The sequence below is a fragment of the Coenobita brevimanus genome, chromosome 30, assembly GCF_032717465.1.
Source record: "Coenobita brevimanus isolate Jiangsu-jjx chromosome 30, ASM3271746v2, whole genome shotgun sequence".
NCBI lineage: Eukaryota > Metazoa > Arthropoda > Malacostraca > Decapoda > Coenobitidae > Coenobita > Coenobita brevimanus.
In genome coordinates, this window is record NC_136983.1 from 31,527,312 (window position 1) to 31,599,400 (window position 72,089).

Here is a 72,089-nt window from a genome sequence, read left to right on the forward strand (position 1 = left end):
CCTTAGATTCCCCAGAGGTAGCCACTGCAACACAGCAGTTAAGTATTTTAGGAGAAGAAAAATGCTGCGCTCCTACTGAAGTGCTTCATCAGTACTGAAAAATAAATGTTTTAGACCATACTGTTTTCCTTCTTTAGTGGATAGTTTGTGTTGTAATAAAGGAAATAGCGTTAATTCGCCTCTGCCAGGGAATGTATGTGTGCGTTTCTGGCTTTTTCCACCACAGTTTCAGTTTTTGCAGGAAAGGTTGCCTTACTCTCCTTCCTAAGTTTCCACATCTTGTCACCCCCGTCAGTCTCCTTCAAGCATTCAGAGAGGAAACATGTCTGTGTGTACTAACTGCGTTGATATACTAACAGTATTAGCAGTATCAAAGGAACTGTGAATTAAGAAATATATGAGGAATGGATGACGCAAAAATATGTATAGAACTTTGTAATAAACTTACTTATGAGAGTTAATCTCTGACGTCCAACTTATGCTTTTAACATTGATACAAAATAAGTATTACATTGAGTGCAGCCATGATGAAATACTTTCATAGTACTTTGCTGTATATTTATAGGGTTCATGTAAACTGGAACTGCTTGAAACTATTCGGCGAAGTTATCTGTGACATTCAGATGATTGTTGCACGATTGTTATGCACACAGTGGATGTGTAACAAAATTAGTCAGTCGTGCTTGCAGCAAGTTCAACCAACAGCGGGAAAGTCAAATGTTCCGAAAACGCCTGTATATGGGAAGTTAGTGCATTTTGTTCTTATTCATTGTGATACATTATACCGTTTTACAAAGCTGAATGTAGTTTTTCAGACTTGAGAAATCCCCAAATGGAACATAATTACCTGACTCACACTTCCTGTTGTTTATGGGCTAACTCAGTGGAGAAGTTGCTAGTAGTCTTACATAGGAGTGTGTCCGCAAGGGTGCCTTGGTTGAAATTTATTTATTTCTTTTTTTCCACGGGCATTGGGTGACCTTCTGTGGCCTAAATGATGAAAATAAGAGTAGCCTAGCCTTGGGACCTCCTGTGCCCCGGGTCTTCAATGGCATCATTGTGGAGTGCTAATAGGCTGTTTCCCTATATTTAATGCTTCCAGAATCAGGTCTTTATTTACTTTGTATCTTTACTGTATTTTTATTTATAGTTTTGTAATTGTGGCTCAAAGTTTATTATAGTTATCAGGGCAATGGAGTTAAATTCTTTTTGTTTTATCTCTTCTTATAACAATTTCTCTCTCCTCTCTTAACCCCTTAATCTGAGAAGTAGTAGAACTAGAGTCTGTTTTCATCTGACGGAACTGGGCCAGTCCCACAACTTAGATTCTTGGACCGTAGTTATAATGTGAGAATGAGTCTCCATGGTTACTAGTTATATTTATCCCCCATTCTGACTACACTTGGCCTTCAGTTGAGCTGTAAGGAATTAGGAATCATCGTCAGGTTAGAACAAACGCTCTAGTCACTCCTTCCTGGGTCAGAAAAAGGTACCGTATCAGAGGCGTTTTTATTTATTTATTTTTTTTAAGAACTTTGCCAGCCTTAGCCCCATCACTTCGGTGACGTGTATTGTCACTTTTTTCTTGCTACTTAAATACGATTTAATTCAACTTGAGTTTTTTTTTGAACTGGAGGAGTTGGGTATATATAGCATACATTTTCCTTTTTACAACAGAGTCGCTATCGCAGACCGACTCTGGGCAAAGGCTTCAGGGCCTGTTTCTCGGGGGGCAGTGACCTATGGCAAGGCCCAGTAATCCTCCTACACCTCCACATGTCACCATTTCGGCGCTAACACCCACCATCCATATTGAATACATGGTAGGGTTGTCTCATACAGGACTGGTGTACTGGTATTAGCGGGGGTATTTTTACGACATGTCGGCGGGTCATCTGATAGATCAGGAAAGTCTGCTTTTAGTTAATTCAAATCCTTAAACTGTTCCCTGCCCCAGTCGGGATTCGATCCTGTGTCCTTTAGGATTACAGGCCCCCTCTCTACCGATTCAGCCACCGCCTCGCTCCTGGTAATATGTCCATCTCTTAATATTCCTTCTATACATCACACTCAGATGCAAGCTGGGTCATACTGAGGCGTCCCCAGAATGAAGTATTTAACCACCTTTACTCTTACGCCGGTGCTGGAAAGGGACGCCTTCACGTGATGGCCCTGCTGTAACACCGGGTGGTTCCACTGTCCGATTATGCAAACATCCCTTACTTTCCTCCCTATCCCGTGGAAAAAAAAAATGAAGGGGAGGGGGACTGTGGGCAAAAGAAGAACACCTTTAGCCTGCAGCCCACTGAGTCCTAATTCAAACGAGTAGGCGTTGCAACTTTGCCTCATTCACATTAATCTGGACTACATATTTTTCTCCTGCAGCTTATTTAACGTAGCTAGAAAGACTGCGCAGCGGTTCTCCATCCTTTTCATTGCACTTCTTCATGACTAGCTTCTTATTCCAGTGTTAACCTGTTGTTCCAACTGTCTAATCGAGGTACAGAGAGGTCGGTTATAGGCCAGGTTTGTGCCAAATGAGTGTACTACCACAACTGGATGTGGTGTATAGAATTAATATTGAGATTAAAGTGAAAATCATAAGTGTTTTTCCTCGTATGGCACCTAACCCACTGTCACCCTTATTCTCTGTCGCATTATATTCTCTAACCTTTCTTCAGCAACGTCCTCTCCTGCGGAAAGCCTCAGTATGACCCAGCTTGTATCTGAGTGTGATGTATAGAAGGAATATTAAGAGATAGACATATTACCAGGGGTGTTTATCCCTCGCACGGGACCTAACTCACTGTCACTTTTAATCCCTGTCACTTCATATTCTCTGACTTTTCCACAGCGACCTCTTCCTACTGAAAGCGTCAATATGACATGTATCCGAATGCAATGTATAGAAGGTATGGAAGAGCTGGAGATAATAATAGAGGTGATTTTTCCTCTTACGGCAATTAATTCACTGTTGCCCTCAAGCTCATTCACTCTGTATTCTCTAACCTTTACCAGCGTCCTCCTAGTACTGAGAGTGTTAATGTTACTTATTTTACTGCAGGTAATGTATGGAAGGAATATTAGAGCTGGAGATATTAACAGAGGTGACTTTCCCTCTACGACACCTAACTCACTGCCACCAACACTCTTCAGTCTCCATGATGTAAACATATCAGCACCGACATCCTCTTATCGCTACAGTCGTTGTGTTATCGTAAAGCATAACCGCAAATACACAGCCAGACATGATCATGGGAAGGTTACCTTTTATGAACCCATCGAAGCCGGATGACGCCTCTCTCTCTCTCTCTCTCTCTCTCTCTCTCTATCACCAGATGATTTTATCCTTAGAAAATGCGTCTCGAGTTGAAGGGGTTTGCTAAGGCTGTAGATAACCCTTTCAGATCGAGAAATCCATCCCTAGCTGAATAAAATAGTAAGTCGATAGCAAGGATAAAATAAAAAAGACACCCATGGATTCACTGAGTTAAAATCTGCAGTAGGATAACTGCATTTTGTATATCTATTTGTTTGTTTGTTTATTTTTTGTCATTTTATGTTATGAGAGAGAGAGAGAGAGAGAGAGAGAGAGAGAGAGAGAGAGAGAGATTGGCGTCAGTTATGTATTAGAGTGTGGTCAGTATATTAAGCATGCTAATTCTTGTGTGTTGAGGGTTCAATCACCGTTACAGTGTCTTCCGTACATCATATTCCCCTTCCCAAAATCCTTATTATGCTTCATATTGTCGGTCTTTATACGCCCGCTGATTGCATAATTGATTAGAAATTTCACGAAGCAGCCAAAATATCAGCGCTCCTCACACCAGCAGACTGAACCGTCCCATAACACGCTAGAACTGAGATGCCTGTATTTGTGCTGCCACCAAACGACTTTACTGAAGCATTAGGATGTCCCCGCCATTCAGTGGGTCAAGGGAAATATAAACGTATGAGTAAAATCCACAAATATATATATATATATATATATATATATATATATATATATATATATATATATATATATATATATATATATATATATATATATATATATATATATATGTGTGTGTGTGTGTGTGTGTGTGTGTGTGTGTGTGTGTGTGTGTGTTTTACTAACACAGTCCGATGACGTGTTTTTCTTTAAATTCTTGCTATCTCCAGACGAGGTTATTTAACTGACGGAGGTGCCAAGGTATAAATGAAGGCTGTACCTGACCCCTCAACTTCGGAAAATCGCTAAACCGAATAAAAGCGTCTGAAACGAGGAAGAATGAAATGAATAGTACGTTTTCGTTTCGTTTTCGTTTTTAAAGGCTCCAACATGCTTGCATGTGTCGGCCTTGGTCACCTACTGGCGGCTTTCCACGCTGCACGATCCATTGCAGCCTCCCTGTTCAGTCCCTTAACCCTGAGGTCACACTTAATGACCTCGTTCCATGTCTTTCTCGGTCTACCCCTCATAATCCCACCCCCAATATTAACACTTCTCACCTTCCTCACCCAATTATCATCCCCCATCCTCTCCACATGTCCAAACCATCTCAATCTACCTCTTCTCATCACAACACCAATACACTCCAGTCCCATCCTACCTCTCAACTCTTCCATCGTAAACCTAGCCCACCCGGACCTTTGCACACAGGGACGCACTGCACATCCACCTAATCATTGTCATTTCTGTACGTCATCAAATTGAAGTTTATGACGAAAGGTCTGAACACTCCTAAAGAAAATTCTCTAACGGTATCAAGAGTTTAACAAATGTATAAATAAAGAATAGATAAAGAAACAGAACACAATAATGGCGTCATTCTTCATATTCGCTTAGTCTTTCGTTTTGTCGCTTCAGCCGCTTCAGCCCAGTAGAGGATTTTTCGTTTTTTTTTTTTTCCGGTTTGGGAAAGTCCTCTCGCTCTGAAGGGTAAGTTAAGCTACAACAAACCCCTCTAATACGACGAGTCCTAAACAACTGTAAGATCGCCTGTTGATACCATGAAGATAAGAAAAAAGCCATCGACTCAAGGGGTCATCATCACGTTTTCCCTGACCTTCTGCGTCCCTCCCGCCTCACACACACACACACACACACACACACACACACACACACACACACACACACACACACACACACACACACACACACACACACACACACACACACACACACACACACACACACACACACACACACACACACACACAGCCATATTGTATCTATTCCGTATAAAAAAAAAATTCTATTCTATGTCCCTGGCTCAGAGTTTGTTTTTGTGTAAGTGATTTGAGGTTGTGGGTTTTGTGTTAGTAAAGTTATTGTTTAATTACGTCTGTCTTACGGCCTTGAATGGGAGTTGGATTAAGAGAAAAAGAGAGTCACATATAGACACACACAGATGCAAAGAGACGGACAGACGCAGACAGACAGACACAAAGAGACGGACAGACGCAGACAGATAGACAGACTGGCACAGACACAAACGCAGATAGACAGACACAGGCAACGACGCACATAATCAGTCAGCCATTGTCATCCATGTCACGTGATAAAAGAGAATCAGGTACATCTGGAAATCTGCAGGTCATCATGATTTCACTCTTCAGCATGGCGCGGCTTTATTACACAGACTTCAGCATGACGCGATCTAATTATACAGCGCAGTCCGTATACAGGACCTCTCATTAAAGTTGCCTGGCGGTGACTTGTGGGGACAGCCCGATCCGCAGGTGTTAGGAACGCTGACAGTTTGACTCATTCATGACATTACTAATCAGCCATGCAATAAAGGAACGTAAAATGTTGACGTTATAAACCTTGAAAATGATGCAGGGTACAAACTATGCTGACAGAGCCATGCATAATATATGGACCATCCTGTAGATACACTCCTTACTGGCCGACGGTTTTATTCAGTCTTAACCTCATGAATCCGGATGACTTTATTTACCAGACGATTTTACTCAGGAAAGACCTTGTAATGAAGGGCTTTATTTATGCCGTATCTAACGCCTGCAGTTCTAAAGTCTGTCTTAGGCTGACTTAAATCGTCAGGAGATGGCAAGAATGAAACGAAAAAGACATCATTGAACATCACTGAACTCATTGGGTTAAGAAATTCCTGGGAGTGATGTAATATGAAATAAAACTGGTGTGTGTGTGTGTGTGTGTGTGTGTGTGTGTGTGTGTGTGTGTGTGTGTGTGTGTGTGACTATGATAACAGCAGTATCTTATCAGTCTTTTTCATGATGACAAGTAAACTTTCTCCCAAAGTAGTGATTAATGATAATGATAGCAGCACAGGTAAGCTGGCCTCTCGTTTGCGCGTATTTAGTCAACGGTCGTGGTGACATGGATTGGAGCCCCTTCACTACGCGAGGTACAGTCAAATGCAAAAGTCTGCTCCCCTTTCCTGCATGTCTTTAATTTCTGGATATTCAGGGGCTTTACTCTGACGTAGCGGCCTAGAGAGCATACCTTCATCCTTCTTTGAGTGATGATATTGATAATATGTACTTTTTGTCCACTACGTCTCATTCAGGCATTGATGCATCTAGTTATAAGACTGGCAGGAGAGACGAACGAACTTTTGTAATTGACTGTACTTGCTAAGATTAATAAAACGTCTGGTAATAGGAAGATTAATATTTTGACTATTTTTAAAAGTATCTCAAACATTGTAGAGCAGTGCTGATATTAAGCAAGATTTTTATTTTGGTTATGGAAAAAAAAGATAGCCATAGCTAACACTGTATAGCCTAGGCAGAACCGAATTTTAACGCGTCTTCATAACTACAGTATAACGCGAATCGATCAGTAAATAAATGAATGCTTGAAGGATCGGTGATTTGAGTGCAGTTTATTTTAAGGTTTCCTACAGGAAGAAGAAGAAGAAAGACAAGCTCAAGTTCTTCTCATTTACTCAGTGTCTCAGGAGGGGGTTAGCCTCTTCAATCCGATCTCTCTCACTCTCTCTCTCTCTCTCTCTCTCTCTCTCTCTCTCTCTTTCTTCCGATTCTTGCTACCTCAAGACACTTTTAATACCTTTCGAGAATCTTGTAGCGGCGGGTTTAGAAACAGTCTCTCCTTAGCAGTCATATTCTTCTTCCACGGGTAAAAAAAAAAAAAAAAATCTGGCTTCAGGGACAAGGGACTGAGTAGGGAGGCTGCCAGAGATCGAGCAGCATGGAGAAACGCCATTAGGTGAACAAGGCCGACGCATTCAAGCATGTTGGAGCATTTATAAACAGAAAAAAACGAAAATAGCAAAAATAAAATGGAATCATGAGACTGAGAGGGTTAAAGAGGTATGGAGTGAGAGGATGTGCTTGGCCCTGAGAGTGAGAGGCACTTATATTAGATATTCCTTATCTTATGACAGTAATTCCTTATCTTATCCGTAGTTATGATTACCAGGTGTAATATTACCGAGGCCACTCAGGGACTCAGGGAAGAGCGACTGGTCCTCCTTGCCGTGGGCACTTACACTCCTTATGATTATGATGATGATGATGATAGCGATGATGATAATAATGACGATGATAATGGTGATGATGATAGTGATGATGATGGTGATAGTGATGATGATGATGAGGGTAGTGATAATGATGGTGATGACGTTAATGGTGGTGATAATTATGATGAGATGACAATGATGATGTTGATGATTGTAAGTTTCTAGGCATCAGGACCCTGGTTTTAACACTGTCTGGCTTCTCTTCTCACACACAGCTGAGGAAATCGCCCGGTTTTAGTAAGATAAGAATATTAATCTGACATGAACGGAAACCAGACCGCCCAGCTCCGTTTGTGTGAAGCTGCAGAATGTGGTGAATGTTTTTGGCGTATCTGGTAGAGCCAGGATTCCGGGGGCTTGAATGATGAGTGAATGGAAGCGTGGCCCATTTGGATTGGGCAAGTTTGTGCTGTTTAAACACTGCTACTTCTCACCCTGCCCTTGTGTGGGAAAGGAGGTCCGGATGATGATGATGATGATGATGATGAAGAATATTAATGTTGCTTCACGTTAACTTGGCCAGATTTTCGTCCTTTTGCAGTTTATTTCACGTACCTGTCTATCAGAACATGACAATGCTACGGTTCTGCATTCTTTTAACAGCACTTTTTCGTGACTAGCATCCTATCCCAGTGTTAATCCACCGGTACAACTCAGCACTGGAGATGGAGAGGTGGTAATTGAATGGAGAGGTGGTAATTGAATGGAGAGGTGGTAATTGAATGGAGAGGTGGTAATTGAATGGAGAGGTGGTAATTGAATGGAGAGGTTGTAATTGAATGGAGAGATGGTAATTGAATGGAGAGGTGGTAATTGAATGGAGAGGTTGTAATTGAATGGAGAGGTTGTAATTGAATGGAGAGGTGGTAATTGAATGGAGAGGTTGTAATTGAATGGAGAGATGGTAATTGAATGGAGAGGTGGTAATTGAATGGAGAGGTGGTAATTGAATGGAGAGGTTGTAATTGAATGGAGAGGTGGTAATTGAATGGAGAGGTGGTAATTGAATGGAGAGGTGGTAATTGAATGGAGAGGTGGTAATTGAATGGAGAGATGGTAATTGAATGGAGAGGTGGTAATTGAATGGAGAGGTGGTAATTGAATGGAGAGGTGGTAATTGAATGGAGAGGTGGTAATTGAATGGAGAGGTGGTAATTGAATGGAGAGGTGGTAATTGAATGGAGAGGTGGTAATTGAATGGAGAGGTGGTAATTGAATGGAGAGGTGGTAATTGAATGGAGAGGTGGTAATTGAATGGAGAGGTGGTAATTGAATGGAGAGGTGGTAATTGAATGGAGAGGTGGTAATTGAATGGAGAGGTGGTAATTGAATGGAGAGGTGGTAATTGAATGGAGAGGTGGTAACTGAATGGAGAGGTGGTAATTGAATGGAGAGGTGGTAATTTTTTTTTTTACGTGTCCGACTCAGGGCAAAGGCTTCAGGGCCAATTTCTCGGGGATAGTGACCTGTGCCAAGGCCTAGTAGTCCTCCTACACCTCCACATGTCACCACTTCGGCGCTAACACCCAACATCCATATTGAATACGTGCTAGGGCTGTCTCATACAGGATTGGTGTATTGGTATTAGCGGGGGTATTTTTACGACATGTCGGCGGGTCATCTGGTAGATCAGGAAAATCTGCATTTTAGAAATTCAAATCCTTAAACTGTTCCTTGCCCCAGCCGGAATTCGATTCTGGGTCCATTAGGACTCCAGACCGCCTCTAATTGACTGGGGAGGTGTTAATTGACTGGGGAGGTGGTGATTTGCTGGAGTGGTGGTAATTGGCTGGAGAGGTGGTGATTGACTGGAGAAGTGGTAATTGATTGGAGATGTGGTGATTGACTGGGGAGGTGGTAATTGAAAGTCCCATTAGCTTATCAAACACATGGGACCAGAGAGAGAGGGAGGAGAGGACGCTAATCAGCTAATCCTTGCATCACTGACCTGTGTTGCATAGGTTATTTATCCGGTATCATCGTCGCCATCAGCATATCCTGAGAGAGAGAGAGAGAGAGAGAGAGAGAGAGAGAGAGAGAGAGAGACAGACAGACAGACAGACAGACAGATAGACCTTCCATCAATAGTGTTTTCATTTAGTAACTCGATGGCTGTTTTTACTTCTTTCTCAGGTCTTGGAATGACGCGTACCTTTTAACTGATGCCTCCTTCAGACGATTTTATTTCCCTCATTGCCAACCTAAGGCTATTTTATTTTTCTCCTTTTGCTACCCTCAGACGACTTTATTTTCCTCTTGCTACCCTCAGACGATTTATTTCCCCTCTTGCTACCCTCAGACGATTTTATTTCCCGTCTTGCTACCCTCAGACGACGTATCTCCTTCTTGCTACTCTCAGACGATTTTATTTCCATCTTACGTCTCTTTTCAGATCACGGAATAACGCGTTCTCAGACGATTTCTCCCTTGCTGTCTCAAGGCGATTTTATTTCCTCGCATTCACACATCTCTTGCCCTTCATTTGGTTATTTTTTTTATACCGTACTTATTACTCAAGCCTTCCTCAGACGGCTTTATTTCCCTCACAGATCCTTTTATTCGTTAGTTCATGTCACTCTGACGATTTTTTCCCTCTGAGGTCCTGTGATGACGTATACCTCTTATTCCTTTGGTCCTCAGACGATTTTCCCCCTTAAGTTGTGGGGTGACATGTACCTCATTCCTTTGATCTTGCCACCCTCAAACGACTGTTCTCCCCTATCAGGTTGTTTGTTCATGTCACCTCCAGACCATTTTTTCACCCTCTCAAGTTGTAGTGTCCTGCCACCTTCAGACGATTTTTCTCTCCTCTGAGGCTATATGTTTGTGTCACCTGCAGACAATTTTCTCAGGTATATTCTCGCCACCTTCAGACGGCTTTCCTCCCGTCTCAGTTGAGATGGTATTTTCTCCCTGTACCTGCCCTCCGTCGACCCCAACGTGACGAAGAGCGAGGAGTGCAGCGCCGCCGTGGAGAAAATACGGAGAGTGTTTGAAGAGTTTGGCGTCTTAGCTAACGTGCTCGCGAAAGAGCATCTATGGCCTCTGTTAATTCCTGCATGGTCTTGGAAGGGTGACAGAAACGTGAACAGCAATTTTCCTCCGTTTATTGGCAGTAAAATTCTGTGCCGACCTTTCTCTACGTCCAGCCGATGGCGCTCCCCTCAAAAACAAAAACATTGGTAAAACAAAAGGGCAGCGTGATGCGCTGCCCAACTCTTTGACAAACTTAACACGTTCCCCTTTCTTTCTATCTTTAAACAAAATATAATCTTTTAATTCTAAAAATGATAACACAAGTACTAAAGAAATGTGATACATTATTGCTATGATACACCTATATATACATATCTAATACTAATCTATAACACAGCACGGTACACCATTCCTAACACTCAAGTAATCCTCTCTCAAAAACTTGCAACAGTTTGAATGTGTTCTCTCCCCTCTTTGTTAGAACATCTGCTAACTGGCATTTAGACTCAGTCTAATAAACCTTTAATTCTCCTTCATGAATCATTTGCTTCAAAATGGCTATATCCACTCTCAACCTCTTTTCTGACACATTTTTTGTACAATAAACATTGTCACCGAGTGAGTGGTTGTCTACAAATAATTCAACAGATTACATTTCTCTCACTATTATAAAGAATTTGTGACAAAATACATCCCAAATATAATGCAGCATCCACTGCCTCAGTAGCCGCCAGGGTTTCAGCGGCCAAAGTACTTTTTACAACTCTTCTGATTTTCTTAGATTCCCAAAACAATGGACAGCATTTATTATTTTCTCCCACAATGAATACCACAAACCCTCCTGCACTACCCATGCCATCTGAGAGGTTTGTATGAGAGACATCGCTATATACAGCCAATTTACATTTTGAAGTATCACCCAGATTACGAGAATACAATGAACTCTCATGAGTACTGACTTTTCTAAACACTTGTTAGCCTGAAGAAGATCCTCTGCTGTAGGATGATTTTATTTACAATTTAATTCCAGTACATCATATAACAAGTCTGGTCTCGTATTTGTGCATAGCCACCCTAAATGACCTACTAAGCTTCTCAAATCATCCATTTCTTTCTCAGTACACCCATCTCTTTTGCATGATGCTCTTGCAGCATTTACATGTATGGGCTCTAGTGACTTACCATATTTATTCTGATTGAACATGATCTCATCTTTGTTTTGTTCTACCTCAAGTCCATCATACTTAAAAGCAGCAGTGTTCTGATCCTGCACCAAAAACTTCTTTCGAATCTGACCAATAACAATGTTTTCAAACTTACTTCTTGCTTCCCACAAAAAATCATCTACTGTACATGCATCAAAAATACATCACACAATTCACCTTCATGGTACCAGTAAAATGCTGCAGGATCTGTCTTCACCTGAGTACATCCCAACTTCAGCAGGAAAGTCTTCATTGTAATATATCATTTACGAGCTGCATCTTTAGGCCAGTACACACATTTCTTCAGTTTCCACAGTATATTCCCGTCACTGTTAGCTTCCAAGGGAGGTCTTAGGTACACTTCACGGTCAAACTGTGTACTTTGTAGGAATGCAGCTTTAATTTCTATTGAGTTTATTGACCAATCCTTTGAGGCCAGATATCCCACGAAAGATCTCAAAACCTCTTTGGAAACTGTTGGAGAGTCTGATTTATTTCTTCTTTTTCTTGAAATCCTTTTGCTACCAACCGTGCTCATTTGCCTTTTACCTTCATCATTCACTTTTTCAGTCACTGATAAAGCTTTCTGTCCTATATTTTCCACTTCTTCATACACACCAAAGTCCTTCCAGTTCTTCAGTTCCTTAACTTTTGCTTCAGCACATTCAACATCCTCTTCTTCACTACATGCCGTCAGTACACTATCCGGTTCCCTCACTTCAGTCTCTTCTGTTGTCTCTTGGTGCTCAGAGTCCTTCTTAATGCTTTTATCATCATTATCTTCAACTGACCACAATCGCCCGTCTCCTTTCCAGTCAATAGATGTTTTTTGTCCACATCTTCTATGTTGCGCCAGGTACTGTATTTACCACTTACCTTCCCAGCTCGGCTATGAATGGTAGCTGGCTGCCATTTGTTCGTGTCCTTGCGTTGGAATTTTACCTTCTGTCCAATTTTCGGAATGCTTACTTACTCTCACTGTGTCAGACTATTGAATTCCTTTTCTGATGAGATTTCTTCAATTCCATTTTCTTTTATATTTTCAGGGTCTTCTAAATGAGTCACTCCAGACTGTCGTTTACAGTTACCGGTACTTTCTTTTATACATTCTTTATCCTTTATTTCCTCTGACTTCCCTTCTGTTTGATCTCACAACATACTTATCAATGATTTTCTGCCAACTATGTCTCTATCATAGTTGTATCCTGTTTCCTGAACACGGGTTTCATGGACACGGATAATATATGAACCATACATCAAAATTACATTTTTTCCTTCTTGACCAATAACAGTGGCTGGCCCCTTCCACTCACTCTCATTCTCTCTCTTGAAATATACTTGATCACCACTCTTCAATACTCTGCCAGTCACTCATATTTGGTGTCGTAATGCTCTCATGATTTTTTCCGAAGTTTCAGCTGCAGTAAAGGCCTTTCTTGCAGCATGACTTACATTATGATATTCGGCGATTACTTCACTAGGCGTTGTCCCTTCTAAGGCTGGAAGATTATCATTAATGGCATACGGCAATTTTAGATTCCGTCCGAACACCAACTGATGCGGGCTGTATCCACCCACCATTTAGAGGCAGTTCTTTGCATTGACAGCCCAGGCTAAAGCCACGGAGAGGGAACACTCTGGTTGTTCGGCCATTATCTTAGCCGCCATTTCATCAATGGCGGCATGATTCCCTTCACATAAGTCATTGCTGAACAGACTTTTTAGCTGTAGTGTGCATGACTTGAATATTCATGTTTTCACAAAGTTCCAAGAATGTATTATTGGGCAACTCCCCACCATTATCACACAGGAACTTCTCTGGGGCTCCTATGCCTGTATCCAGCCACATTTCCATGATCTTTTCAACTATCACCTTGGGTTCTTTACTCTTCACTATACACGACCTCGAGAATCGTGTAGCCATATCCACCAAATGTAAGTAATATATTTCTCCCTTCTTGTACTCCTTCAGATCCATAGCCACAACCTTGCTGAAAACCTTTGCCATACTTGTGTTCACTATTGGTCTGGCTGGGGTTCTCTTATATTTAAAACACACCACAGTTATTTGAAATCTTTTCAGCATAAGCAAAACACTTTTCATCATCAATCCCAGCATCAGTGAGTAACTGAATCAGACTTTTACAAGTAGGATAGCCAAACTGATGATGCAATTTCTTGATTTTCCTCTCCTTTTCATTTTCATCCCATTTCAGAGCATACATTATTTCTTCCGTCTTCTGTCTTGATTCACAATCATCAGCAAGAGGAATGCAATAATGTCCAGACACTGTGCAGGTGAGTTATATCTTCTTACCAAATATTACTGCAGTGTTATTTTCTAGGTTCAGTTTCATTCCACCTTTCTTCATGGATTTCTTACTCAGCAACAGTGGAATGGCGCAGTCGATAACATCCGTTAAAATGAACCTTTTCAGTCCAACAACTGTTCCTGGAATCCTAACCTTTTTTATAGATTTGCTTAACTCACCATCTCCAATTCTAAATATTGTGTCACTTTCTTCCTTTGTCATCTTTGCTACCTCTTCTTCAGACAAGGTTTGTACAGTCAGGGAATGTTCCGCATTACCCACCTCTCGAAGCACAGGTGTGGGATGGATGAATGTGAAGTGGCAGCCAGACCTCATGTCTGGTAACTGTGAATGTGAAGCAGGAGGAAGCGGGGGATTGGGGGCAGAGGAGGGTTTGGTGATTGGCTGGGAATCACATGTAAGTCTGCAATGTGTGACTTGGATGGTTTGTCTGAGTTAATTTAGTAAGGATGGATGACAATCAGATGCTAGCATTATACATATATATATATATATATATATATATATATATATATATATATATATATATATATATATATATATATATATATATATATATATATATATATATATATATATATATATATATATATATATATATATATATATATATATATATATATATATATAATCGTAGATATCTGTAGAGTTAGTGTTGTCAGGAAAGTTATGGAAGTTTGCTGGGTTAGGACAGAGGTGTGATTACTTTCATTCCCTCCTGACTTTAACATGAGACGTTTCCCCAGAAGATACTCGTAACGATATAACATTTATATTTTGTGTTGACTAGAAAACAAAGCCACTATATATATATATATATATATATATATATATATATATATATATATATATATATATATATATATATATATATATATATATATATACACACACACGAGTGTGTGTGTGTGTGTGTGTGTGTGTGTGTGTGTGTGTGTGTGTGTGTGTGTGTGTGTGTGTGTGTGTGTGTGTGTGTGTGTGTGTGTGTGTGTTTATTTATTTTAATTTTTTTATGCGAGGAAGAAGGAACCAAAGGCCATGAGCCTGCAGTTACAGTTCCCTCCAAGAGAAAAACAAAATACAAGAGAGAGCTAAATTCAAGATCCGATCATTTTGAGATGCCTAGACACACTGCGTTTGAAAGACTGGAGATCATAGGAAGCAGGAAATACAGACAGAGGGAGACAGTTCCAGAGCTGACCTGTTGCATAAATGAAAGACTGGGAGTAACGGTTAACTCTTGCATTAGAGAGTTGGACAGAAAAGGGATGAGAGTTTGCTGCCAGACGGGTGCTACGCGCCCGTCGTAGAGGTGGAGGAATGCAAGCAGACAGTTCAGAGGAGCAGTGACCATTAAAGTAGCGATAGAAAAGAGATAAAGATGCAACAGTGAGGCGAAGAGACAGAGGTTGAAGGGAGTCATTAAGAGGAGGAGAGTTAATGTGACGAAAAGCCTTTGACTCCACCCTATTGAGAAGAGCTGTATGTGGGGAGCCTCCCCACACATGAGAGTTGTACTCCACACAGGGGCGGATAAAACCCCCGTATAGAGTCAGCAATTGTGCAGGGGTAAAGAAAGAGCGGAGTCGGCTTAGCACACCCAATCTCTTGGAAGCAGATTTTACAAGAGATGTAATATGATCTTTCCAAGATAAGTCCCGAGTAAATGAAACCCCAAGCATGTTCAAGGATGATGCAGGATTAAGCTGAATATTATTAAACATTAGTGGGTATACCTGTGGAAGATTTTGTCGGGTTGATAGGTGTAAGAACTGAGTCTTAGATGCATTCAAAACAACCATATTATTTTTACCCCAGCCAGAGATACAAGCCAAGTCAGACATTAGGTGTGCCATAGCCTCATCCCTTGTTTGTTGAAGTAACTGTTGAGATGAGTGTTGCTGGAACCGAATGGAAAGGTGAAGGGTGGAGTCATCGGCGTATGAGTGGATAGGGTTAGATGTACAGCTTAGAAGATCATTGATGAATAAAAGGAAGAGAGTAGGTGATAGGACAGAGCCCTGAGGAACACCACTGTTGATAGATCTAGAAGAACGATGGCCGTCTACAACAGCGGCTATAGAACGACCAGAAAGGAAGCTAGCGATGAAGGCACAGATAGAAGGATAGAAACCGTAGGAGGGCAGTTTGGAAATTAAAGATTTATGCCAGACTCGATCGAAAGCCTTTGAGATGTCAAGTGCAATGGCAAACCTTTCACCAAAGTCCCGAAAGGAGGATGACCAGGAGTCTGAAAGGTAGGTGAGAAGATCGCCAGTGGAGCGTCCCTGACGGAATCCGTACTGATGATCGGAAAGAAGGTTGTGATAGGAAAGATGCCTTAAAATTTTTCTATTGAGAACTGACTCAAAAACTTTTGAAATACAGGACGTTAACCCGCGGCGTCCCGTTGACGTTCTTTAACGTCCGCACGTTTTGTCACTGCCAATCCCGTCGACGTACATGAACACGAAAAAATTGCAAGGTCCCTAATTTGCACAATTTTCAATTATTGCAAGTCATTTTTGGTACATATACACGTGACACCTTCCTCAACAAGATGCCAGACAGGAACAATGCCTTACCCAGCATGACCTTCTCCCCCCCCCTATATGCCATTGTCTCAGCAATTCACCTGTTATCAGTGACCTGGCCAGTATAGCCATGTCATCCCACGGTACGAAATTCAGGGTCAGAGTGCTTCCCCAATCAATGACAATGTGGAGGACAAACTTTACATAGCATTAGAGGAAGAAACAGTTAGAAATGATGATTAGGTAATGTGGCAAAAAAAGGTCAGGTATTAGTGAGTGAAACAATGCTTATAATGCCTATATTACTGCTTGAAAACCAATATACTCTTGTACTACATATAAATTCGTACCAAGTAAATAAATAAATACCGTTTATGAGTGGTGTGAAATAGCTATCCTCCCATAGAACTCGTTTTCTTTGGTGCCAGCCTGATAGAAAACCCAGTAAGGTAAGGAGGTACTCCTACCTGTAATGAGTATTTTAAACCTCAGGTGAGCAATTTCTCTATGAATTTTCGATGTTTCTCACCAAAAGCGAAGGTTTGAGCAAAAAAAAAAAAATTCCGAAAATGGTCGGGATTAGGGGGAGTCAGTGGTGGAAAAGTGGTCGGGATGGGGCGGGTTAAAGCAATTGGACGATAGTTGGAGGGTTGGGAGTGGTCTCCCTTCTTTGGGACAGGCTGAATGAGAGCAAACTTCCAGCAAGAAGGAAAGGTACAAGTTGACAGACAATGGCGAAAGAGTTTGCCTAGGCAGGGTGTAAGCATAGAAGCACAGTTCTTGAGAACAACAGGAGGGACCCCATCAGGCCCATATGCCTTGTTAGTACTGAGGTCAGTAATGGCAGAAAATACATCAACTGAAGAAATTTTAATGTCAGCCATGAGGAAGTCAGAGGGGGGATGTGATGGAGGAACAGCATCGGAATCGTCTAAGGTGGAATTGGAGGAGAAAGTCTATGCAAAGAGATCTGCTTTATCAGTAGAAGAAATAGCTACAGAACCATCAGAGTAGAAAAGAGGAGGGAAGGATGATGAGGTAAAGTTCTAAGATTTTTGGCAAGGTGCCAGAAGAAGCGGGAAGAATTCGAGTTGGAGAGTTGAGAGCATTTAGTATGGATGAAAATATTTTTAGTAGAGCGAAGAACAGACTTAGCATGATTCCGGGCAGAAACGTAAAGATGATGTGATTCAGGGGTGGGTTGGCTCCGGTACCTTTTGTAGGCCCTCTCCTTGTTGCGGACAGCATTAGAACAAGCGTGATTAAACCAAGGCTTTCTTGTGTTAGTCAAAGGATATGAGAAAGGAATGTATGCTTCCATGCCCGAGAGAATAACCTCCGTAATGCGCAAGGCACACTCAGATGGCTCCCGGCCATGGAAGCAATAATCATTCCAGGGAAAATCAAAGAAGTACTGCCTGAGGGCCTCCCAGTCTGTGGCTCCAAAATGCCACAGACGACGTTTCCCTGCAGGGTCCACAGGCCGTACCGGAGTGATAGGACAGGTTAAGGTAATAAGGTTGTGATCGGAGGAGCGCAACGGAGAGAAAAGATTAACAGAGTAAGCAGAAGGATTAGTTGTGAGGAAGAGGTCAAGTATGTTGGGGCTCTCTCCAAGGTGGTCAGGGATACGGGTAGGGTGCTGTACAAGCTGCTCTAGGTCATTAAGGATAGAAAAGATGTAGGCTTGTTCACCAGGTGGATCCGTGAAAGGAGAGGAGAGCCAAAGGTGGTGGTGAACATTGAAATTACCTAGAATGGAGATTTCAGAGAAAGGAGAAATGGATAGAATGTGTTCCATCGTAGAAGTAAGATAGTCAAAGAATTTTTGATAGTCAGTAGAATTAGGGGATAAGTAAACAGCACAGATATATTTAGTCAGAGAATGACAGAAAAGCCAAAGCCAGAGTGTAGAGAATTCAGAAGAATTGAGTTCAGGAACACGAAAGCAAGATAAGTCTTTGCGTATATATACACAACAGCCACATTTGGCTTTGAAATGAGTATAGAGAAAGTAGGAGGATACAGAAAAGGGTTTGCTGTCAGTTGCCTCAGACAGCTGAGTCTCCGTCAGAAGAAGGTGAGGTTTAGAGGAGGAGAGGTGGTGCTCAACAGAGCGAAAGTTAGAGGAAAGGCCGCGAATGTTGCAGAAATGAAGAAGAAGAGAGTCAGACAGTGGTTCCAGGCACCTCGAGTCGTCACCGAGAGAGGGGCAGATGGTGGGGGCATTTATATTCCCCCCCCCCTGGGGACTCCGAGGCTTGGTGAAGAGACGCCATTTTAAATGAATTGTGAATAGGAAGTGTAGTGTGTACTGTGCATGTAGTTTGGTGTAGATAGTTAGAGAAATTTGTACTGGAAAGCATGCTGGCCTACTCTCTGTGTAACTGAGACACTGAAAAAGTTCAGCAAAGGGGGATGGTCAGGAACTAGTCCTGAGGGCTGATGAAACGGGAGCTCCAGCACTCCCTGTCATCAGCTTTCTATCCACCTCGGGAGTACTGGCCTGCTCGACTGGTGCTACAGTGTGTGTGTGTGTGTTTTTTTTTTTTTTTTTTTTTATGTGACCGACTCTGGGCATAGGCTTCGCAGCCTGCTTTCAAGGCCCAGTAGTCCTCCTACGCACCGGACACCTCTACATGTCACCACTTCGGCGCTAACACCCACCGTCCATATTGAATACATGCTAGGGCTGTCTCATACAGGACTGGTGTATTGGTATTAGCGGGGGTATTTTTACGACATGTCGGCGGGGCTTCTGGTAGATCAGCAAAGTCTGATTTTTGTGAAATTCAAATCCTTAAACTGTTCCCTGCCTCAGCGGGATTTGAACCCGGGTCCGTCAGGACTGCAGGCCAACTCTCTACCGATTGAGCCACCGTGTGTGTGTGTGTGTGTGTGTAAATTCCCATAAATTTGTTTATTCATCCACGTCATCCCACTATGACCATCCAACTGCAAACATTTCCAGTGTTTTTCTAGTAATTATTCATCTCGAACTTGTCTAGGGTAGTGAGTAATAATTAAAGAAAATCTATATGAACGATTAACGGACTTTTCGTTTTCTTTCAGAAAGAATGACATGGGAAGTCCTATTTATAAGATCAGTCTCTTTAACTCTCATTCCTATCGAACAATACAAAACGAAGGCAAAGAAGCATACCTTTGACTGAAAACATGTATTATATATGCAGTAATGTAGACAGACTCAGAGAACGGTATGATACCATACAAACAACTTACCGCTCAAGCACTTTGAGAATACGTTGGATGCATAATCATTGGCTATTGATTAACTCTCCCACCCCCGGCCACCCTACCTCCTACTCAGTTACCAGGCAAGTGGGATCTGGCTGCTGTTTCGTGACTATTCGTCGACCACCAACGCTCCAAACAGTGGGTAATGCGGAACTTTCCCTGACTGTACATACGACTGCAACCAATCCTTGCCGCACACTGTAGAACTACAAGCTGAATCCAGAACAGCATAATTAAAGGTTTCCATCATCAATACCGTCATTTCTTTACTGCCTTTTACACTAGCTAATAGACACTCCTTACTTATTTCTTCATCTTCTACAGCAGCATTATTCATGTACACATTCTTAGGACATGAGGCAAAATGAAATTTTGAACCACACACATAACACTTACGGATGTTTCCTTTCCAATCAACAGGATTTCTCTGTTAACCTTTTCTACCTCTTGAGCTATATCCAGTTGAATTACCTCTTCCTTGACCTCTGAATCTGCCTTATGGTCTGCTGCGATTTACAATATTCACCTCTTCACCTGTACACTGGCTGTCTTTACTACCACTGCTGGACCACTACTGTTCTCACCACTAGCTGCTCCTGAGTTTAAGCACTTCCACACCTTCAACTCGCTCGTCATTCCCCGGGACAACCAAGATCGGCTCATCTGCATTCACACGATCATGGAGTACTTCCTTCAGCAGTTCCAGTCAGTGTACCAACCCGAGGAGCAGCTCAGCCTGTATGAGGGCTCTCTGGGGTGGAAGGGCCGGCTGTCCTTCCGCGTCTACAACCCCCAGAAGCCCACCAAGTATTCCATCAAGTTGTACATGTTGGCTGAGTCTTCCTCGGGCTACATCTGGAACCTCGAGGCCTACACAGGGGTGCAGCGGACCCTCGAGAACACCGTGTGGGGCCTGGTGGAACCATTGAAGGACCAGGGCTATAAGTTGTTCATGGACAACTACTACAATTCTGTAGCCCTGTGCAAACGACTCTTCACTGCAGGCTTTATGTGTGTGGGACCCTACGGCTGCCTAGAGGAGCGCCACGCCAGCTGCAGGCCATCGCCAAGCCTGCCTTAGGGGGGCATGGCATACAGGCACAAGGACAATGTGCTAGTCCTGCTGTGGAAGGACAAGCACATTGTGAACATGGTTTCCACCTTCCACACTGCAGACACCATTCCAAAGAGGGTTCAAGGAAAGGTGCGGGGTCATGACAGGCAGACAACCTACGTGGAGAAGGTCATTAACAAGCCCGTCGTTGTGGAGGACTACAACAAGTACATGGGTGGGGTTCATCATTTCGATCAGATGGTCCAGTACTACCCCATCCAATGGCGAAATGTTAAGTGGACGAAGAAGACCACATTCTACTTCGTCCGAATGGCACTGTTCAATGTGTTCACCTTGTACAAAAAGTACAGATGCACGGAAGTAACTCTCCTTGAATTTGTGGAGCAGAGCATCTATAATCTGCATTTCCATGAAGAGGACTGACCCACGTCTGGACATGTACTCCACCACACCCCAGACCTACCTACCCGACAGCCAGCACCAGCATCACCTGGCACCCAGCAGACACAACCACCAGCGCCAGGATGGGCCCAGCCACCACCAGCATCAGCACTGCCTGCAGGACACCCCACACCAGCACCACCTGCAGCAGGCCCATCACAGGTGCCACCATCACTACCAGCAGGAGGCCAATCAGGGGTGCCAGAACCGCCACCACCTCCAGTTGCTGGTCCGTCGGGAGAACCGTGCCTGGGCCTGCAGCGACAGCACGACAGGACCACAGAGCATGAGGGTATCCAAGCAAGCGTCGCCGGGTGATTGATGACGATGTGAGGTTGGATCGCACTCTGGGACACCGGGCGAGGATCCCCAACAAGAAGAGGCTCAGGTGTACCTTGTGCTTCAAGTTGGGGGTGAGGAAAGACACAAGGAACATGTGTTCTGTATGTGTTGTGCATGGGTGATTGTTTCGAGTGGTACCATACCGAGCGATACCTTTACTAGTGGAGCACACAAACATAGAGACACACACAGACATAAACACACACACACACAAAGAGACACACAGACACACACACACACACACACACACACACACACACACACACACACACACAGACACACACACACACACACACACACACACACACACACACATACACACATGCACATACACAAATGTACACACACACACACACACACACACACACACACACAGTACAAAACTCCTCACCTCCCAACCGATCTGGTCCTGATGGAAGATTATTGCGACTGGAGAAGTATGTGATATTCTTTTTTTTATTTATCTATTTACCTCTATTTATGTCAGTATATTTACACATACATATATATATTGTTATTTACCTTAACACAAATGACAGGGAAATAAGTACAGTTTTAGTTTCAGTTGCTAGCAACAGGTTTAGTGTTCATGTGTAGTTTCAGAGAGGACTAAAAACAAAACAGAAGTAATTATATAAAATAGTTGTTGATATAAAACCAAAGAAAGCTAGCAAGCATAATAGTGTTAGCGCACTACGGGAAAATAATGTGAGGGCGGCTGATGGCGGGTCAGAGCGTGGGAAAATACACCATAGTTTTTTTTTTAATTTTCCTCGAAAACTATGAGGCCTAGGATCACTGTTGTTGGCTCAAATGAAAGCTAATGAAATTCTGCATAGGATGATTCAATAAAAACATAACAGTGCCGAGAAAAGTTTTTTGCTAAAGCACCCCGAATAAAAAATTTGTTGTCTGTCAGAAGTGGGTTCTACTTTTTCGGTTATTGCTCGAACACTGTAACTCGTATCAAACTGAGACCTCCGGCATTCGAAAGCTAATAAATTTCTCTTTCGAATGATTGCATAACATGTAGAGATTGATTAGTAAACATTCAACTTATGATGTTGGGAAGTGAAATCTATGATCCAGAATGTTTACTCTGAGGGCTCTAACGTATGTATAGTGTGCTTTTTGGTGTTTTTTATTTTTGGTTATTGTGTAGAACAAACAACGACGAATAGGAATTTGTGGGTTTTGTGGCAAAATAAATATGTCTGAGTGGTGAAAATAAGCCAAGAATACACATTTTAGGAGCATGTGGCGGCCAGGGGGGGAAGGGAGAAAAGCTGGCGTGTCATCGCACAGAAAACTTATGAAACTTATCTGCGCGGGAAGGGGTCAATTGTCATGAACTTGACAAAGCCATCACCCTTAACCTGAGTCATCCCATCAATGTATGGGTACATCGCAACATTTTGTCACAGCTAGACCCATCGACGTACTGGTACATTGCGCAATTGCAAGATTCATCATTTGCACAATTTTCAATTTTCGCGCGTGATTTTTGGTACGTATACACAGGACACCTTCCTCTATTCCTCTACAAGATGCCAGGCAGTGACAATGCCTTACCCTGCATGACCTCCCCACCCCGCACGCCATTGTCTCGGCAATTCATCTGTTACCAGTGACCTGGCCAATAAAGACATTCAGGGCCAGAGTGATTCCCCAATCGATGACAATGTGGAGGACAAAGTTTACGTAGCATTAGAGGAAGAAACAGTGAGAAATGATGATCAGGTAATGTCATCAGAAAAGGTCAGGTATGTTGATGTGTTAGTAAGTGAAACAATGCTTATATTGCCTATATTACTGTTTGAAAACCAATATGCTTTCGTACTACATATAAAATCGTAATAAATAAATAAATAAAAGCCATTTATGAGTGGTGTGAAATAGTTGCCCTTCCATAGAACTCTTCTTTGGAGCCAGCCTGATAGAAAACACAGTAAGGTAAGGAGGTACTGCTACCTGTATCGAGTATTTTAAACCTCAGGTGAGCGATTTCTCTATGAATTTTCGATGTTTCTCACCAAAAGTGGAGGTTTGAGCCAATTTTTTTTTTTTTCTAAAACTGGTCGGGACTGGAGGGAGTCAGCGGTGGAAAATCTGTCAGGAGGTGATGGGTTAACGCAGGGGACATCACCTACATGTGAGAGACCTAGTATGCATAGTCTGATTCTTGTAGTTAGTCTAAGCACATAAATCATGGTCTAATCCAAGCAATTCAGTCTTATCTCAGCAGTCAGCATCTTATTGCAGCATTTGGGTTAATTTCAGAAGTCAGTCTAATTAGTTAAAAAAAAAAAAAAAAAGTAAATCATGCATACGTAAGAAATAAGGGGCTTTTTTTTTTTTATGACTTTTCCAATGTTTTATTTTTTTTGGTACACCTTGATTTTCTCTTCTGTGGAATTTATGGGTTTTTAGTGCCGATAAATATTGCACAAACATCATACTAGAGAATTTTTATGGACCATATAATGAAAATTTTACGGACCATACAACGAAAATTTTACTGACCATATAACGAAATTCTTACAGACCATATAACGAAATTTCTACAGACCATATAACGAGATATTTACGGATCATATAACGAACTTTTTAATGACCATTAAAGACATATTTACGGGTTATATAATGAAAATTTTACTGGTCATATAACAAAACATTTACGGACCCTATAGTGAAATTTTCACAGACCATATAACAAAAATTTATGGACCATTGAACGAAATATATACGGATCAAACAAATTTTTACGAACCATACAACGATTTTTTTAAAGGACCTCATAACGAAATTTTTACGAATCATAAAACGAAATAAAACCCAGAAAGGAAAAGGTTGTAGAAAGACTGTATCCTAATTGTCTTTGGAGATGTCGTAACTCCTGTTCATGGCGATTTGTTCTGCATATTACACATCAGTATCTTGGTTGTTACTAGTGCAAACCATTTCGATGTTGGAGGCGCCGGATCCCTACACAGTATGTGTTGGATTTAGATGATGCATTGGCAGTTGAGTCCCCCTTTTAAAGTTCAGCTAGAATACCGTTTTCTGTTATTGTACATTCGCCAGATTTGTATACGTTTGAAGTTTTGAAAATAGAGCGACGAGTGAGCAGACAATGGCAGTTGTTCCTGAGACCTTCTCCCATTTGTATTGGTTTTAGCCATTGATGTTGCTGTGATTGCGACATTTTGGTGTTCAGACCCGGGAAATTAACTTATTGTGGAGCCCCCGCGAGTGTTTATGTGGCTAATCATATAGAATGGAGAAGCTAGAGAAGAGAACTGCTGCCAAAGGTTAGGTCACCCGTCAGTCGAAGACACTTGAGGATATATAAGTAAAGCCCAACAGCAGTATTGTGGAGCTGAAGAATCCTATTGAGCCTTTTGATCGCTGACTAGCTGCCTTAGATGAGGTTCAGTCGGAGACTGAAGCGGAATTAGAACCTGAAGCTCTCGATGAGGATTTGGATAAGGCAGATCAATTCAGGAATGCTGCACTGGTACTGGGTGAAGGCTAATGAAAAACTTCAAGACCTTTTGAGGGGTAATGATGATGACGAAGCTTGTAGTCAGAATGGCTGTGGATCTTCGGCTGCACAAGCAAGATTGCCTAAGTTAGAATCTCCTAAATTTAAAGATGAGGTGACAGAATGGCAATCATTTTGGGATCAGTCCAGTTCACATATTGATGCTACTGACATTCCCGTTATTAGCAAGTTTAATTATTTATTATCTTTGCTGGAACGAGAGGCTAAAGTAAGCATCCAGGGCTTGTCTCTCACTAGTGCTAACTATAAAACTACTTGTGATTTACTAAAGGAAATATTTGGAAGACCTGAGAGAATAATATTTAATCATGTTCAAGCCCTTTTAAATGGTAATGTTCATGTGAAATCCAAGGGCCACCAGTATGTATCAAGGCTTTGGAATATGCGTGATGGAATGCTGACACACATTAGAAGTTTGGAGGCATTAGGTGTGTCTGGTAAGCGGTGTGAAACTTTCTTGACACCAATAATTCTCTCCCGTCTACCAAATGAGATAAGATTGGAGTGAGCTTGGAAAGGTGCTGGCAGAGAAAGTGATTTGGAGTGGCTGCTGACCTTCTTACAAAAGGAGATTAAAAGTATTGAGCGGTCAGAGACCTTCAAGAATGTCACTTGAGGGAAGCTCGAAAGTTCTAGTGCTCCAGAAGAGAGGAAAGGTGGGCACTGGAATAAGAGAGAAAGGGATTCCTCTTCATCTGCTCTTCATACATCTTCGTAAGTTGATAAACATATGTCACCTACCTGTAATTTTTGTAGCAAAAGACATGAGTCTGAAAATTGTTTTCAGATCTTGAGATTAAGTGGTAAAGACCGGGCTAGTAAGATTAAGTCCGCTGGAGTATGTTTTAAATGCATGAGTAAAGGTCATATTGCTAAGGGATGCCTTGCTAAATATTGTAAATGCAATGGTAAGCATAACATCTTAATGTGTGGTATTTGATTGGATTCTAAGACTAATCTCAATGATCAAGTTAAGGTTAATGATGCAGTTGAACCAAGTTCTGGGGTGGTAAGTGAGGATGAGAAAAAATGCTTGTCAGTTAACCAGGCTGGAGTTACTCAAACATGCACTATTTTACAGACAGCAAGGGTTAAGGTACTTGGAGCCAATGGTGTAACCCATGAAGCCAAACTCATGTTTGACAGTGGTTTTGATAGAACTTATGTAAGTAGCGATTTTGTTAAGAAAAGTAAACCCAAATGGGTTTCCAGTCAGCCGATGTCATATTCAGCCTTTGGGGGTACTAACTCCTATAAGAATAGACAGTGTAATACGTATGATTTGCAAGTAATTGACTGTACTAGTACTCAGGCATGTTCTGTAAAGGCTGTTGAAATTCTTAAGATTTGTCAGCCCCTGATTAGACCTGCTGTACCAAGTAAGATATTGGATGCATTTTCTCATGTACAACTTGCTGATAATTATGCAAATAACTCCCATATGGATATAGATATCTTAATAGGTCTTGATATGTATTGGAATCTCATTATGCCTTCTGACTACATTCAGGTTGATGGGTAGTAACCCAGAAGTCAGTTTTTTTTATATGTTTTGTTTGGTTCTTGGTATACTTCCTCACATTCTAACTATACTTCTTCAGATTATGATTTAGATTCTGTTCGTATTAACCCTAAGGAATCTGATAATCAGCATAATTCAGACTTTGTTTTACAAGAATTTTCTGAGACTGTACAGTTTTGGGGGGTAGATATAGAAGTAGCCCTACCATGGAAGAGTGAAGCAACTAAGACTGTTTTAATGAATAATGAGCATCATGCTATGAAGAGACTAGATAGATTACATGTTAAATTGGATAAAGATGTTAAACCTAAAGAATATTACAAGGTTTTTGAAAGGTATGAGGAGGAAGGTATTATTGAGGAGGTTCCATCTCATGAGATTATTAGTAAGTATCCAACATATTACATGCCACACCGCTCTGTTGTTAGAGAAAGTAGCGCTAGTACCAAGGTCAGGCCTGTTTTAGATGCATCTGCTAAGGGGCATAATGGTATCTCCTTGAATGAATGTCTTCTAACAGGTCCGTCACTTAATCCTGATTTGGTAGAGATACTGATTCGTTTTAGGAGGTGGCCCATAGCTCTGACTGGTGATATCACCAAGGCCTTCTTGCAAATTGCTGTGAAACGAGAAGATCGAGATGTGCATCGTTTCTTGCTGAAGTGTAAAAATGGGACTGATGTAAAACATGAGATTTCTGCGTGCACCCTTTGGCAACACTGTCAGCCCATTTCTTTTGAATGCTACCATTAGATATCATCTGGGAAAGTATCCACTGACTGGTGTAATACAGGAATTAAAGGAAAATATTTATGTTGATAATTGGTTGAGTGGGGCTGACAGTGGTCGGGAAACATACTCTAAGTTTTATGAAGCATGTACAGTTTTGTCTCATGCAGGCATGACCCTAACAAAATGGGTGTCTAACAGCAGAATGATAACCTCTAAACTCAATGACAAGGTTGATCATGCTTATGATGGAGCTATTAGTGTATTGGATTTACAGTGGTGTAACTCTTCTGATGCATTTTCCTTTGTGGGACTAGGATTAAATTCTCAGTTTGAGTTGTCATACACCAAGAGGACTGTGCTTAGTCTGATTGCCAAGATTTTTGATCCTTTAGGTCTTATAAGTCCCTTTGTGATGTATGGGAAAATACTTTTTCAGGATATATGGAGATTAGGGCTATCATGGGATGATATGCTTTCTCATAAATTACATGGTAAATTTTAAAAGTGGGTTGAAAGCTCGAAATTCTTAAGGTCACTGAGCATCGGTAGAGGTTACTTTCAGGACATTCCATGGAAGAGCCTATACAACATTGAATTACATGCTTTTGGTGATGCCTCTGAATGGGGGTTTGGAGCTTGTGTATTTATCCGAACCCCTGCAGAAGATGGCTCTTACAAGGTATCTTTAGTAATATCTAGATCTAGAGTAGCACCAATTAAGACTGTAACTCTGCCAAGGTTGGAATTAATGGGAGCTCTATTATGTGCCAGATTGATCACATTTGTGAGAAATGCTCTGCACCTCAGACAAGATACCACTCTCTATTGTTGGACTGACTCAAAGATAGCTCTTTCTTGGATACAAGGCGATCCTTGTATATGGAAAATGTTTGTTGCTAACAGGGTCAGTTAAATTCAAGGTACAACTCCATCTTGCTGTTGGCATCACTGTTCTGGAAAGGATAATCCTGCTGATCTTATTTCTAGAGGAGTATTAGGTGATCAGCTCATGACAAACAGTTTATGGTTACATGGTCCCTCTTGGTTATCAGAACACTTATCCAGCAGCCAGGTGAGGAGTACATTATTCTCTACTGTGGAAGAATCTCATCACTCAGGTGACACCCCAGCATTCTGTGCTGCTATCAATCTTTCACCACCTGTGATTGAGTTTGATAGATGGAGTCACTTTACAAAGGCTCATCATATTGTGGGTTGGGTTTTGAGATTCATCAATAACTGTAAAGTAAAGGTCAACAGGAGTTTAGGCCCACTCACAGGTGATGAGTTAAGTAATGCCAAAACCAAGATGATTTATTGTGCCCAAAAAGAAGTGTGTTTGTTAGAGATAGCTGCATTGAAAAGTGACAAGCCTTTACCTAAAGGGTCATGCTTGAGAAATTTAGACCCCTTTTTGGATAATCAAGGTTTACTTAGAATCAAGAGTCGACTTGAAAATGCTGATTTGAGTTATGAAAGTAAACACCCCATAATAGTACCCAAATGTCACCTTGCAAAGCTGCTTGTTAGATTTCAACATATGTTTCTTAAGCATGGAGGAGTGTCTTCTATTATGACTACATTAAGAGGAAGTTTTTGGATCATAGGACTTAGAAGGTTAGCAAAGTCTGTCATTAAAGAATGTGTTAGGTGCCAAAGACATGAATCAAGAAGTTGCAATCAACCTTCACCTCCTCTTCCAGAGTTGAGAGTTAAATCTGCACCACCCTTTACTGTATCAGGCCTTGACTTTGCTGGTCCTCTGTTCTGTGCTGATTTCTCGTCTAAAAGGTTTTATGTTTTGCTTTTCACCAGTGCCGTATTCAGGGCCATACACCTAAAGCTCACTGATTCAATGTCCCTCTCTGATTGTGTGCATGCTATACGCAGATTCATTGCCCGCAGAGGACTTCCATCTATATTATATTAAGATAATGCTAAGACATTTATAGCCTCTATTAAGGAACTGCAAAGAGTGTATGGTCATTTGGCTCCTCACTGGAAATTTATAGTTCCTCGTTCTCCTTGGTGGGGAGGCTGGTGGGAGCGTTTGGTTAGATCAGTAAAATTTGCGGTGAGGAAACCTTTGGGTGTTAAATATGTATTTAGAAGTGAATTAGAGACAATTCTGCATGAGGTGGAAGCCTCTGTCAACCCCAGACCCTTAACCTATGTTGAAGATGAAGCCAGATGTTTGTAATTCTGTAACCCCATCACATTTTCTTATTGGAAGGAACACTGGCTTTCAATTTCACGGAGACACTATTCCCTCCCAAATTTCAGCTAACGATCAGATTGAAAGGGAAGTCCTAAGGAATCAGATCCTTGATAAATTTTGGAGATTGTGGAGTGATGACTATTTCAGAAATTTGCCTCCGGTTGTTAAAGGGTTTAAAGCAAAGTGCCATCTCAAGAAGGGTGATATAGTTTTAATAAAAAAAGGATAACATTCCAAGGCTGCGTTGACCATTAGGGGTAATAGTTGATGTATTTCCTGACAAAGGTGGAACTATCAGAAGTGTAAAAGTCAAGACTTTTAGTGGGGAAATATACTGATCTGTGCAGAAATTACACAGTCTTGAAATCTCTAGCTCTGATTTTGCCACCAATGATTTAAAGGAAACTGTCCAGAATTGTTCACCAGTTTTGGCAGTTCCTGGGGACTCTAGCGAGGGACATACCCGTTCTGGTCGGCAAATTAAAGCTCCTTTTAGATTGGATTTGTAGACTGTTCAACTTAAATATTGGGTGAAAGTTGGGGATTGTTTAGATTCATGATGTATACAGGCTTATGTATACATTGCTGGGAACAGTTTATTTTCCTTTGGACACTCTGTTTGTTGTATGTGTAAGCATAAATGTTGTGTTACCTTTTGATAGGAGTTATGAACTCCTATGGGGAGGAGAATGTTGGATTTAGATGATGCATTGGCAGTTGAGTCCCCCTTTTAAAGATCAGCTAGAATACCGTTTTCTGTTATTGTACATTCGCCATATTTGTATACGTTTGAAGTGTTGAATATAGAGCTACGAGTGAGCAGACAATGGCAGTTGTTTCTGTGACCTTTTCCCCTTTGAATTCGTTTTAGCCATTGATGTTGCTGTGATTGCGACAGTATGTAAAGTACTGTATGTGTAGGTTGGCCACACAAGCAACTGCTTACCTGTGGTCGAAGGGCCAGCTCAGCCAGACAGATCAGGGTTAAGCAGCAGCAACACCTGATACCTCTATAGGTCTGTCTCAGGTTTAATGAAATCGCCAGTCAGGCCTACCAATTGCTCCAATGCATCCCTTGGAGTACTTCCTGCTCCTGTGGACTTTTTCGTATTACAGAGAGATTTTATGAAATAGAGGAGTTAAATATACTGTAAAGAAGCTGGATTGCAAGTAAAGTTGTGCCTGAATATTCACGATGTTTCTTGTAGTTCCGTACTTCCGTTATGAGTCAGAGTTGCCAGTTAGCCAGCTGTTTGTGAGCGTAGCTGTTTTGTAAGTTGTACCTTAAGTTTTTGTGCTCTTTTTCTCTATAATGTTTTTTTTAATGTGATTTTTTGTTAAATTATATACTTTAAGTCTGTATGCTCAATAATATAGTGTCATGCAGTTAAAGAAAACTCCGGCATGTTTTAGATGTCTCCCAGTTGGTAACTGTTGTAACCATTGCTCTCTCGGGAATACACTAGAACTGGGGAGAAGTATAGAACACTCTAGACTATAGGAAGCTTATATACGGATGTGGAAGAGAGTAAAGCAGTTTCAGTTTTCAGTTCAGTTTGAGTGTAATCAAGTGTCAGTGCAATTGGTGAATTTTGTGTATCTTCCATGCTTGTGAAAATAGTGAAGTGAAGTTGGGATCCATTAAGTGTCTTTATCTGGAAAATAAAGACAGTGAACTTAAGACATTTTACAATGTCTAAGCTGGTCTTGTTGCACACCGAAAGGCCGACCATAGGAAGAATAACTCACTGGGCAACCTCCTTCCTGTACTATAGTACTAGGCTAGTGTTAGAGCCTGTGGTACTGTGGGAAGCGGACTTAACAGTAGCCTACCCTTTACAAACTCCCTCATAACAAGTCTTGAGGTTGACTGAGGATACTTCCGCTCAACTCAAACGTCACCAGTTGACAAGGCTTGCCAACCATTCCGATGCGCTCTTTTTTTCTCTCCTTCAAGCACACGATCATGTCAGAGTTCAAAATAAAGTGCTTTTTTACAGTGTAAGGGGCGTTAGTTTATCAACAGTTATCTCACAGGTACAGTGAACATCAAAAGTCCCTATCGTCTTTCCCGATATACACGCCATGTACATTAAAATTGAATCAGCAACAACTAATACCGGTGATTTTGTTCGGCCTCAGATCAGTGTCATAAGCGTTGTTTACTACAAACCAAACACACTGACTTTATAGGTCTGTGGAAAGGGAGGTAGGAGGAACAACAGAACTTCTGAAGCCTGCCGTATTTGGAGAGGTGTATATCTGAGAGTCGGCAGGACACAGTTAAATTGTACAGTCTGGTTCTAAAATCAACCAACTATTACACTGCATCACCTTCATAATTAGGGCATGTTCATCGCTTCCCTCCCTATTGCATGATGTCAGAGAGAATCGTCTGTTGCCGTAGAAACATGAAAAATCCTTCCTGTGCCTAAGAATATTAGCCAGTAGAGGAAAGTGAGGAGTAGGATAGGCGATTGGTTATATGGACTTTTGACCTTGATGTGCAAGTAGTGATGCCACTCAAGGTCGCTACTTCCGCGTAGTAACTTGTGAAGGGATTCTGAAACCCATGTACGATTGCTTTCCTCTCGTAGTTCAAGAGTTTGATTTACAGGGGGAACAAGGAGACAATAGAATGTTTCTAATTTTTTGTTGTTACTGAAAAAATCTTCGGTACGAGAGGGAAAGTGTCATGGCTCTTTAGACCCACCACCTTTTGTTGTGTAATATACTTTGTATACCTTTACACCAATAAATATTTCAATCAGTCTATTTTTTATTTGTTATTTGGTGAAGGACAACTAAAGATGTGGACAGAAAGTTTGTATGCGATATCCCTAGTTTTTTCCTGAAAAAAGAAAAAAAAACAAAAATCAGAAATCGGACAGGAAACTTGTCTTGAGATTGTTAGTCAGTATCATCTTGTAATATTTCTCTTCAGATTGTTACGTGGGAAGAGGAAGAGATTTGGGATGATTTTGCCTTGTCCCCTGTGTAATCTTTCCCCACCAAAAACCAAGTCTACCTTTTACAGGAGTTGATGGTAACCTCGTAGATTAAAGTCGCATCCATTGTCACACACACACACACACACACCGATTATTAGTATAAGTTGCCAAGTCAGTGTTCTTCCGCTAGATGCTCGAGCTGGTACCTGTTTTCAGCGATAAAGTTTAGTGTATAGCAAGAACCCTGGTCATATTCTCGAGCAATTTGCAATTTTAGTGACATTCTTGATATTTAGGTCCCTTTTCTACAGTTTTCTTTTTGGTTCATTAATGTTTCGTGCCATATAGCGATTTTTGTAGCAAGTTTAGCGCTTCGAGTGACAGTTGGTACAACTCTGCTTACAGGCATGCAGCAGCTGCCTTCTTCCCAGTATCCATGTGCTTCGAGTACAAGCATCGACCCTTCCTCTCTCACCTTTCAAAAGTACGTCAGATAATTAAGAGACTAGTGCATGCTTACTGTATACGGTACATACAGATAAATCTGTTGTTTTTAAAGAGGAAAGTTGATTCAATACTGTGAGACGGCATGTCATTCACTGTTTTCTTAACCAGGCGATTTCGATATTTTGCAGATTATTTCCCCCATCTCAGTGGTACTCAGACAATGCCACTGCTCGACATTCTTCCCATAGCACTTCCTCATGACTAGCACCGTACGCCTTAATCTTTGTAGCTCGGTATTCATGAAGAGATGACACTTTTACGTCACCTTACAGTGTACAGAATATACTTTTGTATACATGCAGTTATAATATTCGCTGCCAGTTGGACGCTTCTGATTACCCTCTGCTGCTTCTGCAACTGAAGTTTGCAGAAAACAACCTTGAAATATGGCAAACTTAAAAATGAAATTTGCATGTTTAGAGCAAGAAAATCTTGTTTGTGCTAGGTTTGTGGTGTGTTTCTTCATTTTTCATGCGTCTTGCTTACTTCAGGTTTATAGTGTATAGCAGCGAGTGAGATTTTTGTTATAAAAGATCTTTGGTTTGCTTTTTGGTTCGTGGTGCACTGTTAATTTACTACGTTAATGATATTGTGTGTGTTACTGTACAGTGTGTTTATTTACGTTATGTTCACCTTTTGTTTACATTTTTTTGTTTGGATACGACATTGTTTACATGTCATGTACATCCATTTACAACATGAGTACTATTTACGTTTCTTTAGTGTCATTTACCTCATTAGTACTGTTTCGATATATAGTGCGTATTTTATTGACTTCATAAGAACTGCTTATATTAGGCTTGTAGTTATTCTTAGTTACGTTAGGGTTTCTGCATTACTTAATTTTGCTGTGTCTGCTATTTATGGTAAGTGTGGTATATCGTAATTACGTCACAAATCTTCATGTGCATCTTTTATTTAACGTAATTGATCTTGTTTAGTATTATGTTTGTAGTTCATTTTTGTATGTTACAGTGCTTTTTTTTTTGTAATTTAGGTCGGATTCTTTGACTAAAATCAGATTCCCCCGTCTGTGTGTGTGTGTGTGTGTGTGTGTGTGTGTGTGTGTTCTTACCTAATTGTTCTTACCTAATTGTATCTTTACAGGAATGAGTCAAGCTCGTACTGTCCCGTTCTTAAACCATATTTATCGTACATATCCTTAAATTTGTAAACTGTTTTGGCACACACTATTTCATTCGGTAGTGCATTCCATTGATCAATTGCTCTGTTTGGGAAACTGAATTTCCTTACGTCTTTATCACCTCTCTTATGCAGTTTTTAGCAGTATCCTCTTGCTGATGCTTCTCCATATGTTAAGTAATCATTTATGTATATTTTCTCCTTCCCTGATATGCACTTATATAGCATTATCATGTCACCTCCTTTCCTTCTCTCCTGTAGTGTTGGTAGATTCAATTTATTTAGTCTTTCTTCGTAGCTTAGGTCCCATAAGCTTGGTAGGCTATCCATCTTGTAGCAGCCCTTTGAACTTTTTCAATCTTGTCTATGTGTTTTTTGAGATGAGGACTCCAGACTACTGATGCATACTCCAGGGTTGGTCTAATGAATGATGTTATTAGCCTTCTTAGCATGTCTTCATTTATGTATGTGAATGCTATTCTCATCAAATATTTGCAAGCAGTGTATACATGTTCCGTACCTTCTCGCTGATGTGGTCAGCCGGAGATAGTCTGTTATTGATAATCACACCTAGGTCTTTCTCTCCTTCTGATGTGTATAGGGTTTTATTTCCTAACTTATAATCCCAATCAGGTCTTTTTCCACTTTTACCAAACTTGATTACATGACACTTGTCCACATTGAATTCCATTTGCCATGTACTACTCCATTCATGAAGTTTATTTAATTCTTCTTGTAGCTCTTTACAAGAGTCTGTGTTAGTAATTCTCCTTTGTATTTTTGCATCATCTGCAAACATATTCAGATAGCTCTCATTTCCAGTGTTACTGTTTATATCATTTATATACACTAAAAACATGATTGGTGCCAGCACTGAACCCTGTGGTACTCCACTAGTCACTTCTTTCCATGATGAGTAGTTTCCTCTTAGTACTGTTCTCATTTCTCTTTTTATGAGAAAGTCTTGCATCCAACAAAACAGTTTGCCTCGAATTCCTCCTTGATGGTACAGTTTCCATAAAAGTCTTTGGTGTGGTACTGTGTCAAATGCTTTCTTGAAATCTAAATAGAAACTGTCCACCCATCCTTCCCTTTCCTGTATTGTGTTGGTTACTCTGTCATAGTGTGTGTGTGTGCATGCACATCCTTACCTAATTGTTCATACCTAATTGTATCTTTACAGGAATGAATCAAGCTCGTACTATCCCGTGTCTTAAACCATTTTTAATGTACATATCATTAAATTTATGAATTGTTTTGGCCCACGCTATTCCATTCGGTAGTGCATTCCGCTGATCAATTGCCCTATTTGGGAAACTAAATTTCCTTACGTGTTTATCGCCTCTCTTTTTATGCAGTTTTTTGCAGTGTCCTCTTGCTGAAGCATCCCCATAGGCTATGTAATAATTTATGTCTATTTTCTCCTTCCCTGATATGCATTTATATATTATAATCATGTCTCCTCTTTTCCTTCTCACCCATAGTGTAAGGAGATTCAGTTTTTCTAGTCTTCATCGTTTAGATCCCTTATGCTTGGTACCCATCTTGTAGCGGCGCTTTGAACTTTTTCAATCTTATCTATTTGTATTTTGAGGTGAGGACTTACAGGCTACTCCAGGGTTGGTCTGATGAATGATGTTATTATCTTTCTTAGTATGTCTTCATTTATGTATGTGAATGCTATTCTCATATTTGCAAGCACTGTATACATGTTCCGTACCTTCTCACTGATGTGGTCAGCCGGAGATAGTCTGTTATTGATAATCACACCTATGTCCTCCTTTTTTGATGTGTGTAGGGTTTTATTTCCCAGGTTATAATCCCAATTAGGTCTTTTTTCACTTACACTACAATTCCATTTGTCATGTGCTCCATTCATGAAGTTTATTTAATTCTTCATGTAGCTGTTTACAAGAATCTGCGTTAGTAATTTTCCTTTGTATTTTTGCATCATCAGGAAACATATTTAGATGGCTTTCATTTCCAATGTTGCTATCTATATCATTTATATACACTAAAAACATGATTGGTGCCAGCACTGAGCTCTGTAGAACTCGGCTAGTCGCTTCCCTCCATGATGAGTAATTTCTCCTTACCACTGTTCTCATTTCTCTTTGAGAAAATCTTGCATCCAACAATACAGTTTGCCTCGGATTCCTCCTTGATGGTACAGTTTCCATGAAAGTCATTGGTGCGGTACTCTGTCAAATGCTTTTTTGAAATCTAAACACATACTGTCCACCCATCCTTCTCTTTTCTATAATGTTTCTGTTATTCTATCATGGTAGCTCAACAGATTAGTAACACCTGATTTTACCTTCTGAAACAAACTGTCTTTCTGTTATCATATTGTGTTCTAGATGATTTACCCAAACTTTTCTTATCAGCTTCTCTAATACCTTGCTTACAACACTGGTTAGTGATACTGGTTGATAGTTGAGTGTATTTTGTCTATTCCCTTTCTTCAATAAAGAAACAATGTTTGCTTCCTTCCAAATATCAGGTAGTTTACTGTTACAAATTCGTGCAAGCATATTTATAAATTCGTGCCATTGTACTTTAGTGAGAATACCACGAATTCTAGTGGAATTCCCACTGGGTATCACTCAGTTCAACAATCCTCGTATTCACTCCGATCGTGATGGTTTTCAGAACATTTCTCGCTGTTTCACAAATGATCATTTTTATCCACGACATTAGTGCTTTCACTGAGTTATTTATTGTGAGCCTATATCGCCTCAATGTTTGTCCGTTGACCGTTGAAGTTAGACCACGCCCTACTTCCGGTGAACACTGCCATCTCTCGCCCCCTTTCATAGTTTGAAGTCAGTCAGCTTTCAGTCGCCTCGAGGGTAGGACCGTTTGTGCCCAGCATGGAGCAGCACCTTCATTGTACAGCGAGTTCCTGAATCTCCACCTAGACGGTAAATTGGGAAAGCGGGCTTAGTGAATAGCAGCGTTTTAATGTTCATCACAGGTGCCCTGACTACTCGTTTGGCTTCCCTCCACTGACCAGTATTTCTCTTCGTTTTTCTAGGCTTAAGTGTGTTTAGCTTTTGAATGAGCGAGTGAGTATTCTCCTTGTTATTTTGAATTCATCTTTGAGACTCGTGTAACGTAAATTTATTTCATTGTAATCAATAAATTTACAGTTCTTTTCTTTGAGCTTAATGTAATTAGAATCGTGTTTTATATCTCCACAGTAAGCTTATTTTAGTTGCCACTCCTAGTTTGCACAAACTCTTTACATTATTCATAACTGGTACTTAGGCAAGTCCTTTTGTATCAAACTTTAATCCATTGTGCCAGCCAGGAGTTTGCATCAGCAAGAACCTGTTTATTTTTATTAGCATTTGTTATTGATTGTCAGGGGTGGAATCACTTTCTCGAGAGGCTAACAGTACTACAAACAACACTCGTGAGTAATTAGTCTCTGCGTTGTACTATTGAGAAAGTTTATAAATTCTCATCCTTAGAGAATCAGTGAAGTAAGCCGCCATAAAGTAAAACTGCTAGATTTTCACAAGTTAATTCCTTGTCTGTTTTCAAGTAACATCTAGCATATTTAATTCATAAAAATTCGCATCCCCTCATGACATCTGGCGACCGCATTCCAGGATATTAACTCCTAGCTCTAAAGTTAGAGATAATACTCACTCACTCATACCTAGGTATTTATCATTAAAGTCTATAGGCACTATCTTACTGGTGGTTATTGATTCATTTCTTTTAATTTTACCTAATCGTTTTCCCAGTCAGTTTTTTTTTTTCTTTACCAATTTAACTAGATAAAACTGGTCACCATCAACATGTGCCTATATTCTTTACTTGTGATTATTGGCATTTCTCTGCAAAATAGCAGTCAGTACTTAGTCTTTAATCTACTCAGCCTTAATTGAGTTAGCATTATGGCTACTATATGTACAGGAAGCCAAAGATATGGAGATTACAGACCCCAAACAAATAAAGGAGTACGCGCTGTCACGGTTTAGTTATGAACAGCAACGTGAGAATGATGCTTGTGAAGAGCGTCGAATTCAGTGTGAGGAGCGCGAGAGAGAACGTGAACATGAGCAAAAACAATGTGAACAACGCGAGAGAGAACGCGAATACGAGCGAGAACAACGCGAGTACGTGCAAGAACAACGAGAGAGAGAACGAGAACACGAATATGCTGAGCATGAGGCATGTGAGAAACATGAACTTGAGATGCTGAAGCTCAAGCGAGACTCCTTGGCTTCAGACACATCTGGTGCAGCTAACCCAAGCTCCACAAGCGCTCTCCCCACACATGTTCTGGCAACCCCACACATCAAGCTTCCTCCATACAAGGAAGGTGAGCAAATCGAGCCATTCGTAGCTCACTTTGAAGACATGGCTCAGCTGTATCAGCTAGATGAGGCAGCTAAGCGGCTCCAGTTTCTTAGCCTGTTTGAGGGCCCTGCTCTCGATATTCTCCACAGAATTCATTGAGACAATCTCAGGTATGAGATGATGAAGGCCGCACTTGTCAAAGTGTACGGTCTCACAGTTGACGACACCAGGAGTCAGTTTATGAGGGCACGCCTACAAGAAAAGGAGACTGCTCTTCAGTTTCTTGATCAACTTACTGCTTACTTAGACAAGTGGATGGAGAAATATGAATCTCCTCCCACGCAAGAGGGGATAATTGACCTTATGCTGCGTACACAGCTAGAAAAGTCGTGGCCTGCTGAGCTTATGGCTCAGCTTAAGATCTGCCAGGTAAGGGATGCCAGCCAAATGGTGGAGAAGGCTGATGCATTCTTTGCTGCTTACGGGTATCAAACTCGTAAGTAACACCTGGAACAGGAAAGCTGACAAATCTGGGAAACTGTCTCAGACTGAACCCCAGCATCAAGGCCGTTCTCAGAATAATGGCCAAGGTCCAAACAAACTGCAGAAAAAGTACCAGGGGCAAAATACCCAGAAACCTGAGTGGAAGTGGTATGGCAAGCAGAACCCTAACCAGCAGCAGTACCGGTATTTCAAGCAGCAGCAGAGCAAGGACAAACCACGTAACCCTCAGTCAGGACAATCGATTTTTGTGTATCGGAGGCAGGATGCAAATGCAGCCTTCATTCCACAACAAGCACACAGTGGTGCCAACCCCACCAGTACAGGTACTTCTCCACAGTTCACTAGTCCCCCGGCGACAGTGAACTCTCCATCTCAGGTGGTCAATGCTCCAACTCCTCAGATGGCAAGCACGACCCCTCAGGCATCTAGTTCTCAGGGCGCCACATTTGCTGCATCGTTCGTTCTGCAGTCTCATCAGTAACTGTCTGCTACCTCCTCAGACCCTTCCACCAGCAACACTGCCTTTCTTGTTCAGCCAGGGTTTGTGGGAGGTGTTTCCATAAATGTTCTGAGAGATGATGGTTCCTCAGGTTGCTCTGTCAAGCAAAGTTCAGTTCAGGCCGACGAGTACTCAGGTAAGCAGATCGAAGTTAGACTTATTGATGGATCAGTGAGATTGTTCCCTGAGGCACGTATCCAGGTGGCATCTTCTTTCTACACTGGCTTGACAGCTGCTGTTGTCATGCCAGAACCTTTGTTTGACCTCATTATCGGCAACATATTGGGCGTCAAAAACAGTTGCACCATAGATGTTGCTACTCAGACTTCGGCTGTTGCTGTAACATGAGCCATGGCCAAGGCTCCGAATCGTGTCACCCTGTTGACTGTCGCGACGCCGCAAGATCTGATTTGTAGTCAAGATGTTGTCAAAGAACAACATTCTGACCTGACACTTGCCACAGTGTATAAGAAGCTGGAGGGTAAAGTGATTAAGTATTCACAGGGAAGTCAAGCCAGGTTCCTTCGTAAGCGAGGATGGCTATACCGTGAGTCACAAACACCCCAGGGCGAGGTTCAACTGTAGTTCGTCGTTCCCGCAAAGTATCGCTGAGCAGTGTTCAAATTCGGTCATTGTTCAGTGATGGGAGGTCACATGGGTCAAAGGAAAACCTCTGACCGCATCCATGCTGACTTTTTCTGGCCAGGAATGGGACGGGAATAATTAGACTTGTGCGTTCCTGTGATGTGTCTCAGCGTACCACTGACCAGGGACATGTCCGTCCTGCACCATTGAAACCAATGCCTATAATCTCGGAACCGTTTGAGAGAGTAGCAGTTGAAATTATTGGGCCAATCTCTCCTCAGGCAAGTGATGGATCAAAGTATATCCTCATTATCGTTGATTTCAGCACATGGTGGCCTGAAGCCGTGGCCCTTAAGAATATAGAGGCCGTCACTGTTGCTGAGGCATTGACTGAAGTGTTCTGCCGTGTAGGTATCCCCAACGAGGTCTTAAGCGACTGGGGTTCGCATTTCACCTCTGCAATGATGAACGAAACAATCAGGTTGTTGTCCATCCAAGGCCTGCGAACTACACCTTATCATCCCATGTGTAACGGGTTGTGTGAGAGGTTCAATGGGACTCTCAAGATGTTATAGTGGATGGCCGCTGAACAGCCAAAGGAATGGCTGCGGTTCATTGCTCCTCTTCTATTTGCTTATTGAGAAGCCCCACAGCATTCCTTGAAGTTCTCATCTTTTGAACTGATGTATGGAAGGTTGGTCCGTGGACCACTTCAAGTCCTTCGCGAGTTATGGGACGATGAAGAACCTGGCCCTGAAGTCAAGACCACCTACACCTATGTCCTTGATTCTGCTGACCGCCTCCAGTCGACATGTGAGTTAGCTAAGGAAGAACTGATCAAGGCGAGTGAAGTTCAGAAAGCCTATTATAAGAAGGCAAAGCTTTGGAAGTTCAGTCCAGGCGATAAGTGCTTGGTGCTACTCCCCACTGCCAAGAACAAGTTGTTGGCACAGTGGAAGGGTCCATATGATGTAGCAGAACGCATTTCAGACCTCAGCTACATAATTCAGATGGGGAGTCATCGTAAAAGGTTCCACGTTAACATGTTGAAGGCTTATCATGAGTCAAACGCCGAGGAGACTGGCCTACGAGTAGCTGATGACAGTGACCAGCCACTGGAAGAAACCGGGGCAGCCACGGTGATCCCAGGTGATGACCATGATGACGAGCCCTTAACCGTTCAGTCCTGTTAGGAGGATACTGTCGGAGATGTCTTACCTAACACTGACATACCTTCCACGTTAACATGTTGAAGGCTTATCATGAGTCAAACGCCAAGGAGACTGGCCTACGAGTAGCTGATGACAGTGACCAGCCACTGGAAGAAACCGGGGCAGCCACGGTGATCCCAGGTGATGACCATTATGACGAGCCCTTAACCGTTCAGTCCTGTTAGGAGGATACTGTCGGAGATGTCTTACCTAACACTGACATACCTTCCACGTTAACATGTTGAAGGCTTATCATGAGTCAAACGCCAAGGAGACTGGCCTACGAGTAGCTGATGACAGTGACCAGCCACTGGAAGAAACCGGGGCAGCCACGGTGATCCCAGGTGATGACCATTATGACGAGCCCTTAACCGTTCAGTCCTGTTAGGAGGAGACTGTCGGAGATGTCTTACCTAACACTGACTTACCATTAGGTGACCAAAATGCCACAAGGTCACTGCTCTGTCAGTATGCTGATGTCTTCTCTGACCAACCTAGACTTGCAAAGGTTGATTGTCACAAAATTGAGTTGACCAGCAATACTCCCATAAAGGTTAAGCCATATCCGATTCCCATGCGACTACTGGACACAGTAGATAACGAAATTGCTGACATGGAGACTGCGGGTATTATTGAAAAGTCCTCATCTCCTTACTGTAGTCCAATGGTAGTAGTCCACAAGAAGGATGGTGGAGTCAGGATTTGTGGTGACTATAGGAGGCTAAATGCAATCACCAAAGTGGATGCTGAGCCAATGGGTGACCACATTGCCATCTTCAAGCTGGCAGGGTCATAATATTTCACAAAGCTCGATTTGGCGAAGGGATTCTTTCAAATTCCCCTTCACCCCGAGAGCCGTCAGTTCACTGCCTTTGCCACTCCTAGGGGGTTGTATCAGTATAAAGTCCTCCCATTTGGACTTACCAATTCCCCAGCAGTATTTAATCGTGTCATGAGACAATTGCTCCATGGTATTGTAGGAGTAGAAATGTTCATTGACAATGTCCTCATTCATTCTGCCATGTTGGAGGAGCACCTCAGACTATTGGAAATCGTCTTCAGTAGACCCCAGAGCTTCAACATGACTGTGAAGCCTAGCAAGTGTAAAATTGCACACAGTGAGGTGGAGTTCCTCGGACATATTGTTGGCAACAATCGCTGCAGGTATCAGGGCGACAAGATCAGAAAGGTTAGGGAAGCCCTGAGACCCGTGACCAAGGAACAGGTTAAGGTATTCCTTGACCTAGTGGGGTATTATAGGAGTTTTATCCCCAACTTTGCTCTCATTGCCCAACCGTTGTACGAGGTGCTTCGGAAACGTGCTCCAAACACCACTGAATGGGGAGAAACACAAGAGAGATCTTTTGCCGCCCTTAAGAATATGCTGTAAAGGAGCCTATCTTGCAGTTGCCTGATTCTGACAAACCTTCCATACTGCACACTGATGCTTCACAAGATGGAGTAGGTGCTGTACTGATGCAAGAAATAGAAGGTAGAATTATCCCAGTGGCATACCACAGCTGTAAGCTGAAACCCACCGAAAGGAATTACAGTACTGTTGAGAAGGAACTCTTGGCCGTGGTTGATGATGTTAAGAAATATTACTAATATTTATATGGAGCACCATTCACTCTAGAAACCGATCATATGCCACCCACTAGTCTCAGCACGACTAAGATGGCTAATGCAAGATTGACACGCTGACACTGTATTTCCAGCAGTTTAACTTTGTTGTGAGATACATCAATTGAAGTGACAATGTAGGCCCAGACCTGATGTCTCGCCTGCTACCTGATGACTAACACGGTCAACTGTTGTATGCTGGGTTCCATAAGACAGGCGTCCTCAGAGATTTATGCAATCCAAGGACCAGCCTGGTTCCCAGTTAAAAGTGTACCAGTAAGGCCTGACGTCTCGCCCGTTGGTCCCACAGGACACATTATGTCCAGGACCTGTATAAACATGTATACCGTAGGTTAAGGGGAAGTTCAAGACCCCTGTAAGGACAATCCGAGGCTGTGTTTGAATTACCTTGTGGTGTCTCGATCTGTGGGCCTCTCTGAGGATTCCCAGAGAATGCACATTATCCACATGAATGTTCACACCCACGGTGGGTGTTAAAATGTGACCTGCCCGAGATTGTGTAGGGATTCTCAGCTTGCCAATGTTAATCGTAAGTGTAGAGTAGGGTTTAACCGGTAAACTATAAGGGTCCTTTGAGATTCTGTCCTGGGACCACGTTTCCTGGTTAATAATAATGTAGGTTTAGGGTTTAACCAGTAAACTATAAGGGTCCTTTGATATTCTGTTCTGGGACCACGTTTCCTGATTAATGATGTATCCAATACGAAAATAATGGAGACCTCGAATGTACAAAGCTTGGCTGTCACTTAAAATTGTCGGCTAGGGCGTACTTTTTGTAACATAAGTTCTGAGTACTAGGCAGAGAAATTGTAATTTGATAAAGATTGTTTTTCGCACTGACACTTTTGATGCTCCACCTTGATTGCTTTCGCAGGTGCAGCTGCCAGGTGTAGCAATTTTGTCGTGGAGATCAGCTGATTGTTTCTGCTGCATGCTGCTGCCTCTTCTACCTCGTTGCCTCCATTTACTATTGATTTCTATTACATAATTTTACACGTAGGCACAGTTACACCATAACTGTCACACCTACACCATGTATTACGTACATCACGCTACATAACAATTAGTTGTTAATGTAAATGTAACGAACTTTTCGCTCAGTTTGACCTGAGTACAGGATTTTTCACCGTCGTCACAGAGTTTTTTCCTCAAGCTTGCTTCTATTAACGTTAAAACGAGGCTTTTACGCTCATGGGCGACTGTGATTTTCTCCTGTAGCAGGATAGTACACACACCACAGTGTGAATCTTGTGTGACTGCATTAGGATTTATATGTATGTATATCAAAAATGTTTCTGAAGAAATATTGATTTTGATGGGGTGTAATGTCACGATTTCGAGCGAGTGTATTTATAAATTCGTGACATTGTACTTTAGTGAGAAAACCGTGAATTCTAGTGGAATTCCCACTGGGCATCACTCAGTTCAATCGTCCTCATATTCACTTCGATTGGGATGCTTTTCAGAACATTTTTCACTGTTTCACAAGTGATCATTTTTATCCACGACATTAGTGCTTTCACTGAGTGACTTATTGTGAGCCTATATCACTCTCTTTCCGTTGACCGCTGAAGTTACACCACGCCACACTTCCGGCGAACACGGCCATCTCTCGCCCCCTTTCATAGTTTGAAGTAAGTCAGCTTTCAGTCGCCACGAGGGTAGGATCGTTTGTGCCCAGTGTGGAGCAGCGCCTTCATTGTACAGCGAGTTCCTGAATCTCCACCTAGACAGTGAATTGGCAAAGCGGGCTTAGCAAATAGCAGTGTTTTGATGCTCATCACAGTTGTCCAGACTACTCGTTCGGCTCCCTACCACTGACCAGTATTTCTCTTTGTTTTTCTAGGCTTAAGTGTGTTTAGTTTTTGAATGAGCGAGTGAGTGTATTCTCCTTGTTATTTTGAATTCATCTTTGAGACTCATGTAACTTAAATCTATTTCATTATAATCAAAACATTTACAGTTCTTTTCCTTGAGCTTAATGAAATTAGAATCGCATTTTATTTCTCCACATTAAGCTTATTTTAGTTGCTGCTCCTAGTTTGCACAAACTCTTTACATTATTCATAACTGGTACTTAGGCCAGTTCTTTTGTATCAAACTTTAATCCGTTGTGCCAGCCAGGAGATTGCATCAGCAAGAACCTGTTTATTATTATTAGCATTAGTTACTGATTGTCAGGGGTGGAGTCACTTTCTCGAGAGGCTAACAGTACTACAAACAGCACTCGTGAGTAATTAGTCTCTGCTGTGTACTGTTCAGAAAGTTTATAAATTCGTCCTTAGAGAATAGGCTAAGTAAGCCAGCATAAAGTAAAACTTACTGCTAGATTTTCACAAGTTAATTCCTTGTCTCAGTTTTCAGGTGACATCTAGCATTATTAATATACCTTGTCTCAAGGATGTTTTGAAAATTAAAGATAATGGTTTACTTAACTCCTTTGCACATTCATGTAGCACCCAACATGAAATTTCATCAGGACCATTCGCATTATCTTTGTCTAATTTACTTAAATCTTTCTGTAGTTCTTTTTTTCTGATATTTGTATATCTGGTAATATATGTGGGCATGCTTGTTCCATATCATCCCTCTCAAAATTATTTTCTTCTGTAAAAACTGATTGGAAATTCTTATTTAGTGCTTCACAAATATCTTTCTCTTGTGTAAAGGTGATCTCCTCATCCATAATGGATTACATTTTATGTTTTACTTTGGTTTTGCTTCTGATGTAGCTATAAAATAGCTTTGGTTGATAACTACTTTTATTTATGATGTTTTCCTCAAACTGTTTTCAGGCTTCCCTCCTTGTGCTTGTATAATCGTTTCTTGCCTGTTTATAGTTCTTATATGCCCTTTCACTATTGTGTCTTCTGTATCTATTCCACAACAAGTCTGTTTTTTCTTTAGATTTTTTACATTCTGTAATAAACTATTTCTTTATTTTCTTTTCTGCTTCTTTGTGCTGCGGGATGTGCTGTGGGATGTGTGTGTGTGTGTGTGTGTGTGTGTGTGTGTGTGTGTGTGTGTGTGTGTGTTCTTACCTAATTGCTCTTACCTAATTGTATCTTTACAGGAATGAGTCAAGCTCGTACTGCCCCTTGTCTTAAAACATATTTATCGTACATATCCATAAAATTTGTGAGTTGTTTTGGCACACACTATTTCATTTGGTAGTGCATTCCACTGATCAATTGCTCTGTTTGGGAAACTGAATTTCCTTACGTCTTTATCACCTCTCTTTATGCAGTTTTTGCAGTGTCCTCTTGCTGATGCTTCTCCATATGTTAAGTAATCATTTATGGCTATTTTCTCCTTCCCTGATATGCATTTATATAGCATTATTATGTCACCTATTTTCCTTCTTTCCTGTAGTGTTGGTAGATTCAGTTTATTTAGTTTTTCTTCGTAGCTTAGATCCCTTAAGTTTGGTACCCATCTTGTAGCAGCCCTTTGAACTTTTTCAATCTTGTCTATGTGTTTTTTGAGATGACTCCAGACTACTGATGCGAACTCCGGGGTTGATCTGATGAATGATGTTATTATCTTTCTTAGCATGTCTTCATTTATGTATGTGAATGTTATTCTCATATTTGCAAGCAGTGTATACATGTTCTGTACCTTCTCGCTGATGTGGTCAGCCGGAGATAGTCTGTTATTGATAATCACACCTAGGTCCTTCTCTCTCTCTGACGTGTGTAGGGTTTTATTTCCTAACGTATAATCCCAATCAGGTCTTTTTCCACTTTTACCAAACTTGATTACATGACACTTGTCCACATTGAATTCCATTTGCTATGTATTACTCCATTCATGAAGTTTATTTAATTCTTCTTGTAGCTCTTTACAAGAGTCTGTGTTAGTAATTCTCCTTTGTAATTTTGCATCATCTGCAAATACATTTAGATAGCTTTCATTTCCAGTGTTACAGTCTATATCATTTATATACACCAAAAACATGATTGGTGCCAGCACTGAGCCCTGTGGTACTCCACTAGTCACTTGTTTCCATGATGAGTAATTTCCCATTAGTACTGTTCTCATTTCTCTTTTTATGAGAAAATCTTGCATCCAACAATACAGTTTGCCTCGAATTCCTCCTTGATGGTACAGTTTCCATGAAAGTCTTTGGTGTGGTACTGTGTCAAATGCTTTCTTGAAATCTAAATTGATACTGTCCACCCATCCTTCCCTTTCCTGTATTGTGTCTGTTACTCTGTCATAGTAGCTCAACAGATTAGTAACACATGATTTTCCTTTTCTGAAACCAAACTGTCTTTCTGTTATCATATTGTTCTTCTAGATGATTTACCCAAGCTTTTCTTATAAGCTTTTCTAATACCTTGCTTACAACACTGGTCAGTGATACTGGTCGGTAACGGAGTGGATTTTGTCTATTCCCTTTCTTGAATAAGGGGACAATGTTTGCTTTCTTCCAAATATCAGGTAGTTTACCTCGACTCAAGGATTTCTTGAAAAATAAAAATAATGGTTTACTTAACTCCTTTGCACATTCTCGTAGCACCCAACATGAAATTTCATCAGGACCATTTGCTTTTCCTCTGTCTAATTTACTTAACTCCTCCTGTATTACTTTTTCTGATATTTGTATATCTGGTAGTATGTGTTGGCCTGCATGTTCCACATAGTCCCTCTCAAAGTTTTTTCTTGTTTTTTTTTTTTTTTATGCGAGGAAGAAAGAACCAAAGGCCATGGCCCGCAGTAACAGTTCCCTCCAAGAGAAAAACAAAATACAATAGAGAGCCAAATTCAAGATCCGATCATTTTGAGATGCCTGGACACACTGCGTTTGAAGGACTGGAGATCATAGGCAGGAGGAAATACAGATAGAGGGAGACAGTTCCAGAGCTGACATGTTGCATAAATGAAAGACTGGGAGTAACGGTTAACTCTTGCATTAAAGAGTTGGACAGAAAAGGGATGAGAGTTTGCTGCCAGACGGGTGCTACGCGCCCGTCGTAGAGGTGGAGGAATGCAAGCAGACAGTTCAGAGGAGCAGTGACCATTAAAGTAGCGATAGAAAAGAGATAAAGATGCAACAGTGCGGCGAAGAGACAGAGGTTGAAGGGAGTCAGTAAGAGGAGGAGAGTTAATGAGACGAAAAGCCTTTGACTCCACCCTATTGAGAAGAACTGCATGTTGGGAGCCTCCCCACACATGAGAGTTGTACTCAACACAGGGGCGGATAAAACCTCTGTATAGAGTCAACAATTGTGCAGGGGTAAAGAAAGAGCGGAGTCGGCTTAGCACAGCCAATCTCTTGGAAGCAGATTTTAGAAGAGATGTAATATGGTCTTTCCAAGATAAGTCCCGAGTAAATGAAACCCCAAGCATGTTCAAGGATGATGCAGGATTAAGATGAATATTATTAAACATTAATGGGTATACCTGTGGAAGATTTTGTCGGGTTGATAGGTGTAAGAACTGAGTCTTAGATGCATTAAAGACAACCATATTATTTTTACCCCAGTCAGCGATACGAGCCAAGTCAGACATTAGGTGTGCCATAGCCTCATCCCTTGTTTCTTGAAGTAACTGTTGAGATGGGCGTTGCGGGAACCGAATGGAAAGGTGAAGGGTGGAGTCATCAGCGTATGAGTGGATAGGGTTAGATGTACAGCTTAGAAGATCATTGATGAATAAAAGGAAGAGAGTTGGTGATAGGACAGAGCCCTGAGGAACACCACTGTTGATAGATCTAGGAGAAGAACGATGGCCGTCTACAACAGCGGCAATAGAACGACCAGAAAGGAAGCTAGCGATGAAGGCACAGATAGAAGGATAGAAACCGTAGGAGGGCAGTTTGGAAATTAAAGATTTATGCCAGACTCGATCGAAAGCCTTTGAGATGTCAAGTGCAATGGCAAAGCTTTCGCCAAAGTCCCGAAAGGAGGATGACCAGGAGTCTGAAAGGTAGGTGAGAAGGTCGCCAGTGGAGCGTCCCTGACGGAACCCATACTGACGATCGGAAAGAAGGTTGTGATAGGAAAGATGCCTTAAAATTTTTCTATTACTAATTGACTCTAAAACTTTTGAAATACAGGACGTTAAATCTTCCACAGGTATACCCACAGGTATACCCACAGGTATACCCACTAATGTTTAATAATATTCAGATTAATCCTGCATCATCCTTGAACATGCTTGGGGTTTCATTTACTCGGGACTTATCTTGGAAAGATCATATTACATCTCTTGTAAAATCTGCTTCCAAGAGATTGGGTGTGCTAAGCCGACTCCGCTCTTTCTTTACCCCTGCACAATTGTTGACTCTATACAGGGGTTTTATCCGCCCCTGTGTGGAGTACAACTCTCATGTGTGGGGAGGCTCCCCACATACAGCTCTTCTCAATAGGGTGGAGTCAAAGGCTTTTCGTCTCATTAACTCTCCTCCTCTTACTGACTCCCTTCAACCTCTGTCTCTTCGCCGCACTGTTGCATCTTTATCTCTTTTCTATCGCTACTTTAATGGTCACTGCTCCTCTGAACTGTCTGCTTGCATTCCTCCACCTCTACGACGGGCGCGTAGCACCCATCTGGCAGCAAACTCTCATCCCTTTTCTGTCCAACTCTCTAATGCAAGAGTTAACCGTTACTCCCAGTCTTTCATTTATGCAACAGGTCAGCTCTGGAACTGTCTCCCTCTGTCTGTATTTCCTCCTGCCTATGATCTCCAGTCTTTCAAACGTAGTGTGTCCAGGCATCTCAAAATGATCGGATCTTGAATTTGGCTCTCTATTGTATTTTGTTTTTCTCTTGGAGGGAACTGTTACTGCGGGCTCATGGCCTTTGGTTCCTTCTTCCTCGCAAAAAAAAAAAAAAAAAAAAAAAAAATTGGACGATAGTTGGAGGGTTGGGAGTGGTCACCCTTCTTTGGGACTGGCTGAATGAGAGCAAACTTCCAGCAAGAAGGAAAGGTACAAGTTGACAGACAAAGGCGAAAGAGTGTGTGTGTGTGTGTGTGTGTTTCCTCTGTTTGCATAGCTATCACTCTGATAATGTTGGGTGAAGCTATATGCTCTCTCTCTCTCTCTCTCTCTCTCTCTCTCTCTCTCTCTCTCTCTCTCCGTGTGTGGGTGTTTGTCTCTTCACATTCCTGTCTGTGTTGGGTGCAAGAGCATATGTTTGCGTTCTGTACATGTTTGTACTCGTATTTATGTATATTTTTTTGTCTCTTTGTCTACCACTTAGATTAAGCTGAGTAAAGCTGTATATTTCTTAGATTATGCTGAGTGAAGCCATATGTCTGTATTATCCTCTGGGTAACCGCTATTCAGTATATGTTGGACGATGAAACAACAGACGTGTGACCCATTTTACTGCCTACTCTGATAGTTCTTCATTTTCCTGATTTTAGATTCCTTCCACCCCATCTGTTTCCTGTGCTGGGAGACAAGGTCATGATTATGATTATTATTATTATAATAATGGTGGTGGTGGTGGTGGTGCAGTTGCGCATTAGTTCTAGCCTGACCAAGATACGTACCCTTTTTTCAGTTAAGTTGATGACCAGGTGTTGTCAGGTGGGAGGATAAATTTGACTAGTAGACAAGGAGACTTATTCTTGCTTCATATCAAAGGGCTGTCGAATTGCACGCAACCACTACTTAATATTTGAGTGATTCAATGCCAACAGATGAAGAAAAAAAGTTATAGTGGTGGTGTTATGGTTGCAGTATACGGAAGCTTATGGCTATCCTTTCTATCTAGTCACATAGCAACTTCCCCACTTTTTGGCTCAGGGCTGTTAATTTTTTGTACTCACGTAGCATCTTCATTGCTGGCACAGCTAACTGTTAAAATCCCCTAATGACCTAAGTCTTCATTTTTTCGACTATTCTGGTAGGAATGGATGAAGAGGGATTGGTGAAAAAGATAACTAGATTTGATTTAGGAGATGTAAGGCTTAGTGGAAAACCATGAGAAGGATGGATGGACAATGTGAAGAGAGCGTTAGATGTAAGTGGAATGTTTGTTGAGGAAGGAAGAGTGGCTGTACGTGACACGGATGAATGGATAGGAAGTGAGAATGCATAAATGGTGACGCACCCCGACGGCCCCCATCTGGTCTGATAAGCTGCCCAGGTCAGGTGTGCGGTCCATTATGATGTGGCAGGGATAAACCAGCTCTGCTGTTGGGCCCTGCTGCGAATGTCGCTGGATTGCACAGAACAGTTGACCCTCGCGTGGTGCGGTAAGGAGTGGTCCCTTCTCCCCTTAAAAGCTAAGATACTAGTAAATTGTTTGTGTGTGTGTGTGTGTGTGTGTGTGTGTGTGTGTGTGTGCAAGAGTAAATTAGTGAGTCTGTCGTCTTGTCTCGGTTCTTTCCCTAGGGAAAAAAAGCCTACGTATATAGACAGATAGATTATGTGGTAATTTTCATGGTAATGTAGTTACAGCTTGCCTAATGATATGGATATTAAATTTCTCTAATCACATAGCAGCATCTCCACTTTTTTTTTTTTTTTGTATCACTTGACAGTGATCTAATTTCTCCCGAGACACATAGCAAGTTCCCTGCATTTGAGGTATTTGATGGTAGTAATGGTGGTGGTTTAGTTGCAGTTGACCAAGGAATATAACCATTAATCTCCCATGCTCACATAGAATTTTTTTTCTTTTTACTGTTTTTTTAATATTAATTTTCTCCAAGTCAGTAACTTTCCAAGTTGGCTGTTGTGTCTATTAATTTCATCTATTGACAAACAATTTCCCTATTTTGGATCTTCTAGCTAATAATTTCCACTATAACACCCTCCCATTTTTTACTGTATTGTGGCACTCTTGGTGGTGGTGATATTGCAGTGACAGAGCGGGAATGCACACCAAAGGATCCATTGACTCTTATCACGGAGGACCACGTGAGGGCAGCGCTAAGGACAGACAAAGGTGATGCCGCCCAGCTCTCCTCCTTCACCACCTCCGACTGCGTTGAGAAGGGTGACAACATGGCCACTGTTGTCACCAGGGTCCAGGCCTTCTTCCAACAGGCTGGCCAACAGAACCAGGTGTCTTACGTGGTCAAAATAAACCCATGTCGAGATGGTCCTTTGGTTGAAGAGTTTAACCAAATGGTATTTGACAAGGAAGTTGACTTCTACACGAAGATTGCCCCGGAACTGAGCTCTGTGCTAACTGCTGTGGGACATGACGAAATTAGAGTGCCAAGGCTCGTCTACTTCTGTATGCAGCCCTTGAATGAGCTCATCTTCCTGGAGGACTTAAAGGCAAGGGGGTTTAAGATGTATGATCGATATAAAGGGCAGGATGAACCACACGTGAAGTTGGTCATGCAGGAGCTGGCCAGATTGCACGCTTCCTCGTACGTCCTGCAAACGAGACTGCTCAAGCGGAACCTCACAGACAAGTACCTCTCCCTCAAAGAGGACTGGTTGAACTTGAGTGGCGAACACAAACAAATGTTAACCAACATGATGGCCGGGAACTATGACAATACCGCAGTGATGCTGAGGAAGATTGGGGGGTACGAGAAGGTAGCGAAGTGGATCGAAGAGAATGCACAAAACTGCCTTGACATTATGCAGAAGCAGATCACTCGCATCCCGCCTTTTGAAGTCCTCTGCCACGGTGACTGCTGGAACAATAACATGCTTTTCAGGTGGGTCATTGATTGTAATAATTCATAGCCCATGTAGATGGCAAACCCCTTTCGTTTCAGTTGATGACCAAGTGTAGTCAAACAGTTGATTTGCCTGGTAAGCGTAGGGACTCACTCGTGTTTTATAATTAAAACGTATAAAGTTTCATGCAACCACGACTTAGTATTGAAAATGTGGAACTGGTCCAGTTCCGTCATGTGAAAACAAACAGACCATACATCAGGTAAGGTACTGAAGAGTAAGAGAGTTCCCAGAGAGGTGGACTGAAACGTCTTCCCACAAAACATTTATTTATTCTTTTTACTGGGAACAGGCTGAGGCACCAAATGAAGGGGTCATTACTCCAAGGCATATAGAAAGCTAGTGCTAGGGAATGCTGGGTTTCTACTTTCAATAGCTTTAAGGATTCTACTCCTGACCATCTTTTGCTGACTGTGTTCATTGTTTCTGCAGTTCGGAGATTAGTCCAGCATATGCCTACAAACATATTCCTCCAAGTATCTGCACCAGATTACATGTGTATTATAGGATAACTAATCTTTTGTGATGATGATGATAATGATGATAATAATAATAATAATAATGATAATAATTATAAAAATAATAATCATAATAGTGATAATAATAATAATAATAAAATAATGATAATGATAATACTAATAATAATAATAATAAAAACAATAATAATATAATGAAAATAATAATAATAATCTATCTATTGCCAGACGCCTCAATCCCGTTTGGGGTGGCCACAAACAAATCGCCTCCAAGTCGCCCTGTCCCCCGCCATTTCACTCCCCTGCTCCCAATTCACACCCCCCTCTCTCATATACCTCTCCACCCCATCCCTCCATCTCATCCTCGGCCTCCCCCTCCCTCTTCCCCCCTCCACCTCACTCACATACACTCTATTCGTCAGTCTTTCACCCTCCATCCTCTCCACATGGCCAAACCACCTCAGTATGTTCCTCATAACGCTTCCTATCACATCCACATCCACACCACAACGCTCCTTTATATCCTCATTCGTCAGCCTGTCTCTCCATGTGACTCCACAGGCTCCTCGTCAATAACTCATTTCCACTGCTCTCACTCTTGACTTGTGTCATTCCAACAACGTCCAGGCTTCACTTCCATACGTTAGAGTTGGTATCACAACACTGTCATGTAGTAACTTTTTCACTTCCATGCTCACTTCCCTGTTTCTTATCACTGCTTTTAAAGAACCAGCAACCTTTCTTCCCTGCTGTACCCTTTCAAGCACTTCACCCTCCAAACCTCCATCCTTACTCATCACACTACCCAAGTACTTAAACGTACTCACATTTTCCAATTCCTCACCATCCAACCTCGCTGTACATTCACTGACTTCACCTCTCTCAAAGACCATCACTTTACTCTTCCCTACATTCACCTTTAGATTCCGTTTCTTACACACTCTCCCAAACTCATCCACCAAGCCTTGCAGCTCCCCTTCGTCTTCACTCAACAACACAGTATCATCTGCAAACAGTACAGGGAGTTTCCAAACACTATCCTCTCTCACCAGGGCCACTCCAACATCCACTACCCTACCTTGTACCTCTTTTATTAGCCCATCCATGTACAGATTGAACAACCATGGAGACATGACACATCCCTGTTTCAACCCAACTTTCAAAGAGAAAAATTCACTTAGTTCACCATCCACACGCACTGCAGCCTTCACACCGTCGTACATACTCTTCACAGCATTCAACAACTTCCCATCTACTCCATATATTCTTAACACTTTCCACAATCCTTGTCTATCCACCTTGTCATATGCTTTCTCCAAATCCATGAAAGCCGCATACAACTTTTTTCCCTTCTCTAGAAACTTTTCCACTAAAGATCTAAGAATGAATATTTGATCTACACAACCTCTTCCCTTCCTAAAGCCTCCCTGTTCTTCAACTAATTTCTCTGTTCTTTCTCTAACTCTGTCAATAAGTATCCTACCATACACTTTTCCTATTATACTAAGAAGATAAATCCCCCTATGATTACCACACACTTCTTTTTCCCCTTTTCCTTTGTACAAGGGAATAATTATACCTGACTTCCAATCCTCCGGGACTCTACCTTCCTCCCAGGCCAATCTGCACATCTTCCACATCCATTCTACTACTATCTCTGCCCCATGCTTCAGCATTTCACCACACACTCCATCAATTCCTGGGGCTTTCCCCGATTTAACTTTCACCATTGCTTCCACAACTTCTGTCCTACTGATTTCTTCCTGTCTTCTCACCTCCCTCCTTCTCCCAGCCATTCCCCAGCCACTTATACTCGGATTACTTCCATCCTCTATGTTCAACAATTCCTTAAAGTGTTCTCTCCATCTGATCACTTTTTCTCCCTTCTCCACTAGTAATCTACCATTTTTGTCTTTCACTCCCCTGCTAACTTCACTTTCACCCTGTCTTACTCTTTTCACCTCTTTCCAGAACATTTTCTTACAGTCCCTCCAATTAACACTCAAATTCCTTCTAAATTCCTCATTCACTCTCTTCTTACTCTCTCTTACTAATCTTTTCACCTCTCTCTTTCTTTCTGCATATAACTCTCTCCTCCGCCTCTCAACTTCTTCCACGCCCCTATTTCTCATCCATTCATTGTATGCTTTCTTCTTTTGTGCTACAGCCTGTCTCACCTCTTCAGTCCACCACGCTTTTTCTTGCACCCCCCTCCGTCTTCTCTTCCTTCCACACACCACATCACATGCTGCACATATTTCTTCTGTAAATATCCTACACACACCTTCCACATCTCACATCTGCTCCAATTCATATTTGCCCAATCGTTCCTCCACTTCTCTCTTATACTCTGCCTTTTTCTCATCCTCTTCTAACCTTTCCACTCTCCTTGCAACTACTCCTTCTTCTCGTCTTTCCCTTCTTCTATTCCTCCATTTTGAATCCTAATTCTGGCCACCACCAAGTAGTGGTCAGAAAGTCCACTCCCCCAACCTCTATAAGCTCTTGCATCCATTACACATCTTCGCATCCTTTCATCCACACACGCATAATCAATCATTGCCTTCCTTTCATTCAGTTCACCACCCACCCTTCTCATCACTTGCCATGTATACCTGTGGATCATTTTATGCCTGAAGAGGGTATTGGCTATCACCAACCCCCTCCCAGCACAAATGTCCACTAACGCACTGCCATTCTCATCTATCTCAGCAGGCACACCCCACTCACCAACTATTCCATCCACCTTCACATTCCCAACTTTACCATTCATATCACCGATCAAAAACACTCTCTCATTCCTTCCAAACTTTTCCATGCACACTTCTACATTTGTCCAGAACTCTTCTCTCACTCTTCTAGCACGATCTTGCGTTGGCGCATACACACACAATCACCCACATTTGTATTCCAACTTTCAACTTTACCCACACAATCCTCGACCCAACTGATCCATACTGTCTTATGCTCTTCTTCCATCTTTTACTTACAACTATACATACTCCTTCCTTTGCCTTCTCATTCTCACCTACTCCTGCACATATACCCCATCCATACTCCCATTCTCTCACACTTTCTCCTCCCCATTTTGTTTCAGTTATTCCACATACATCCACTTTCGCACCCTCAAGCACCTGGACAATCTCTCTCTCTTTCACTTCATCATTCGCTCCCCTTACATTCCACGTTCCTATAACCATGTCCTTTTTCCGGTCCTTGGTCGTCATCGTTTGGTCAGTCCTTATCCGAGGCTTATTGTTTGTTTTTTTAGTTAGTTGTTTTCCGGGGAGGGGCACTAACCCTCCGCCAACCCTTTTAGTCGCCTCTTACGACAAGCAGGAATACTGGGGGAGTATTCTTGAAAAACTCCCGTACCCCCAGGGGGTAATAATAATTTGACAAAGACTTCAACCTCCAGGTACTAAGAGAATGGGACCAGAAATGACTCCCACCAGTTGTTATTATCCTGGTGATGGCCACTTCAGATGAGCTGGTCCATTGTTGTATATTTTTTTTATTAATTTAATATGTATTAAAGTATCTTTTTTCATTACTTAACAGCACATCATGTATATCTTATGATACTAGAAGGGTTGGGCAGGGATTGTAAGGGCCATATTCTCATCAGGTAAGGAAGCTCCCCAACACATCTTCCTAAGTGTTTTTTTTTTTTTTTGGGGGGGGACAGAATAACTCTGGTAGCACCTGCACTTCCTGACCAAAGAGTTGGCCATCCAAGCCCGAACCGGGGTAGCGTCTTTCTGGTGAGAGATGTAGCGGTCTCTCCAAGGATCTCTCCTTGCCCTGCAGAGCTATATGGGCCATAGGTCCTAGCTTGTGATATTCACCTTTTTGGCATATTACACTTTACTGTCTTCATCTTTGTTACATAAAATCCCTTGAATATTGCCAGACTCTCCTTAAATAATGTACAAACGGATAATACCCACCAATATTTAGAATACAAATTGCTAAGGAGGAGGTGTTACGGAGCTTCCTCAACCTTCGAGAATACCGGGATGAGTCATTTGTTAGAGAGAAAATATATATATTACAGGACATGATTATATTTCTACCATGCATTTCTAAGCTTAAGTTGCCGATATTTACTTTGATATTCTGACTAGTGCAGTTCTAAAACAGTAGTTATGAAAATGACATGTTATATCCAATTATTAAATATCTGCAGCAGTAGTGGTTGATTGCAGGTACTGATGTATAAATTATGGGTATTACATTAATATTGTTCAAAAAAAAAAAAAAAAAAAAAGCTCTTACTGGACATAGCTTAAATTTCACAGTTCCTGAGTGAGGTTTATGAAGGAACAATTTTCTGATATGATTCATCCTTTGATTCATTTTCTTTCTAAATACATGTTCGACGACCTATCGGGAAAAAGAATTAAATGTATTAATCATTATTTTGAAGGAGTTTAAAATTTCAGTGTATAATGTTGATATATTGTGTTCCCTGCCCTAAAGGTACGATGATGATGGCACACCAGCTGAAGTTATGCTGCTGGACCACCAGGTATCGCGTGTTGCCTCCCCCGCCACGGACCTCAGCTTCTTCCTCTTTAACAGCGTTTCATCAGATATCAGGAGGCCAAATCTGGACTCCTTCCTGACTTGCTACTACAGCACCTTCAGCAGCATTGTCCAGGCGGGTGGAGCAGAGATGCCGTTCAGTATGTCGGAGCTCCGGCAGGAGTTTCAGGATAAGATGGTGTATGGCCTTATGTTTTCCCTGTTGATCTTGCCCTTCATAGTAACCGGTCCTGCAGATGGCCCTGGCGCTGAGGATATACTGGCCAAAGACACCAAGGCGAAACTGGAGGCCTGGCGGGAGCAGCACTTAACGGATGACATGCTGAAGAACCCCCTGGTACGAACACGCTTCTTGGATACACTAGACGACATGGTGGAGGCGGGAGTTATATAAGCTAGTGTGTATGTAGGCCCGTGTACTTTTTTTATTTTGATAATAGGGAAGTAAATTTTCTCTTCACCTAGTGGATCTGCTGCTTTCCTTTGTCCTTCTGCAAAAACTAAGAGTGACTATGACCGACCTAATGTTAGATTTGTTAGTGAATCTTAGCGTACAGAGAGAGAGAGAGAGAGAGAGAGAGAGAGAGAGACAGACAGACAGACAGACAGACAGACAGACAAAGAGAATCAATTCCCAAACGTGATTATGAATTTATTCATAGGAATAATTATCTGTCATGTCGATCATCCGAACACTCTTTGCCCCGTCAGAAGCGTTGGGGTCCAGAGATGGGCTACTCAGTTCTAACATTAATGGTGAGAATGACCATCCCTGCTGACCCCTGAGTGGTATTATGTGAGTAAGAAACCACAGCAATTGCTCAGAAGCATATCATTACTGGTCGTATTTGAAAGGGTTTGGTTTATTCACCAAGGGCCACCGAGAGCCACTTAATTTTTCTTTCGTATATTCGTTTTCTCTTTTTGGTCTGGACGTACAGTATATAAATCACTTTAAAAGAATATCAATGTCATGTCTGTAAAAAATATAAAACAAAGAAACAAAAAAATAAATAAATGGTAAGGAAGGGTAGGTCTTTTCATCGAGAGCCACCAAGAGCCACATAACCTAACCTTGCACTTCAAGTGAACTTCGGTGTCTCACAATGGCCCTCGGTGGAATGATTCATCGTCCTACAGGAGTGCTTTAATCTACAAGAACATCACCTGCCATCATTTGGTTACATGATTCCCACAAAGCGTAGTAAATGCTTCTTGACTCACAGGAAACAGTTTGGCTTATTGTTAAGTTTATTCACCTGAGAGCAGCAATCCACTGAGTTAGTGGATGGCTAGCACCCCTACTACTGTTTATATATATTTTTTCCCTGAAGAAAATAACATTCCTGTCATAATTCAAAATTAGTGTTAAAGGAAAGGCAAAGAAAGGAAAATGCATGGTATACTCACCACTTAACCATTTCAGCCCGACAACGTCTTCTGTATATTCATTCTTGCTGCCTCTAGACGATTTTTTTTCTGCTTAGGTGAGATTTCTCGAAATGGAGGTGTCAGGTATAGTCTGTTAACCCTTTTAGTAAGAGAAGTGTTTTCCAAACTGAATCAAATTGCTTATAGGAAGCAAGAATAATCTGGACATCATCACAGTAAAAAAGTCAGCTACTTCACTCAAATGAGGTATTCTATTACCGTCATCAAACGATTTTATTCGGCTTGGGAAAGGTTTTTCAAACTGAAGGTGTTGAATAAAAGCTTTAATAAATCCCATTACTGTTACGAATATAGTTGACGCTGACGAGGGACCTCCACGTGGTGGCGCTGTGCCAAGGCCACCTAGAAGTTTTGGCTGTGCACCGTCAGTGGAGCAGCTGCGGCAACCACTCGGAAACAAAACCTCGTATTTCCTTGCACCTTGCCTTGGGAAGTATCCAGGTTCGACCTTGGCAAGCGAGGCATTTTATACCACAAGGGGAGGAGGGCGCTGGATCCCTACACGGTGTTCAGTATGTACTGGAATGTATATGTAGGATGGCCACACACGTAGTTACAGTTACTTACGTGTGGTCGACAGGCCAGCTTAGCCAGACAGATGAAGGTTAAGCAGCAGCAACAACTAATACATCTATAGGTCAGTCTCAGGTTTAATAAAATCGCCAGTCAGGTCTACCAGTTACTGCGACGTGTCCTTTGGAGTACTTCCTGCTCCTGTGAACTTTTTTCTACTACGGAGATGTTTTGTGAAACAGAGGAGTTAATTATACCCTTTACTAACCTCCTCATACCAGTGTGAAGATTTGTTGAGGATACTTCTGCCTACCTCGTACACCACCTGCTACCCAAGCTTGCCAGCAGTTCAAATGTGGCCGCTATTTTTCCCCTTGGGCACAAGATCATATATATATATATATATAGTGTAAGGGGCGTTAGCTTATCACAAGTTATCTCAGAGGTACATTGGACATCAGAATTCCTGTCGTCTTTCCTGATATACCCTCCATGCACATTAAAAGTGAATCAGCAACTACTAATACCGATGATTTTGTTCGACCTTAGATCAGTGTCATAACCGCTGTTTACTACAAACCAAACAGACTGATTTTACAAGTCTGTGGAGAGAGAAGCAAGGGAGACCACAGGACTTCTGAAGCTTACCGTGTTTGGAGAGGTATATATCTGGGGAGTCGGCATGACATAGTAAAATGGTTCAATCTGGTTTAAAAATCCATCAACAATTACAGTTCACTGCTTCCCTCCTTGACTTGATGCCAGAGAGAATCGTCTTTTACCGTAGAAACATAAACTATCCTTCCTGAGCCTAAGAATATTAGCCAGCAGAGGAAAGTGAGGAGTAGAATTGGCGACTGGTTATATGGACTTTTGACCTTGACTGTACAAGCAGTGATGCCACACAAGGTAGCGAGTTGCGCATAGTAACTTGTGAAGGGATTCTCAAACCTACATACGATTGACTACTTCTCGTAGCTCAAGAGCTTGATTTGTAGGGGGGACAAGGAGAAAGTAGAGTTTTTCTAGTTTTTTGTTGTTACTGGAAAAAAATCTTGGGTACGAGAGGGAAAGTGTCATGGCTCTTTAGACCCACCAACTTTTGTTGTATAATATTATACTCTGTATACCTTTAGAGCAATAAATAATTCAATCAATCTGTATTTTTTGTTTATTTTTTTTATTGCTGAAGGACAACTAAAGGTGTGGGCAGAAACTTTGCAGGCGATATCCTAAGTTTTTCCTGCAAATAAAAATCAGAATTCGGACAGGAAACTTGTCTTAAAATTGTTCGTAAATATCATCTTGCAATATTTCCCTTGAGATTTTTAGGTGGGTAGGAAGCGATTTGGGATAATTATGCCTTGTCCCCTGCGTAATCTTTCCCCGCCAAAAACCAAGTCCACATTTTACAGGAGTTGGTGTAACCTCGTAATTTAAGGTCCCATCCATTGTCACACACACACACACACACACACACACACACACACACACACACACACACACACACACACACCAATTACCAGTATAAGTTGCCCAGTCTATGTTTCTTCCGGTAGATGCACAATCTGTTACTTGTTTTTAGCGATAAATTTTGGCGTATAGCAAGAACTCCAGTCATATTTTCGAGCTATTTGCAGTTTTAGTGACATTCTTGATATTTAAGTCCCTTTTCTACAGTTATCTTTTTGGTTCATTAATATTTCGTGGGATATTAGCGATTTCTGTAGCAAGTTTAGCGTTTCGTGTGACAGTGGATACAATTCTGCTATAGGAATGTGGCAGCTGTCTTCTTCCCAGTATCCCAGTGTTTTGAATACAAGCATCAACTCCTCTCTTACCTTTCAAAAGTACGTCAGATATTTACGTGACCAGTGAATGCTTCCTGTATGCGGTAAATATAAATGAATCTGTTGTTTTTAAAGGGGAATGTTGATTCAGCACTGTGACACAGATGGCCATTCATTTTTTTTAATCGGGCGGTTTTCGTTACTTTGTAGCTTATTTCCCCTATCTCAGTGGTACTTAGACAATGCCACGGCTCAGCATGCTTCCCAGAGCACTTCTTCATGACAAGCATCATACCCCTTAATCTCTGTTACAGCTCGGTATTGATGAAGAGATGACACTTTTACGTCTCGATACAGTGTACAGAATATACTTTTGTATAGATGCTAATATTACATTCACTGCCCACTGGACGCTTCTGATTACCCTCTGCTGCTCCTACAACTAAAATGAAGTTTGTAGAAAATAACTTTGAAATGTGACAGACTTACAAATGAAATTATCGTGTTTATTGTGAGAAAATCTTGGTTGTGCTAGGTTTGTGGTGTATTTCTTATTGTTTTTTTTTTGTGTGTGTGTGTGTGTGTGTGTGTCTTGCTTACGTCAGGTTTATAGTGTATATCAGTGTGTGAGATTTTTAAGTTATCATAAAAGATATTTTGTTTGATTTTGTGTTTGCAGTGCACTTTTAATTTAGCACGTTATCGATATTGCGTGTTTATATTGTCTTATTTACGTCATGTGCATCTTTTATTTACGACAGTTATATTTATTTACATCGTGGAACTTTTATTTACGAGATATTGTTGAGTACTGTTTACGTTTCTTTACTGTCGCTTACTTCATAAGTATTGTTTAGGTTTATAGTGCGTATTTTGTTTACGCCATAAGAACTTCTTACAGTAGGTTTGTACAGGGTGTCCCGCAAGTCACGCTGTATAGGGGAAAAAGTTAATCGTGTTTTTCTGTCGCGGGGTTTGTATTCCAGCTGCACAACGATGTTGACCCAAGAGGAACGCATTGAAATCATCCTGCTGTTGGGTATGTAAAGCAACAGAAAGGTGGCAGACGAGTTTAATCGCCAACATCCACATGGAAACCTAATTTCTCATACCACTGTTGGATGACTGATTCCCAAATTCAAGGAGACGGGACGTGTGTGCGAGAATTCAAGTTCATGACTGCCAAAGTCTGTTTTAAACGAAGCAACACGTACTGCTATCTCGGCACGTTTTGCTGTGCGTCCAAGGAAATCCCTGAGCCGATTGCCTGCTGAAATCGGGTTGAGCGAGGACAACCCAGATTTGCGAATGCAGTTTTGCGAGTGGGCTTTATCAGAAGTGGACTGTGATCCCGACTTTGCCAGCGGCATCCTGTTCTCTGTTGAGGCCAACTTTTACTTCTCCAGCAAACTTAATCGCCAAAACAGGCGTGACTGGTCCTCTCAGAACCCTCACTGGTTTGATGCCAGTAAAGAGCAAGGAAGTGAACGTGTAATGGTGTAGTGTGGCCTGTGGAAGGGCAGACTGATTGGTCTATTCTTCTTTGACGACAGTGTCACAGGAGAAAGGTATCTGGAGATGCTGGATACCGAGGTGTTACCAAGCATCCTGAATCCTGAGGGAGAATATCCAATGTGGTATCAGGGACGGAGCCCCTGTTCATTATGCTGTTGAAGTCACGTCATATGATGGACAAACAGTTCCCTGGACGATGGGTTGGTCGATGTGGACCTGTCAAGTGTCCCCCGTGAATCCCTGACCTCACACCTCTGGATTTTTACAGGTTGATGGCAAGCTGGTGATAGGGAGAGCTGGAGTTCCCGTTTCACCAGCCCTCAGGACTTTATCCTGACCATCTCCCTTTGCTGAACATTTTCAGTGCATTCATTTACACAGAGAGTAGGCCAGCATGCTCTCATGATACCTCTGCCTTCAACTGTCTACACCACACTACATGCACATAACATATCACACCTTCTATTCACGTCTTTAATAATGGCCACTGCAATCTTACTATCAAATAAGGTGGTACCTCGGATTGCCACCACCGGCAGGGTAGGGCTGGCGGCACAGGGTCCTCCCGGTCGCCATCAAGAGACTGTGCTGGCAGCGACTGTTGCTATTTCCGGGAATGCTCATCAGCGAAGAAGAGACAGTGCGGCCTTATTCTTTACCAACATCCGGGGCCTTACCACAAATTTAATCTCAGTTCATTTTTTCCTTCAGTCCATATCCCCTTTGGCCCTTTTCCTCACAGAACCACAAATCTCACCCTCCACCTATATATCTCCATTTTGTTTTCCCGGTTACCATCTCCTTACAAACTTCCATAACAAAGGCGGCACCTGTTGTCATATCAAATCCCAATATGCAGTTGACACTATTTTAAACTTCACTTCATCCAGTTTTGATTACTCATTATATAAATTAAATTGTCAAAACATTACCAAATATATTTGTGTAGTTTATCGTTCCCCCAATGCTTTTTCGGAACCCAGTGTATTTGATTCCATATCCACTCAGTTGAGTAACCTTGACCTTGCCCTTGGCACCGAAATTACCATTTTGGGTGATATTAACATACACAGTGTTGAATGGTTATTGCATTCTGCCCGGACTGACGACGCTGGTCTCGAGTGCGAGCTGTTTGCGGAATCGTTTAATCGCACCCAGTTGGTAAAGCAACCAACCAGAATACCTGATAATCCTGACCATAATGCCCATCTCTTGGATTTATTCTTGACAAATAATCCAGATCAGTACAGGATAGAGGTACTGTCACCACTTGGATCTTCTGACCACAATCTCATCAAAGCCTTAATAGTTAACCCTCTCACACCTCCCCATTCTGAACTTGTCAGGGTTACCCGATGGCACTTTGATAAGGCAGAGTGGGATGCAATTAGAAATTATCTTGCTGGTGTTCCATGGCAGTCTTTCTTCTCTAGTAATCTCAATTGTACCCAGTCCCACATTTGCGACTTAATACTATCTGGTATGGATTTATTCATACCAAGTCAACCGTTCACTAAAAGATCGAACTCTCCAAAATGGTTTGATGGCAACTGTTTCAGAGCAACAGCCCAAATGTCATTAGCATATAACTTACTTAAAATAAAAAACATCTGAATCACTCTCCCAATTTAAAATTGCTAGAAATCATGCAAAAGCTGTATTAAATCTAAATCAAACTTTCTTCAAAAGCAAGCATCAAAACTACTTAACAACCCTAATGACAATAGAATACTCTGGTCTGCTCTTAATTCTTTCAATAATAACTTTAACAAGCAAGTCATCTTCCATTCCCCCACTAAAATCTTCAGATGGCAACATTACAAATGACCCAAGTGGGAAAGCAGATACCTTTGCCCGTCCTTTGCCAGAAACTCTGCCATAGACGATACCAGCCAGAATGTCCCAGTACTGGAACTTGATTCTCCCGAAATTGCCCCACTTAAAATACAGACAAGATACGTAAAATCCATCCTAGACAATTTACCTACCAACAAAGCTCCAGGCCTAGATGGAATTCCGCCAATTGTTTTGAAAAAGTATTCCACTGAACTTGCCTCTGTCCTAGCTAAATTATTCAGACTACAGTATGCATACGTACTTCTTTATTCCCAAATTCATAGAAAGAAGTCAATATCCACCCAGTTCCGAAGAAAGGAAGTTCTTCTGACCTCTCCAGTTACAGACCAGTAGCTGTCACATCTTCTCTTGGTAAGGTATTTGAAACTTTAATTAATAAGCACATTGTTAAACATCTTGAATCCAACAACTTAATTAGTGATAGACAATATGATTTTCGCCACAAAAGATCCACCATTGACATACTCAATCTCTTAACTCATACCATCCATCAATCAATTGATCTTTTTGGAGAAACTCATGCAGTAGCTCTTGATATCTCTAAAGCTTTCGACAGAGTATGGCACCGTTCCCTGCTGTCCAAACTCCCTTGGTATGGACTAACGTCTTTTGTTCCTTTGATTTCTTCATATCTTAGTGACAGGAAAATAAGAATAAAAGTTGATGATGTATATTCCAATTTCCACTCAATTAACGCCGGTGTGCCGCAGGGATCAGTACTGGCGCCAACCCTATTTCTGGTTCATATTAGATGATCTCTTATCTGTCACCCACAATCCCACTCATTCAAATGCAGATGACTCAACACTACATAGTTCATTCACACTCAGACATCCATTTACAAAGTCTGATATCTCTGCCTCTCAACTCAGTACAGCCATCTCCATAAATCAAGATCTATCTACAATCAGTGAATGGGGACAAAACAACCTTGTCTCTTTTAATGTTAGTAAAACTAAATATATACAGTTTACTAATAGACAGATATTGCCAGATTCGTACATTACCTTCAGTGCTACTAATATTCCCATCTCCAAAAGTATTGAAATTCTTGGCGTCTCACTTAACTGTGCCCTCAGCTGGACCTCTCATGTCTGATCATTTGCTAAAACTGCCTCAAAGAAACTTGGATTATTGTACAGAGTCTGTAACTTCTTCGCCGATGAGCAGTTAGCTATAATTTATAAGAGTCATGTGCGCTCTCAGCTTGAATATTGCTCACCCTTGTGGAATGGTTGTGGAGAGGTTGCATTAAGACAACTAGACAAAATTCAGAATAAAGCTGTTAGAATCATTAAGAACCCTACCATTACATATAAACTACCTCCCCTGCAAGTAAAGAAGGAATGTTGCCTCCCTTGCATTATTTTACAGATATTTTTTGGCAAATACTCAGACGAAGTCGCGTCCATGGTGCCACCTCTCCATGCCTTCCCTCGTGATACACGGGCATCTGGTAGTGCTCATGACTGGAATGTCACTCAGCCATATTGCAGAACTCCTGCCTATCAGAATTCTTTTATTCCCCGAACTGCATCTCTCTGGAACTCGCTTCCCCAGAGTTGTTTCCCTCCAAATTTCAACTCACAACTGTTCAAGTCTAACTGTTACAGATATTTTATGAACAGAGGACACCAGTAATCTGGTGTATGGATTATTTTTTTTTACTCATTTGTTTTTCCTTCCTCCGTTCTGTTATTAAAAAAAAAAAAAATGTGGGGTCATTTAAAGGCCGTTGTGTATGCACAGAAGATACAGCCAGGTCACTGCCTCATTTGAAATCAAGAATCACAACTGCATCCAGAGAAATAACCCCTGATATTATACGACGTGCCCTCGAAGAGTGGGTCACCTGTCTGAATATTTGCATGAGGTAAGACGGTCAGCACTTCGAAGAAAAACTCTAAATTTCAGTTTTCCCTAGTGTGCGCGACTAGCAGGGCACCCTGCAGTTATTTTTAGTTACGTTAGGGTTATACTGCATTAATTAATCTTGTCGTGCCTGTTGTTTATGGTATGTGTGGTATATCGTAATTACAGCACAAATCTTCGTGTGCATCTTTTATTTAACGTTTTTTTTTTTTTTTTTTTTAAATAACAGATCGGAGGAAGGAAAAACAAATAAGAAAAAAAATGATCTATACACCAGATTACTGGTGTCCTCTGTTCATAAAATATCTGTAACAGTTAGACTTGAACAGCTGTGGGTTGAAAGTTGGAGGGAAACAACTCTGGGGAAGTGAGTTCCAGAGAGATGCAATTCGGGGAATGAAAGAATTCTGATAGGCAGAAGTTCTGTAACAGATCTTGTTTAGTATAATGTTTGTAGTGCCTTTTTGTTCATGTTAGAGTGCTTTTTTTTTTTTTTTAAAGCTCGGATTCTTAGACTAAAATCAGATCTCCCCCCCCCCCGTGTGTGTATGGAGGGGGGGCCACCAAGGACAATATTCGGGGTGATGCTGTGTGTGCCTGTCTCTTTGTGTTTGCTTTTCTTTCTGTTTGCATGCCTACCGCCTGGATAACGCTGGGTGAAGCTATATACTCTCTCTCTCTCTCTCTCTCCCTCCCATATGTGTGTGTGTGTGTGTGTGTGTGTGTGTGTGTTTGTGTGTGTGTTTCTCTTTCTCTTCACATCTCTGTCTGTGTTGGGTGCAAGAACATGTTTTTTTTTTTTTTTATGCAAGGACAAAGGAACCAAAGGCCAGGAGCCCGCAAACCGTTCCTTCCAAGGGAAAAAAAAAAAAAAAAAAAAAGACAGCCAAGTTCAAGATCCGTTCATTTCGAGATGTCTGGACACACTGCATTTGAAAGACTGGAGATCATAGGAAATAAGAAATACAGACAGAGGGAGACAGTTGCAGAGCTGACCTGATGCATAGATGAAGGATTGGGAGTAACGGTTAACTCTTGCATTAGAAAGTTGGACAGAAAAGGGATGAGAGGTTGTTGCTAGACGGGTGCTACACCCCTGTCGTAGAGGTAGAGAGATGCAAGCAGACAGTTCAGAGGAGCAGTGACCATTGACATAGCAATAGAGATGAGATAAAGATGCAACAGTGTGGCGAAGAGACGGAGGTTGAAGAGAACCAGTAAGAGGAGGAGAGTTAATGAGACGAAGAGCATTTGGCTACACCCTATTGAGAAGAGCTGTAAGTGGTGAGCCTCCCCACACATGAGCGAATAAAACCCGTGTATAAAGTCAACAACTGTGAAGTTGTAAAGAATGTAAGGAGTCGGCTTAGCACACCCAATCTCTTGGAAGCAGATTTTAGAATTAATGTAATATAATATTTCCTAGATAAGTCCCGAGAGAATGAAACCCCATGCATGTTCAAGAATGATGCCGGATTGAGGTGGATGTTATTAAACTTTAATGAGTACTCCTTTGGAAGATTTTGTCGGTTTGATAGGTGTAAAACCAAGTCTTTGATGTATTAAAAACAAGATTATTTTTGCCCCAGTCAGAAATACGAGTCAAGTCGGACATTAGGTGTGCCATAGCCTCATCCCTTGTTTGTTGAAGTAACTGCTGAGATGGACGTTGCGGGAACTGAATGGAAAGGTGAAGGGTGGAATCATCAATGTATTAGTGGATAGGGTTAGCTGTATAGATTACAAGGTCATTGGTGAATAAAAGGATAAGAGTTGGTGACAGGACAGAGCCCTGAGGATCACCACTGTTGATAGATCTAGAAGAAGAATGATGGCCGTGTACAACAGCGGCTATAGAATGAACAGAAAGGAAGCTATAGATGAAGGCACCGATAGAAGGATAGAAACTGTAAGAGAGCAGTTTGGAAATTAAAGATTTATGCCAGACTCGATCAAAAACCTGTGAGATGTCAAGTGCAAAGGAAAGCTTTCGCCGAAGCCCCGAAAGGAGGATGACAACGAGTCTGATGGGGAGGTGAGAAGATCGCCAGTGGAGCATCCCTGACCGAACCCATACTGATGATCAGAAAGAAGGCTGTGATAGGAAAAATGCTTTAAATTTTTTTCTAAGACAGGATGTTAAAGCAAATGGACGATAGTTAGAGAATTGGGAATTGTCACCTTTCTTTGGGACTGGCTGAATGAGAGCAAACTTCCAGCAAGATGGAAACTTACATGTTTACAGACAAAGGCAAAAGAATTTACCTTGGCAGGGTGTAAGCACAAAAGCACAGTTCTTGAGGACAACAGGACCTAGGGACTCCATCAGGCCCATATGCCTTGTTAGTACTGAGGCCACTGATGACAGAAAATACATCAACTGAAAAAATTTTAATGTCAGCTATGAGGAAGTCAGAGGGGGGAAATGATGAAGGAACAGCACCGATATCATCTAAGGTGGAATTGGAGGAGAAAGTCTGAGCAAAGAGATCTGCTTTATTAGTAGAAGAAATAGCTACAGAGCCATCAGAGTAGAACAGAGGAGGGAAGGATGATGAGGTAAAGTTGTTAGAAAGGTTTTTGGCAAGGTGCCAGAAGGAGTGTGAAAAATTCGAGTTTGAGAGTTGAGAGCATTTAATACGGATAAAATTATTTTTAGGAGAACAGACTTAGCACGATTCCGGACAGAAAAAAAAAAAAAAAGCGTGATTCATGCATGGGTTAGTTCTGGTACCTTTTGTAGGCTCTCTACTTGTTGCGGACATTATTAGATCAAACGTGATTAAACCAAGGCTTTCTTGCATTAGTTAAAGGATATGAGAAGGGAATGTATGCTTCCATGCCCGAAAGAATAACCTCCATAATGCGCAAGGCACACTGCCATGGAAGCAATAATCATTCCAGGGAAAATAAAAGAAGTACTTCATAAGGGCTTCCCAATCCGCAGCTCCAAATTGCCACAGTTGACGTTTCATTGGAGGGTCCACAGGCCGTACCAGAGCGATAGGACAGGTTAACCCACGCCGTCCCGAGGACGTACTTCCACGTCCTCACGTTTTGTCACAGCCAGTCCCGAGGACGTACTTCAACGTCCTGCAATTGCAAGGTTCATAATTTCCACAATTTTCAAAATTCGCGGGAGATTTTCGTTTCGCCCGGGTACCCAAGCCTCCCCTACCTGCCGCCAGGCGGGCAGCGTCCTAGACCCCGCGTGACCCGCGCTCGCCCTTGTCTCAGTCACTCACCTGCCAGCAGTGACCCAGGTCAGACATGGCGCGGAAAGGTCTCTCAGATGAGCAAATTGCATCCACCCTGGTAGCCTTCACTGGAGACAGTGATTCTCCACTCGATGATGATGTGGTGGATCGCGATTACGTCCAGCCAGAGGAAGAAATAAGTAGCAGTGATGAGGAGATCCCTTCGCCCCGAAAAACGCGGTATGTGACATACCGTAAGGCAAGGGAAGGCCAGCCTGCTCCCCAACCACGTGCACAGCTATCTCTCCATCACGATTCTGATCAGGACGAGGATGAGGACGATGAGGATGACGGAGGCCTAGGACGTGATATCGCCGCGTGGTTGGGAAAGGAGAAAATATCACCACGTGGATCAGAAGGTGGGGCGAGACGACACCTAAGGTATGGTCCAAGTACTTTGTCTGGGGAAGTAGCAAGTGGTGTGGTGGGATTGCTGGGAGAAAGGGAAAGTGTTGTGGCGGCAGCGCAGGGTGAAAGTGAGAGTGGTGTGGGGGTAGTGCTGGGTGAAGGGGCCAGTGGTGTGAGGGAGGCAACACGAGCACGTGGTGCTCGTAGGCCTAGGGGAGAGGAGGTTGAGTCACTCCCCAGCACTTCTTTCACCCCTGAATATTCACAAACTTCCTCCCCACAGCCCCAGGATGTGGGGAAAGGAAAGAAAGGGAAGGGAAAGGGTAAAGGAAAAGGGAGAGGGAAGAGAAGTGCGAGTGATGAGAGGCGCCGCTCTCCACCTCCCCAACCTCCCCCACCACCCTCACCTCCCCACCCTGACGAAGGGGACGATGGTGACGTGGCTGGAGACGGTGGTGTCACGTGGAACTGGGAGGATGGGAGTAATTTTACTCCCATCATTCACCCTTTCACTGAGGAGTGGCGGTCAGGTTGCACGGCTCCAGGTGTAAATGCTGGGTCGTCACGTTTAGATTTTTTCAACTTGTTTTTTGGTGAGGCGTTTGTTGGGCGCATAGTAGAACAGACAAATATATTTTCACAATCCCAGCGCCTTGAAAGTGAACGCCTAGGAACCACAAGCAAGCATGCAGAACAGTATGACTATCCCGTGACTATATCAGAGATGTTCCTATTTTTTGCCCTGGTAATCTTGATGGGTGTGGTGAGGAAAATCAAATTCCTGCCTACTGGACAACGGACCCAATCATCCTAACACCTTTCTTTGGAAAGGTGATGGGTCGTAATAGATTTCAGTTTATTCTCGGCCGCCTCCACTTTTTTGATGCAGATGATCCAGCCAATGCAAATAACACCGATAAAATGAGGAGAATTAGGCTGGTATTTGGTCATTTACGGGAAATGTTCCGCTCCTCATTTTATCCCTACAGAGACCTCGTCATAGACGAGAGTCTTGTGTTGTGGAGAGGCAATATTTCCTTTAGGCAGTACATACCCAGCAAGAGACACCGTTTCGGGTTCAAGATCTTTGTTATGTGTGACTGTAAGACTGGTTATGTGCAAGACATAGTCTTGTACACGGGCGCACAGACAGATATAATAGAAGATCGGAGTATAGGACTCTCTGGGGCCGTGGTGAAGACAATGATAGAAGAGTACCTTCATCGTGGTCATGTGTTGTACCTGGACAACTGGTACACTAGCCCTCTTCTCGCTAGGTTCCTCCACCAACACGACACCGGAGTCTGTGGTACAGTCAAGAGAAACCGTCGCCATATGGTCAAGATAGGGAGGAAACTTGACAAGAATGAGGTGGTTTTCTTCCAGGCCAATAACATCCTTGCAACCCTGTGGAACCACAACAGGGAAGTTTGCCTCCTATCAACTGTTCACAGCCCCCTGATGCACCGCACAGACTCCGTGGATCACCGTAGCGAGAGGAGGCGCAACGTATGGAAACCAGAGTCTGTACTTGCCTATAATCTGAACATGAGGCAAGTTGATCAGTCAGACTCGATGATTTCAAGTGTTGACTGTGCCAGGACCACGATGAAGTGGTACAAGAAACTCTTTGTCCACTTGCTCGACATCACGGTCCTGAACGCCCACTACCTGCACGCAATGACCACCGGAGTATCCGAGACCTTTGAGGGGTTTGTGAGGGAGCTGG

The 72,089-nt window shown here is 41.9% G+C and overlaps 1 protein-coding gene across 1 annotated transcript; it reads left to right on the top strand.

Moving 5' to 3' along the window:
* Positions 1-33,120: 33,120 nt before the first annotated feature.
* Positions 33,121-52,537, top strand: LOC145395282 (uncharacterized; the record flags this gene model as incomplete). Its single annotated transcript, XM_080268960.1, has 2 exons — positions 33,121-33,150; positions 51,897-52,537. Coding segments are annotated over exons 1-2 (642 nt in total), but the record flags the coding sequence as incomplete, so codon positions are not given.
* Between the last annotated feature and the right edge of the window lie 19,552 nt (positions 52,538-72,089).